A 72,089-nucleotide genomic window follows, 5' to 3' on the forward strand; every position below is an offset into this window, starting at 1 on the left:
ACGACTGCAAATAGCGAGTGGCTCTGAATGAGGGCCTTAGTACCTTAGAATAACCAATGTACTTGTACACATGCTGTATAAATATATTTTTATTATTTACTAGTTTATTTTACATCTCAGTTGTAATCATCAGAACAACTGAGACGTGATACACATGACACAGTGCTGGTTATACTATACACATGGCACAGGACTGGTTATACTATACACGGGGCACGGGACTGGTTATACTATACATGTGGCACAGGACTGGTTATACGATACAGGTGACACAGGACTGGTTATACGATACACGTGACACAGGACTGGTTATACGATACACACAGCACAGGACTGGTTATACAATACACGTGACACAGGACTGGTTATACTATACACACGGCACAGGACTGGTTATATTATACACATGGCATAGGACTGGTTATACTATATACACGGCACAGGACTGGTTATACGGTACATATGGCACATGACTGGTTATACGATACACGGCACAAGGCTGGTTATACGATACACATGGCACAGGGCTGGTTATACTATACACGTGACACAGGACTGGTTATACTATACACATGGCACAGGACTGGTTATACAATACACACGGCACAGGACTGGTTATACTATATACATGGCACAGGGCTGGTTATACTATACACGTGACACAGGACTGGTAATACGATACACACAGCACAGGACTGGTAATACGATACACAAGGCGCAGGACTGGCTATACGGTACCCACAGCGCAGGACTGGTTATACGATACACATAACAACACAGTGCTGGTTATACGATACACACGGCACAGGGCTTGTTATACGATGCACACAGCACAGGGCTGGTTATACAATACACATGGCACAGGGCTGGTTATACGATACACATGGCACAGGACTGGTTATACGATACACATGGCACAGGACTGGTAATACGATACACATGGCACAGGGCTGGTTATACTATGCACGTGGCACAGGACTGGTAATACGATACACATGGCACAGGACTGGTAATACAATACACACGGCGCAGGACTGGCTATACGGTACCCATGGCGCAGGACTGGTTATACAATACATGTGACACAGTACTGGTTATACGATACACGTGACACAGTACTGGTTATACGATACACACGGCACAGGGCCGGTTATACGATGCACACGGCACAGGGCTGGTTATATGATGCACACGGCACAGGGCTGGTTATATGATACACACGGCACAGGACTGGTTATACGATATACATGGCACAGGGCTGGTTATACGATACACATGGCACAGGGCTGGTTATATGATACACACGGCACAGGGCTGGTTATACGATACACATGTCCTGGGCCTTGTTTCTGACCCAGCTATCAATCTGGTCCATGCTTACTTTGGAGAAACATAGCAGACACTGCTGGTAACACTTTGCAGCTGATGACTCAGATCCCGCAGCGAGATTCGCACCCCTCCGCCACTCATCAGAAATTGCAAAGGGTACGTTGACATGTCACAAACAGAACAGTGAACTTAATTAATATTTACTAATTGACTCCTAGAGTGTGATGCACAGCTTGGTGCCTATCTCAGCCGCTTGTCATTCCGCAATGCAGGTAGCCTGTGCCTGGCGCTGGGGTCATTTCCATTCATTAACTAGTTATAATAATTGCCCATGAATAAAGATTTCTGCAACAGCGAAGAGTTGTGGAGATACATTCAAATACAACATAAATATACACTGTTGCGAAAACAAGTTCTAGGTTATTACCAATTCTATAAATAATTGAAAAACAAAAATAAACATGTATATTTAGTTAATTCTTAGTGATTTGCTAAAGGTGTTAGTTAATGATGCTTTTTTCTCTAATACCAGGTCGCGGCTGGTTGGTGATAAGTCACTGCGCAGCCTATGAGCATTCCCAATTTATCAAAATGTGCACTAATAACCTCATGGTTGTTCAGTTATTATATAGTATATTAGGATTACAGGATTTAATACATAACTGTTTGTTATTGTGTATAGTCTGTCTTTATTTTCTAATAGGTGCTATTGTATTCTTTTCCTGTATAACGTTCATTTTGCCAAAGCGGTCATGAACCTTTTTCTTACAGTTGACAAATTTGGGTTTGTGGACTTTGCGGGGAATTCAATTAAGGGCAAATCCGTCCACCAGGCTGAATCTATGCGACAGCCGCCATGCTTTAAGGCAGCGGGATCTCACACAAAAGTGTTCGCTACCCCATAGGGTAATGAGGACTTATGTGCGAATGGGGCACTCGGCTGGCCAGGCAACAGGGTGTGATACGGGCTGCCATTGCCAACCTTTAAACACCGTAGCAATGGCAATACGTTCCCTTCGTCACCAATTGAATTCCCCCCTTAATCACTAATATTATTATTTTATTTGTTAGCCACCACAAAGTACCAATACATTACACATAACTACAATGCACAACAGCAGACACTACAAAGCATAAATAGAATAATTGCTTTGCTTTCAGGATATCAGCGTCGGCATACCGAACGTCCGGACACCGGTGAGTACAGCACTTTGCCCGGGGATGGGGAGGGTTTGGTTTAGGCACCCCCGGGAAGGGTTAGGCTATGGCGAGGGGGGGTAGCATTTGGCACCCCCGGGGGAGTGGTTAGGTTTAGGCAACCCCCCTAGGAGGGTTAGGTTTAGGGTGCAGTAAGGGGGGTTAGGGTAAGACACCACTGGGGGAGGTTAGGGTTAGGCACTAGGGTGGGGAGGTTAGGGTTAGGCAAACCAAACAGGGAGGGTTAGGTGGGTGGGGGAGGAATACTGTACTTACCACCCCTGTTGGGATCTTCAGCTTTTGTGCTTCCAGTGTTGGGATTAGATTATATTCAGCCGCCAGTATATCATGCCCATTCCCAAATCATGCCCATTCCCGTATCATACCCATTCCCATATCATACCCATTCCCGCACACACACAAACACCCTACTGATGTCATATAGACATTGGACCTCATTCAGACCCGCTCTCAAGCGCTGAGCGCTTGCAAGCGTGTCGATGTTTAGGCCCTGCGCACACGCCGCAGCCACACTGCGCGTGCGCAAGCCCCGGAGTGAGAGAAAAATTCTCTCGCTCTGGAGCTCACTACAAAAGGGGCGGCTGTCGATTTTGATCGACAGCTCGTCCCGATTTGTAGGCGTGGTGGGGGGGTGGTTTCACAAACGGAGACCTTCCTTAAGGAACGCCTGCCATTTTGTGGGCGGCCGCACTGACATCAGCAATGATGTCAGTGGGGAGCTTCCTTCTCGATCAGAGCAGGAAGCTCCCTGGGGCTTGCGGTTGCCGAGACCCAACCTTAGGGTCTTGTCACAAGCCCCGATGGTCGCAATGGTCTTGACCATCGAGACCATCAACCTGGTCGGTCGCTAAAGCTGTGGGTGGTAACCCACAGCTTAGCTAGCGACCAGGAGGCCGCACTTCAAAACCCAAGCGGCCGCCCTCATTCAGAGCAAACGCTCGCATTTTGCGAGCGCCTCTGAATGAGGGCCATTTTCCCTACTAGCAACCAAGACGAACCCTAATACTAAATACTTCCATTGTTCTCGTTAATCTAATGGAAGGGCCCAACATGTACCTACGGAGTAATAGTAACCCAGGTTACCAACGTTAGGTCCACGTTGTCACGGATTGTTTTTTTGTTTAGGGTCTGGACGTGATGGAGACTCTGGGCCTGATTCAGAGCCAGACACTCTGACCAGAGCGCTCGCTCTGAATCAGGGCCCTCCTACCTGAAAATGGAACGGCCTCTTGGACGCTCGCATAGCTGTGGGTGACCACCCACAGCTATAGCGAGCGTCCATGATGATGCTCGCGATGGTCTTGACCATCGGGCTTGCGACGGAGACCCTGCGGTAGGGTCTCGCTGCCACAAGCCCTGGAGTGATTTTGGCTCTATCAGAGCCAAAATCACTCCCACTGACATCACTACTGATGTCAGTGGGGCCAGCATCAGACGGTAGGCGTTCCCATGGGAATGCCTCCATCTGGCAGCCACGCCCCTGGCACGCCCACCAAAGGGGGCGTGCTGTCAATCAACATCGACAGCACGCCCCCTTTGGTGCCAGACCCGGAGCGACGGCTACCCCGTCGCTAGCCGGGTCTCGCGCATGCGCACAACGGAGCTCCCTCCATCATGCGCATGCGCAGTAGGGCACCATCGACCCGCTTGCGAGCATCCTGCGCTCGTGAGCGGGTCTGAATCAGGCCCTCTGTGACAAAGATACAGTAGCTGGGTGGATGTAGCTCCTGCTCATGTGTGGGACGGGATACTGAATATTGGCAGAGATCCACACCAGAGGTGCGGAGTCTAACCCACCGGCAGTGTTCACCAGGGACCCCCGCATGGAGATATGGGCTTTGTCGCATCCAACGGGCAGGTCGCTGCCCCCTGGCTGGGTCACTCTGTACTAGCACTGTGACCTGGGATTAGGAGTATTACATATATATATATATATATATATATATATATATAATATAAAAGCTCTGTAATAAATATGTAGCAGTGCAAAGTTCTGCAGCTTCATTTAATTTCTGTTGTCATACAATCACTGCTATGATTAATTATGGGATAGTAAAATAGAAACTTACTGCTGAATTCACTGGTCTGGTTATTTTTTCCCATGTTCTCAATCACTTGACCTCATTTGCTAGTTGGTATAATCAGAAAAACCTACTGTACATCAATCACGTACAGGCTGCACCTGTACCCGGGTTAATGATGATGAGATGTAATACGCTAGATAAGAAGTCTGCACTTATTCCTTCATTATTCCTAATGACAGATTGCTATGCTGCTGCAAGGTCTGAAAGGTCTCTGAGCAGTGGAATCCTCTGGCTTGGGAAACGAGTCAGTCCTCCCGTATGTGGCCTGGTCTACACATCATATAAATGCATGTAGATATTTAATTACAATACAGTTGCAGGGAATGATGTAAATGGCCACGTTTCTCTGTAAAGTGCTGCTGAATTTGTGGGAGTAATCCGAAGGTGCACTGCTGATCGCAGATTTCCGATGGTCGGCAATCCGTGCATGCACCAAACCCGTACTGCATATGTACAGTATAGGTCTGCGATTTTGCACACAGTCCGGCAGCAAACTGTCAGTGATTAACAGTCTGCTGCCGTTTCAGGGCAAGGAGGGGACAGTGACGGCCCATGTTTCCCAAAATGGGCCCCTTTGTTGCATCTACGGCGGCCGGCTTGCATGAGCCATGGGTCACACAGCTAGCCAATAGGATCGCAGATGACCTGACGCTGCATCCAAAGACGCAGCTCGGATCAGTAATGCATGCAGGAGACATGACGCCTCCTGCGGCATAACTATATTAGTGCTATCGCAGCTGCAACCATGTAAGCAGATGCGTTAGCAGATCTGTTCTATGATGAATTAGGCCCTGTATGCGCTATATTAGAAGCTCCTAATAAATAAGTTTCTGAACACTTAATAAAGTCTGGACATACCCTTCGTACTTTTGAAAAAAGTAGGCAAGGGACATTCATTAATTAATACTGAACATAGACCCTACGTGTGTCCTGCTGTGCTAGAGGCAGAGCCAGATTAAGACCCCACGGGGTCCTAGGCAAGATATCGCTCTGGGGCCCCTTCCTCCATTAACCTTATGATGGCGGCCGGCAACATAAATCTTTGGGGCCTGGTACACCCTCCCCCAGATTCAGGCCGGTTGGCTTGAGACTTATCTTACTTATATGGTGGTTTCTCTGCAACAGGGAACCTCTGAAGAAATCAATCGTCCCTTGGCAGACACTACTTTCAGTTAGTATTCACTATGACATGTATATGACCACAAGGTCTGGAAGATGCCTGTTTGTGTGGGAATATAACGAATGTCATCATCATACAACAGAGATTAACTAGACTTGTACCCCATGTGTCACCTCCTGCCTTGTATATCTACTCCAGTCTTGCCTTCTATCTTTATAGCCTCCTTCCCCATCTTTCCAGCTTCCTGCGCCCTATGTCTCTCCAGCCTCCTGCCCCATCACTCCAGCCTCCTGTCTTGTCTTTTCAGGGAACTGTCCACTGTGTCTTCAACCTCCTTCCCCTTGTGTCTCCAGCTTCCTGTCCCTTTTGTCTCTCCAGCTGCCTGTCTTCCCAGCCACCTGTCCCCGTTGTCTCCAGCCTCTGGCCCTTGTGTCTCTCCAGCCTCCTGTTCACTCCAGTCTCTTTTCCCCTGTGTCTCTCAACCTCAACCCCTCTCCTGTTTATCTCAGCCTCCCCCTCTGTGTCGCTCAGCCTCACCCTGTCTCTCAGCCTCACCATCTGTGTCCCTTAGCCTCCCCCTCTGTGTTCTTCAGCCTCACCGTCATTCTGTGACTCACAGCCTCACCCTGTGTCCCTGAGCCTCACTGTGTCCCTCAGCCTCACCATCTCTCTGTATCTCTCAGTATCCCTCTCAGCCTTCATCCCTTTTGTGTCTCTCAGCCTCACTCTCACTCTGTTTCTCAGCCTCCCCCTCACTCTGTATCTCTCAGCCTCCCCCTCTGTGTCTCTCAGCCTCCATCACCTTCTGTGTCTATTAGCCTCCCCTTCTGTGTCTCTCAGCCTTCCTCTCTGTCTCTCAATCTCCCCTCCTGTATCTGACAGCCTCCTCTTGTGTATCAGCTGCCCCTCCAGTGTCTATCAGCCTCTCCATCTGCATCTCTCAGCCTCCCTCTCTGTGTCTCAGCCTCCTCTTCTGTGTTTCTCAGCCTCCCTCTCTGTGACTCTCAGCTTCCCCCTCTGTGTCTCTCAGCCTTCCTTCAGTGTCTCTCAGTCTCCCTCTTTGTGTCTCTCAGCATCCCCATCTGTGTCTCTCAGTATCATTGCCCCCCCCAGGTCTCTTAGACTGTCCCCATCATCCTCTGTCTTCCCAAGACTATGTCTTCATCCCCTCCACCCCAACCCATTTCTTCGCAGCACAAAATTACCTCCTGCTGCATAAAAAGGATGCTGCTTGCAGGTCGTCTTTGCCAGCAGCTTGGCTTCTCTTCAGTGTCTAGCAGCGTGATGTTATGACATCACACCACTGCGTCTAAACAAAGAAAACTTTATTGTGTCCTGATTCTGCCTCCTTTTTCTCTCTAGGCTTGTACCCTGCACTTTGACCCATTTTCATGTCAGACATGAAAACGGGTCAAACTGTGTCCTACTGGTGGTAATGTGGTAGGGAGTACAGCATACCAGCTACTAATTCTTATTGGTACACCGTACAGTCCTGTACCTCCATACTTGCACCACTGGTACAATGAATTGAGTGGCCAGGGCCCCTTAAAATTTTGGACCCCAGCAGTGGGACCCCCTTGGACTACCGGGCCCTAGGTGCCCACCTGTACCGCCTTCTTGGTAATTCACTACTGGCTGGAGAGGTGTGTCTAACTTCACATATCTAGTGTTGCTCAGAAGTGAGTCCAGCACAAAATGGTGGAACCTATAGTACTGTATGCAGCATACCACCAGAGGTTAGTATGGATGGTCTGCCACTAGAGGCTGTCACAGGGCTGAAGATCATATATTTTAATATGCATTCATTTTAATTTGACGGTGGCTTTAGGCAGTCCTTACACTGACGACAGGCAGCTGATTTAGCAATTAATAATCGTTATCTGTAATCTAATTCCATCTACTGTCATTTTTCATTTAATGAGATGATGACATTTCTGCAGATTCCAGAATGATGCTCTGCATTGGCCGTGTTACTGTGACGCTCCATCAGATCATCACATTGGGCTCTATTTATTAACATTATTTTTACTAAAATAAAGTGAAAAAGGGTGTTTTCACACTCTTTTCACATTATTTTAGTTTCACCTGTAGTTATTACAGGGCAATTGGAGTAGAATTAGTAAAATTCTACTCCAACCCCCAGTATCACTTATTTTTAGTAAAGCAGATCGCACTTCCCATAATTGTAATGGGAAATGTGATCCGACCACAGTTACTAAAAATAAATTGTAAAAAAATACCGGGGGAAGCCCTGTGATAATAACGCCACCTGGAGGTGGCGTTATCCAGGGTCTCCCCCGGTTACCGGGCTCCCACTCTGCTCTAACGGGGAGAGCAGAGGCGGGAGCCGGTACCAGTAATCAGCTATGTGGTCTAAATAGACCGCAAGCTGATTGCTGTAAAAAAAAGAAAAAAAATTAAACCTTTTTTTTTTACCTACCTGAATCCAGGGACCGGTGATCGGGCCTCCGGTGATGGCTCCTCTCCTGTCAGCTGGTCTCCCATAGTACACTGGGGCCCGGTCATCAGGTGATTGGGCCCCAGTGCAGTATGGGAGATCACCTGATCGGGAAGCCAGGAGAAGATCACCGGAGGCCAGGAGGATGCAGGTAAGTGTAATGAAGGGAGGGGGGTCGCGGGGGGCGGGGCTTAGCGCCGGGGGGCAGGGCTTAGCGTCGGTGGGGGGTAGTAGCGGTGGTCGGTCGGCGCATGCGCGGGCTTTTAGTCGCGGTATTTTTCCCGAAAATATCGCGACTAGAGTGCGGATGGGATCCGCAGGGACAGAGCTTTATCACAAGCTCTGTCCCTGCAAGGGATTTATAGTAAATCCCTGTGATATTGCCTGAATTCGCAATGCGAATTCACTCGGTAATATCACACTACAATCCGCATTCAATATGCGGATTGTAGTAAATAGAGCCCAGTGTGTCATTTCTATTGTGTTATTGGTCACAAGGCATATCTGGGTATTACAAGAGCATCCATACAAATTCAGGACCTTTTCCCAATTCCTACCCTTTTGGTGTGCAGGTGGTAGGGATGGCCATCGACCATCAATGGTTTGCCACTGATGGTCGATGGTTTTGCCATCGATGGTAGAGTTTGGATGGTTCTCCACCATTGATGTATTTTTCTCCCTGCTTGGGTCAAGGGGGGGTCTGAGTTTAGCTCTGCCTCCTTTCCAAACTGCCCACCAGGTCCTGCCTTCCAATAGGTGATAGCCGCTACCTACCCTGTATTGATTGCTTCCTGTTCCTCTGTCGTTGCCTGCACTCTGCATTGTTATTGGTTTATTAGCTATATCAGGAGTAAGCGACATGTGCACACCTAATCAGTAAGACTATGGTAGGGCATGCTGGGATATGTAGTTTCACAAGAGCTGGAGTGAAACACTTTGTTTATCCCTGATCCACATAATACACATGTAATGCATTTACTTTATATACTCCTGCAAATAATATCTGAGTAAACTATGAGTTTATTATTCTCTTGTACCATGAGATACTGTAATTATTACATAATCCCAGCAGCTGAATCCAATATTCCTCCCTGTGCTCAATAGTTTTATTTATCCTGTGCAGAGTTGTAGTCTCATTAGTCAACTATGTTTATTTAACTCCTTTCTATGTTGTTTACACATTGAGTTTATGGTAACGCTTTACGCAGTGTGTTAGCAGATCTGCGCTGACAGACCAGAGTCATATCGGTCACTGTAAACCAATATTACCATAAGCTAACAATAAACACAGTTACTAATGCAACACAACACTACACAAACTATTATAGGGCAATAAAACAACTGCCTCATATAATCCGGCCACACACGGCTATGTAATATAATGTATAATATGTGCATCTCAAATTCCCATGCAAATGGCCACAATGACGCAAGCACGTCCCGATTCTGAACTCCCCAAATGATGGGAGTTATGCCGGCCTCTCCAAGGGTACATCCAACATCCTGCCTGAAACTTGCTAGTGAGAAGGATTCAGCTATGTGCATTGTTTGTGGGATAATAGTGAGTAAAGTACACAGGTTGCAAAGCACAAAAATGAACATACAAATGTAAAATGAAGTTCTCATAATTTGACCTATAGAGGAAGTTACGGAACCTGATTGATTCTATGACCCATGGCGAGATTCAGAGATGGACGCTCTAAGCAGTGATACTAACATTTGCTAATGCCGAAGGAGGCGCCTGAGGAGGAGAGATGCCTCCTGACAGGCGCTGCGTCCTAAAATGCATCATGGGATCATCTGCGAGACCATCGGTCACCTGAAAAACCCAGAGGTTACTCAGATTGTCCCTCGCAGCTCCATAGCCGAGGCCAGGAAGCCAGTGTCAGAAGACTCAGACCCTGGCCTCGGTACCCCATTGACAGACACTAAGGGGTATATTTACTAAAGTGCAGGATTTTAGAAGTGGAGATGTTGCCCATAGCAAGCAATCAGATTATACCTAACATTTACCTAGCACCTTATAGAAGATAATAGCTCAAATCTAGTTGGTTGCTATGGGCAACATCTCCACTTCTAAAAATCCGCACTTCAGTGGTAATATCCCTGAAAGTGCAGATGGACTCAACCTTCCATTGATGGAGGACTCTTTCCGTGAAATGGTCATTTCTGGACTGCAACTGGGTGGTGACCATGAGACCTCACAGAAGTGGTCATGGAAGTGCCGTAGGTGAGTAGGCCGGCTTGCACGGGTCTTCACAGCATACGGATGGAGAATGGATGCCTGTTTCAGATGGGTCTCTTGCGCCCAGCATGGAGTGGGTGTAATTCTTGATAATAATGATGACGGAGGGGAACGGAAAACTGTGTGTGAAGCAGACCATAGATGGGCGGATGGAAAATCAGCATTGAGGAGCAGATACTCGTATGAGGTACTGTAGTAAGCAGGTGTGGTATGGAAAAGTGGCCGCAGATGGGTCCAAACCCGGAACTAGGATGTTTGCCAAGCCGGGAGTGAGGGAGGTCTACCAATAATTCAAGAGTCTCACAGACATTCCATCAGTGTAAGTAAGTATGACTGAAATTACCCAGAGTCACATGTTTCAAAAAATATCAGCCATATCGGGAGTAATTTGTATAGATATGCGTGGACCCCGGTGTTTTGGTTTTTCCAAAACCACCCTCAGAGGTATTGGTTTTGTTTTTGGATTTCTTTAAACAAAAATTTATATAAAAACAGCTAAAATCATATAACCGGGACCTGCTTTTGCTCCTGTAGTATTATTAACATCAATACCAGTTAATTTTGGTAACTAAAATCACAAGGGGAGGACCTACATGCAATCGAAAACAAATGGGATCCGTTTTTTAGAGCCGAGATCCGACTTGTGGAAAGACCTGGCCGAGACTCGGTTCTTCTTGGAACCCCAAAAGTAGTTTGAGTCGGGACTTAGTTTAGCTCAGAACCCAAAAGTTCAATGTATTCGGTTTTCAAAACCGGACAGCTCATCGCTAGTAATTTGTGCTACAACGGAGATATGTTTTACTTTCCTTTTATAAGTTTATATATATATATATATATAAATAACACTAAAGCAAAGGTAAGCGGTATGTAATACCACCGTTCGCATGGCCGTCAGTTCGAATCCCGGCAGCGTCAGGCCGACAGAGGAATAGATCCTGGCAGCGGGAGCCGGACAGCGCTGGAAATGCCGATCGTCCCCAGGTAAGTACTAACTAACATAACCTACCCCCCTAACCCTCCCTTAGGGGTGCCTAACCCTAACCTCCCCCCAAGTGCCTCACCCTAATCCCCCCTTGAAGTGCCTAAACCTAACCTTCCCTCCCCCTAGCCTAACCCTAAGTCCCCCCCGGGAGCCCTAAACCTAACCCTCCCCCCCGCGGCTGTCCGCTCGCGGCATCCGGCGTCAGTAAAATGAGCGGCGTCTACATCTAGATGCTGGGCATTTCACCCTCACCGGGATATGACAGTTGGGAAGCCGGCTGTCGGTATAATGTCAGCCGGCTTCCTGATTGCATCCCAAGCAAAGCTACAGGAGCAGGCTTCCTCCATAACTCTGTTACCTGCTGATAATTCAGACCACAGACCATTGCCCATATTACCGTCATCTTTAGCACCTTCCACTTTTTGAAGCTGGAGACCGCTACTGCGTACAGTACTGTATACTCCATATTGGTTATTCCAGGGAGACTTCAATCTCTTACCAAGATGGCTGCTGTCTGTAGTTCTGCGCATGCCAGCTTATCACTGTGCCACAGTGGGAGATAAACGATCCTGCGATTACTGCCTATCCATCCCTATTAAAGACACTGATACTGATTGCGTCCTGCACTGCAACCTACATACAGTCACTGGCTGGTGACCTGTATACATGCTCCATGCTCAGGGGCATCTTTAGAGAAGAGGGGGCCCATGTGCATTCCCCATCCGGAGCCCCCTCTTCTCTTCCTGGCAGCCGACTGGCACGGCTGGCCGGCCACCAGAGCATTAGTAGACTCTGTGCCCAGAGTATACTGTTAAGGAATTTATATTTGAACCTCTATATACCCCTGCCTGTACCTTCTAAAATCCTTCCTATAAACCTCTAAGGATGACGCTAATTTGCGTACGCAGTCATACAATAAATAGAGACTCCAGACTCAGAACATATGGTTCCGAAGCACAAAGTATTATTCAAGTAAAAGTACAGTCAGTTACACGCTATGATCTGTGTACAATTTAGCGCAAAGGAATTATACAGACCCAAGTACAGTTATACATACGCAGCGCCTCTGATCCAGATGTTAGGTATCAGCAAGAAACCCCTCGTCCCTCAGCGTTCAGCAAGAAGACTAAGACCCAGTGTTTGAGCACACATGTTTATACCCCCCCAGAATTGACAGGACAATAGAGAAGTTTGTTGCTGATATCATTGGTTCCCAGGGGACAAGCATCTGTTACAGTGCATTTAAACAGGCTGGTTCAAACAGACTCGCCCAGCCTCTAACAACTGGGGGTCTTTTCCCTCCCGCCCCCATGCTACATCCATGCAACAGTTGTTCATAAAATATACATTTTGTTGCTTGTAGTCTCTGCAGTCCATAAGTTGGGAATGCATGATGCGATCTCCACACTGATAGTACCAGAATTCTGTTGAAAGAGCACGCATCAGCTCGAAACCAAACACGGCTTTCTTAGCATGTATAAAACCTTAGTTATCAAATATCTTTATTTCACAGCATTTATACTAACTGAACCAACTTAAATCTTATACTTTAAAGCTTATTAAACCTTATGTGTGAATATGTAGTGTGTGGGTATGCTGGGTTTGATATAAAGACGTATTAATGTGTGTATGAGAAATGGTGCACCTAACACTTACTAAGTGAACATCTAGCAGTGTGACATGCTGAGCCTGATAGTTCCACATGCCCACTCTGTCAGCAGTCCCCCCCTTTCCCAAGCTAAAAAGAAAAACCCTTTATTCTCCCAGTCTCTTGTGTAAATGCAAATAGCCCAACTACATGACACAAACCTAAGATAACACTCTAGTCTTTGAAGTCATGTCATTGCAGGAAGCTTGCTAATGTAAGGTGTGTATTCGAGCCAGGCCACCTGTAGTGAGAGCAGACACTGTCCAGGAAGCTTATCTACACAAGCTAGTTGTCACGTAGCCATTTGCTCTATTCATCTATTGCAATCCAATTTTTGACATACTGTAAAGCCATTTCTGAAATATATCCTTTATAATACGTAAGGTCATGAAATAGGCTTTTGGTGAATCACCATAACCTATGGCGATGGTCACAGATGCATTCGCATGATGCTAATAGTATTATTGCCACATGTACTAAAGTGTGAGTTTATCTAAAATGGCGCTTAGGTGGCCATTTCGCAAAATGGCGTCTTGCGGCCAGTCGCAAGATGGTGTCGCTGCGATTCAATTTTAAACTGATCTTGTCTCAGCCAATAATCCAGTTTCGACAGTCCACCCTTTGATAGTGAACAACATGCTATCACAATCTGATCTTAAAATTTTATTTAGGCTTACATTTATATATTATTTAGTGTTATTTATGGGATGGCACAAGGTGGTTCTTAATCCATGAATAATGTGTCTGGTTGGGGACATAAAACTACTATCATACGCACACCGCGGATCTTGAAAGATCATGTGAAAGGTGTGGGGATGCACCAGTCTTATAAAAGCAGTCTTGAAGGGGAATTTAGACTTTACATTATCTGAGGTGTTTTAAAAATAACATTTCAATAATACATTCTGTGCATGTCTAAATATAATACATTAAATGATGGTATTTTCTAGCTCAGGGTTGTAATGCAGTTCTGTATATACCTCGGCATTCATACTGGCCACCATCATGATTTCATTTTTTCGTTTTACTCTATTTTTACATTTTCCACACTTCAACACAATAGAAACACACCGGATGCATATGCCAATTATTATGATGACAATCAGTATAAGGATCAAGAATTTGCCTATGCTGGCGATCACTTCCTGGACCCATTCCCCTAGACCTGAGAACCATTTCACTGGGTTCAGCCATGAAACCCATCCTTCTATCTTTTCCCCTACTTCAGCCACTGAAGCATTATGGTTCTTGTGAAATTCCCACTTTAGCTGCAGAATTTCATCCATCCTCCAGTCTATCACCTCCTTGGGGTCGCTGGTATCATTGGTGACATAGGTGCAACATTTTACTCCAAATTGGGTGGCCAAAGTTACGCAATACCCTCCAGTAACAGCAGTTAAATAATTTAACACTAGCCTGTGTTGCACCAGTTCTTTCTTGTATGCTTCCAATTCCCTCCCTGTATACCTGAATGTGTCATCGTACATCTCGGTGACATTATCTATTAATTTAACAAGATCCTGAATATATTTAAAATTTTGTGTTCCCCGAGCGATCCTGGTTGGATCCAGTGCTACTAAAACTTGAAAGCCAGTTGTCTCACTAATTAACTGAGAGGCTTTATGCACATCACCAGGTATCATATTTCTTTTGCCTCCGTGTTCATATTGCGTGTGAAGATATGGTGATGGTGTGTTTTTATGTATACTAAGCATTTCAACATGTGTGAGGGTCATAACTTCTGGAAGTATTCTTCCCAAATAACATAACAATTACAATACTAAAATTGGTCAGACACTCCCCTGATTGGCATTGCACTCCTCCTGACTCCACTCCATCAGCACTGCCATCAGCTCCCATTTCCTCAATCGGTCCTCCATCACAGATACTGAGTATCCCCAAACAGATCATCACGACAAAAACTCTGGAAAAAAATGAACTAGGATGACCACAGCAGACCACTCCATTGCTGGAAGCACTGATCTACACATTTCTTTAGCTCAGATATCTCACCGTCACCTTTTTAATCCTTCCGGCACAAGCTCGCAATCGACAGGTCCACGTTATCGGGCTTGTCTCCGCCTTGTATCTCCACCGGTTGGTTAACCTCCCTATAGTGAGTGGAATGGACCCACATATCTTCAGCGGCCACCCTTTGAGGATGTGGTATCGTCAGATACGGACCTTTCCACTGATCATTCAAACAACCTGAGCTATAAAAAATTTGGATCATAACAAATTCTTCCAGATTTGACATCATGACAGCTTGCATTAGACATGTTAGTTAATAATACTTAAAATTTTGGTTATTCTCATTAATCTTCGTGAGACCCTGCACAGTAACCTCATTATCATATTTTCACATGAGGCTGCTTGTTTGAACAGTATCTCAAAGGGGGGCAAATAAAGGAAAAGACAGTCTGGGATAATCTTAGTGTTGTTACCCATCACCTTACACATGTTCTTGGAAACGTCACCTGTAAAATAAGTCCCCCTATCATTTTTAATAATTCTAGGGATATAGTATCTGCATACAGGTTCCTGCAATTAAATCTTGTTATTAATAGCTACTGCTCTAAATAATGTCTGGGCCACTGGGTTGGATAATATTCCGAGTAGTCGACCTCAGCCTGGCATGGCTGCCGTTTATCCTTAGCAACCTTGTGTCCTATGAGTGGGAGATAAAGCACAACAGTTTAATATCATTTAAACATGACCTAAAATACAACAATAAATCATCCACATTTTACATTAGCACAGATACATTGGCAGGTTGAAAAGATTGTAAACAGTCATATAAGGCCGGAATTATACAGACCCAAGTACAGTGTACATAGGCAGCGCCTCTGGTCCAGATGTTAGGTATCAGCAAGAAACCCCTCGTCAGTCAGCGTTCAGCAAGAAGACTAAGACCCAGTGTTTGAGCACACATGTTTATACCCCCCCAGAATAGACAGGACAATAGAGAAGTTTGTTGCTGATATCATTGGTTCCCAGGGGAGAAGCATCTGTTACAGTACATTTAACAGGCTGGTTCAAATAGACTCGCCCCGCCCCTAACAACTGAGGGTCTTTTCCCTCCCGCCCCCATGCTACGTCCATGCAACAGTTGTTCATAAAATATACATTTTGTTGCTTGTAGTCTCTGCAGTCCATAAGTTGGGAATGCATGATGCGATCTCCACACCGATAGTACCGGAATTTTGTTGAAAGAGTATGCATCAGTTTGAAACCAAACACGGCTTTCTTAGCATGTATAAAACCTTAGTTATCAAATATCTTTATTTCACAGCATTTATACTATCTGAACCAAAGCTTATTAAACCTTCGCATGATGCTAATAGTATTATCGCCACATGTACTAGTACTAGTGTGAGTTTATCTAAAATGGCGTCTTGCGGCCAGTCGCAAGATGGTGTCGCTGCGATTCAATTTTAAACTGATCTTGTCCGAGCCAATAATCCAGTTTCGCATAACGCCGGAAAAATGGCCGCGGCGGACATTATTACGGCTTTTTGTACAGCGATTAATAACATTGGTGCAGGGTGTGCGTTGCAGGCCCCCCTGGACCCAGGGGCCTGTGTCCACCCATTATAGATACGCCCTTTGCGCATGTTGCTCAAGCTCCTCTCCATGCAACAAGCCTGTGTGTGCATAGCTGTACAGTCACATTCCTACTAAATAAACCACCCCACTGATTAAGTACTGGGCTGTTCGTTGTCTCAGGGCATCTGTTGGTGTGTATTGTACATATACTCTACTATACCACTGCTACCTGTACACACATAGGGCCTGATTCAGAGCCGCTCGTAAGCGGACGCTCGTTCGTTCTGAGCGATGTTTGCACAACTGCGCATGCGTATGGATCGTAATACGCATGCGCGAACCAGTCAGTGCGGCCGAAAATCGTTTGTTCGCTAAATAGCGAATGCCTGCTATTTTGAGTGACAGGAGGAGGCGTATGTGGGTGGTAACAGGGGAAGGTGCTTGAAAACGGGGAGTGGAGATCCGAACGCAGGCGTGCTTAAAGGTCAAAACGGGCATTTTATGGGTGTGCATAATTAATACAGCAGCATCATTGACCACTTTATAGCCTGAACTGTTCGCAAGATTGCGGTAGGAAAAACCAACCATAAGAATAGCGAGCAGTTCATACGCTGGTCGATGTACTCGATTAATCTAATAAATAGCGGACATGACGTAGGATGCAAGCGGCCAGGGGGCGTAGTTTCCCAAAAAACGACTGCATGTTTCGTTCACTCGTTCAGACCTAGAGGCGTGAACAGACCGCAAAGAGCGAACGGTTCATTTGAATAGCCACCCCTTTTTTCTGGACGAGCGAGCGCAAATAGCGTCCGGCTCTGAATGAGGTCCATATTCCATCACTACTCTGCAAAGCTAAATAAAGAAATAACAAATACATTATATTTATGACTCTCACCATCGTACACTTGGGGCCAAATGTAATAGGATGAGAGTTTAGAAAAGCTTTAATGGGTGGTTTTGCCAAAACCAAAGCACAGGGGCTGTGCACATACTGTATCTAACTTCTGTCAAGTTTTTGCATTCTGTTCCATTCTGTCTCCAGGCACATTGTACGGTTACCACAACAAACAGAACGGCCGTGTGTGTTTTCCTATGGTAAAAACGTAACGTCATATCTCTATTATCAGTAAATATTGTGCATTGCGGTGAAATGTCAGATCTTATTGGCTGGGTTAATATCTCTATCTTTCTCCTGATACACAGAAGTTATTACTGGAGATAAAGTCTTTTAGCGCACAGAGGTAATGAGAGAGCTGCAGGGGGGGAGAGGTCAGGGGGAGCTGCGCCAGCAAAATCATCATTTTAAAGATCACATGGAAATTTTTCTGGCCTTCATACATTATCTTCGTCTGAGTCAGTGATGCATTTATTTATTTTACACATCAAATATGACTGTATGGCTGTCAGTCAGCAGCAGAAATAAGAGAGAGATCTAAAGCAAGAGTGTGTGATAGGATTAGATGAAATATAGAGGATGGGTAATAAATGGACACACATAAAGGGGTCGTGTACCAGAAACCAGGCTCGGACTGGGCAGCCAGAGATTTGGGGGAATCCCGGTGGGTCCCGCTGCTTCATAGCCACGCTCTCTATAGCGAGAGGGCGTGCCTAGCGCAGGTCATCGGCGCCTTTTTATATCGCGTAACAGCATCTTGCCGAGCAATGACTAACCCGGCAGTAGGTGCGTACAGTGGGCAGTGGGCAGCAGTCCCCACCTGCACCACTGAACCACGGATCCTAACTACATGCCCACTGGCACACCCATTCCTGCCAATGTCACAGATGTATTGTTAAATATCGCCAGACATTGGAAAAAAGCCGGATGGTGAGACCGCAGGAGGAGACGAGCTGCCGAGATAGAGACAGACATACAGATGGGGAAGAAGGATGGTGGAAGGGACAGTATATCGGGGGGGGGGGCACAATAATAGACATAGAGATAACAGGGGAGCACAATACAGGACATACTGATGGGGAGGAAGGATGGTGGAAGGGACAGTATATCGGGGGGGCACAATAATAGACATAGAGATAACAGGGGAGCACAATACAGGACATACTGATGAGGGAGAAGGAGGGGGCATACTGGACAAGGCATATTAATGAGGGTGGCACATTATTGGACATACATACGAAGGAGGGCACAATAATGAACAAATAGATGACAGAGGGGGATGGAGTGCCGGAGATGTCTCTCACTAAGGGGTCTATTTACTAAGCAGTGTTAGGAGACTGAGTGAAAAGTGATAAGAAAGTGATAAGGTGCCAGCCAATCAGCTCCCAACTGTCATTTTCAAACACAGCCTGTGAGATGACAGTTAGGAGCTGATTGGCTGGCACCTTATCACTTATCACTCTGTCCCCTAACACTGCTTAGTAACTAGACCCCTAAAGGTGCTATAACGTCTAGTATTGTCCCTGCTAGCCAATTACGAGGAGCTGCAGACGGAAGAGCTGCTGCCCCACAGTATTAGTGGCAGCCTGACAGGGTGGTGGCACCGCAGGGTACAGTCACTAGGGGCGGGATGCACCAAAGCCAGAAATGCAGTGTTCAGGGGTTTGACCACATTGCTAATATTCTACAAGCTCCAGAATGTGATCCATTCCTGAGCTTGGACCCGGTAGGTAATGCTTTCATTAGATGGCATTACCCAATAGAAGCCTATAGGCTTCTATCCACAAAGTTCACTGAGTGGGATCCCTCGCAACACCCCCCGCGGCATGCACGTCCTTCTGCCAGAGGGGCTTCTGGGTCACAAACCCAGAAGCCCCTCTCTCACAAGGGGCAGCTCTTAACGGGAAAGTTGTCTTTTGTGTTTTTTTTTCATGCATACAGATATAATTAACTCCAGCATGCATGTGATGGGTGGCAGGATTGTGATGTGCCATGCATCCCACCCTGGGTGAGGGACATTAGGTCATTCAGTGTATCTGGCAGCCCCTAAACCCTGGAGCCCCAGGATGTCCTAGCGATAGTGCTGACCCTATGCATCCCTCCTATACAATGCCACACATCAGTACGCACGATGCCACACACCGGTACACACAATGCCACGCATTGGTAGACACAATGCCACACATGGGTAAAGACAATGCCACACATCGGTAGTCACAATGCCACACATCGGTAGACAGTGACACAATGCCACACATCGGTAGACACAATGCCACACATCGGTAGACAGTGACACAATGCCACACATCGGTAGACACAATGCCACACATGGGTAAACACAATGCCACACATCAGTAGACATAATGCCACACAGGGGTAGACACAATGCCACACATCGGTAGACAGTGACACAATGCCACACATCGGTAGTCACAATGCCACACATCGGTAGACAGTGACACAATGCCACACATCGTTAGACACAAGGCCACAAATCGGTAGACACAATGCCACACATCGGTAGACACAGTGACACAATGGCACACATCGGTAGACACAATGCCACACATGAGTAAACACAATGCCACACATTGGCAGACCCATCAGCAGACAGTGACACAATGCCACACATGGGTAAACACAATGGAATACACCGGTACACACAATGCCACACATTGGTAGACACAATGCCACACATGGGTAAAGACAATGCCACACATGGGTAGTCACAATGCCACACATTGGTAGACAGTGACACAATGCCACACATCGGTAGTCACAATGCCACACATCGGTAGACAGTGACACAATGCCACACATTGTTAGACACAATGCCACACATCGGTAGACACAATGCCACACATCGGTAGACAGTGACACAATGCCACACATCAGTAGACACAATGCCACACATCGGTAGATACAATGCCAAACATCGGTAGACACAATGCCACAAATCGGTAGATACAATGCCAAACATTGGTTGTCACAATGCCACATATCGGTAGATGACACAATGCCACACATCGGTAGACACAGTGACACAATGCCACACATCGGTAGACAATGACACAATGACACACATCGGTAGACACAGTGACACACATCGGTAGACACAATGCCACACATCGGTAGATACAATACCAAACATCGGTAGTCACAATGCCACACATCGGTAGATGACACAATGCCACACATCGGTAGACACAGTGACACACATCGGTAGACAATGACACAATTCCACACATCGGTAGACACAGTGACACAATGACACACATCGGTAGACACAATGCCACACATGGGTAAACACAATGCCACACATTGGTAGACACAATGCCACACATGGGTAAACACAATGGAATACACCGGTACACACAATGACACACATCGGTACACACAATGACACACATCGGTAGACAATGACACACATCGGTAGACACAATGCCACACATGGGTAAACACAATGCCACACATGGGTAAACACAATGCCACACATTGGTAGACACAATGCCACACATGGGTAAACACAATGGAATACACCGGTACACACAATGCCACACATCGGTAGACACAGTGACACAATGACACACATCGGTAGACACAGTGACACAATGACACACATCGGTAGACACAGTGACACACATCAGTAGACACAATGCCACACATCGGTAGATACAATGCCACACATCGGTAGACAATGACACAATGCCACACATCAGTAGACAATGACACAATGACACACATCGGTAGACACAGTGACACACATCGGTAGACACAGTGACACAATGACACACATCGGTAGACACAGTGACACACATCGGTAGACACAGTGACACAATGCCACACATCGGTAGACACAGTGACACAATGCCACACATCGGTAGACACAGTGACACAATGACACACATCGGTAGACACAGTGACACAATGACACACATCGGTAGACACAGTGACACAATGACACACATCGGTAGACACAGTGACACAATGACACACATCGGTAGACACAGTGACACAATGACACACATCGGTAGACACAGTGACATGACAGAACAAAGCCTTTCTGGCCCAATGTCCTATTGCGTTACCTTACATTGATGTTTCCATGTTTATGTTCACTACCTGCAGTTTTTGCACTTTGATTATTATTGTTGTGTTGGGGATGGGGGGGGGGGTGTTAGGTAATTACCCCTGATTTCCAAGCTGCCAGTTTGCCATTTCTGTTGATATAATCTAATATATAAAACACAATGTCAGACTGTACACGTGTAATGACTGTGCGCACTGTGAGGAGTACAGGTAATACCAGCAGGCGCCCCTCTGCATACAGATGTTAGCAGATTATAGCTTCTGTGTTGTTATAGTAACTGAGGAACGTGTCCCTGACCAGTCCCTGAACCATAGAATATACAGTATATACTGCTTTCCTCACACTTATATTTAAAAAGAAGACAAAAGCAGTTGTGGATTGTGATAAAACTGAGGCCGCCGCCATTAGTGTTCTGACTCTGGCCCCAAGTGTACTTTGGATGATACTGATGTAGAATCGGACCCCTGACAATGACCCCACATCGCAGCAGGAACATTGCACACGGAAAGTGGGGCTGTCTAAGGTCAGTTTAGTGTCTTACTTAGACGGTCGTTTATTGAAGGCTCTGCGTCCACCGCTGCTTACTTCTGCGCACTCACTCAAAGCCGTCGTAGCGAATCTCACTAGACTCCCAGACGAGTACAGCATTACCATATATTCACACAGCAGCTTCGTGCAGGATCGCAGCTGCGAAAGCTTTAGCGTCCACATGTGAATTAGGCCCTTAACTTGTATTAGCATACGAAAGTAAGTACAATGCCGCAGCCGCAGCCGGGTGTGACTTAGTATCAGGCCCTTAATCTCCATCACACAATCTATGACCATCCCTTCGTTCATTTCAGCCTGTCCTATTTATTCCTAAAGTTCTGCTCAGATCACCCTCATGTTATAGTTCAGGTATCCATGACAGGGTTCTAGGGTTTGCTTTTAGCACTTGTGAATTGTGCATCAGGTGAAATGAGCCTAGAAATGTGCTCTCCCATGTACTCTGCCATTGGGAGGTGCTGGAGTTGTCTCGTTGAAAGTATTGGCTGACGCCTAATTTCCACCTCTTCCAAGTACCCACAAATACCCCCTTACTGTAACTGTGTCATCTCCACCCTTCACTCTCACCTAAATATGCTCGCTCTGTGCAATGCACTCTCATTTTTGCACAGGGGTGCTTCACTAGGGGTACTGATGCATATAATCCCTACACAGTAAGAAGTAGCCTACCCAAAAAGTGCCTCCCCCCGGAAGAAGCATATGTTTACGCCACCGCAGAAGCAGCCATCTGATCCCACAAATCCATAAGTCTCCTTCTACATCCCTTTAAGAGTCACAAGGTGCCGCAGATGTACCCTGCGGGCTCTGAGCTTTGTACTTTTGCAAATGGCCCCCATATTATTTTGCCGATAAGAAGAGGACACAGCAGAGAATGGCGACTTCTTACAAGCAGTAAAACCATTATGGCTGCACTACACGTAATGTCAGCCGTGGGGTAATGGGCTGTGATGAAGGAGCCGCACTCTCTGTGGGCCCAGTGATACGTTTATTGTTCTGCAATAACTGGTCCGGCAGTAAAGGTCTAGCCCTGGCTTATCGTGGGAGGAGCTAATAATATAGCCACTAGCAATTCTCTTTGGGCCGTATTCAGAGATGTAACGCTAATGCCGCCGCCGCAGCTGCTGTGCGAAAAACCAAATATCTACGTACAAAGACGTGGTTGCGCAAAATGGCGGCGTGACCTGAGACACCGGAGCCAGGTTCACTGAGTACAGGGTCGCAGACGCAGGGTATGGCACCCTCAAAATGGTGGCAACACCCCTGCGTTTCTTGCCACCACTCCACGTTACCTCCCCCAAATGCTTCTTGACTGTCAATTACACTGCGGGTAATTAGTCGCTGCGAGCAACTGCGGTAACATAGCTTGGCACAAAGTCTGCAAAATTATAAACATACGCCATCTTGCCACACATTTGTCCATGATCAGAAGCTCCAGGCTTAAGCCATGCCCCCATTTAGGCTCTGCCCCTCCCGACCACCAGACTTAAGCCCCGAATCCTGGTGACATCAGCTGTCAATCACTGGGATGGCAGGGAGGAGAGGGCTGCATAAACTGCAGACTCTAATGGCCAGACAGGTAAGGTGCCACCACTGTCCATGATATTATTTATTTATTAACAGTTTCCTATATAGCGCAGCATATTCCGTTGCGCTTTACAATTGGAAACATTTATAGAACAAAACAGGGTAATAACAGACAGACATAGAGGTAAGAGGGCCCTGCTTACAATCTATAGGGAAATAGGCACTGATACACAAGGATAGGTGCTATATATGGTATGCAATCGGGAAGCCGACTGCCTAAATACCAGCAGTCGGCTTCCCGACTGTCATATCCCGGCAAGGGTGAAATGCCGGGCGTCTAGATGTAGATGCCCGCATTTCCCCGACGCCAGGAGACCGGCGCCCGGCATCCCGATCGCAGTGATGCCAGGTGCCGTGAGCGGACAGCCGCAGGGGAGGAGGGATAGGTTTAGGGCTCCCGGGGGGGACTTAGGGTTAGGCACACCCCAAGAGGGTTAGGCTAGGGGGAGGGAGGGTTAGGGTTAGGCACCCCCGGGGGGGACTTAGGGTTAGGCAGAGGTGAAGGGGGTGGTTAGGGTTAGGCACTTAGAGGGGGGATTAGGGTTAGGCACTTGGGGGGAAGTTAGGGTTAGACACCCCTAAGGAGGGTTAGGGTTAGGGAGGTTAGGTTAGGTTAGTAGATACTCACCTATCCACGATCAGGATTTCAAGCGCTGTCGGGCTTCCACTGCTCCAAACTCTGCTCATGTCGGGCTGCCGCTGATGGGAATCGAACCATGCGGCCGGCGGTATTTCATACCGATTCCCTATATATTACATTTTGGTCCAGCCAGAATGCAGAGTTTCTTGGTGGGCTGCATGATCCAGTCACACAGGAATGTCGGCCAAATGTCATGAGGATGTGAGAGAAAGACAATATGGACCTCATTCAGAGTCAGTCGTTGCGGCCGCACGGTCGTATGGAAAAAGGGGCCGGATATGCAAATGAAGTGCTCGCAAGTTGCGTCATTAAGATGGGATCATTAGCTGGACGACCGAGGGGAGGATGCGGCCGTAAGACTAAAAATATGCCCCCTTCTCGTTCCCATTACACGTCATCTCCGGGCATATAAGGATTAATCGAGACCATTCGGAACCATCGGAGCTGCTCGTAGACCTTAAGGTTGACCATTCCCTCTCTTAAGCACTACGATCAAGTAAGTGTAAAAAATTCCCATGTCACATGTGCCATGACACTGCTTTGTTAATTATGCACTCCCATAAAACGCCCTTTGCATAGTCAGGCACGCCTGCATTCAGATCTCCACTCCCCCGTTCACAAGCACCTTCCCCTGTTACCACCCACAAACGCCTCATCCTGTCAAACTAACGACCTGGCCAAGTTGAAGTTGAAGGAGAAAGCAATTTCTGATCATAATAGCCAGTTTGCGCACGTGCACTGCGAATTTTACGCATGCGCAGTTTAGCGAACATCAATGGCGTACGACCATGCGGTCACAACGACCGACTCTGAATGAGGTCCAATGTGAGGTTATGTGTGGACTGTGAGAGGGGATGTAATAAGACATGGAAGCTATGAAGGTTATGTGGTCAGTTCTGGAATCTGATAAGCTCGTCTGAAGAGGTGAGTTTTCAGGGAACGCTTGAAGGATTCGAGACTAGAGGTAAGTCTTATTGTGCGTGGTAAGGCATTCCATAAAGTGGGTGCAGCCCGAAGACCAAGCAGTAACTGTATTATGCAGCGTCTTCCGAATTTGTTGTGTTCATAACAGAGCGTTTATACATCCTTTATCTTTATACCATGCGATTTGTGCTGCACCTACTTTCCATATATCTCATCTACAGCTCAGTTCACATCTAATTCCAGAGGCGACAGCTGGTTTATCAGCCTGAGCCCTGTGTAAACCCATTACAATGGGAGATGTATGAAGGACGTGCCCAGATGCCTTAGTACCAGCTCACGTCAATCAGGCGCATCTCACTCTGACACCCACACGAAGACAACGGAAAGTCCGAAAGGATTTAAATCGAGAAATTTATTAAGCTCCTTTCCCCAGTGCAGACATGAAACGCTGCAATGTACAATGTGTCTGACAGATGAGAGCTCAGCACAATAAAGGATAAGAGAAATAGGATGATATCCCTCTTCCCTTGTATACTGTTGTGCTGTTAATAAATGTGGATTCTGCTTCATCAAAGGTTGCCATTAACAAGCAAGTAATGTAACTTAGGGGCCTATTCATCAAGGTGGCTCCCAATAACTAAGTATCCAACTCACGATAAGTTGCAGCATTGTATACGTAACTACCATTGACATTCAGTTTTGCTTATTTTGCTACACAAATAAAAGAAAATCATAAAACTAAATCCTAGTCTGCAGCTCTAACGATACAGGAGTCTTCCTCTTTAAGGGGTCTATTCATGAGGCAGAGAAGAGCCCTCTTTAGCTGAAATCGGGGTTCTTCTCTGCTTCATGCAATTCATGGAGCAAGTTTACCGTGGAGAAGTGTATTACTTATCCAGTGATACCCCTGCTCCATGCCTGTATCGCATCACCATACTTTTTTATGGTGAGCGCAATTCATAATGGAACAGAAAAGAACGGATAGCTCATCTTTCCGTTCCTCTCCTGCGGTACAGATTCGCCATCTAAGGATGGCGTTATCTGTACCACAAGCCGAACAGAGCAAGGAAGTAGCTTACTTCCCTGCTCTCTGTCCCTGCACCAGCACTGGCTCCACCTCCTTTTCCCGGCGTCCATTGCAGCAGGTGTGATGTGAGCTGCTGCTCTCGGACACCGGGGCATGCGAAGTGAGGAGCAGACATATCGGGCTCCAAATATGTCTGTCATGTCACTGCGTCCACGGATCAAGAAGGGGCCGAACAGCGCATGAAGACGGCGGAGAGGTAAGTAAAGATGAATGGCTACTAAACGTCACTGTATATTGCATCGATATGATGAGGTAAGTAGTGATATCTTTTAGTAGTCACTTCATGTTGTACATGAATAGACCCCTAAGGGTGGGAGGCAGGGGTTAAAGTGGGCCAGAATGGAGCGGACCTGCGTTCCGCCTCCTCTGACCCACCTTAGCCTGGCGCCACCAGTCTCCCTCCCCGCAGCGCCAGCTGTAGGCTGGAGCTCACACCTGAGCTTCAGTTTCCGGCTCCCACAGTGCACTATGGGAGAGATGTCATGATGTCTCTCCCATAGTTCCGAGGAGCGGCAAGCCAGACTGACACGAAAGCGGGGGCTTAAGGTAAGTATTGTTTGTTTGTTTGTTTTCTTGTGTACGTGGCTTCCATATTGGGGGCATTTAATCAGGGGCACTACTACTGGGGGCATTTACTTGGGGGCCACTACTACTGGGGGCTTTTACTCAGCAGCATTACTATTGGGGCCCTACTACTGGGGGCATTTACTCGGGTGCACTACTACTGGGAGCATTTACTCAGGGGCATTACTACAGGGGGTATTACTATTGGCACTACTACAGGGGGCACTACTACAGGCGTCATTACTTGTGCAGGGGGCATTACTACAGGGGGAACCACTCCTGGGGGCACTGCATAAGCGGCACTACTGTTGGCACTGAATAAGGGGTACCACTACTGGGGTTACTGAATAAGGGACACTAGCACTGTGGGCACTGAATAGGGGGCACTACCACTACTGGGGGCACTGCATAAGTGGCATTACCACTGTGGGCACTGCATAAGGGGCACTACCACTACTGGTGGAACTGCATAAGGGGCACCACTACGGGGGTCACAGCATAAGGGGCACTATCACTACTGTGGGCACTGCGTAAGGGACACAATAACTACTGAGGGCATTGCATAAGAGGCATTACCACTACTGGGGGCATTGCATAAGGGGCATTACCACTGTGGGCACTGCATAAGGGACACTACCACTACTGGGGTTACTGCATAAGGGGCACTACCACTACTGTGGGCACTGAATAAGGGGCACTACCACTACTGTGGGCACTGAATAAGGGGCACTACCACTACCGGGGGCACTGCATAAGGGGCATTACCACTGTGGCACTGCATAAGGGACACTACCACTACTGTGGGCACTGAATAAGGGGCACTACCACTACCAGGGGCACTGCATAAGGGGCATTACCACTGTGGCACTGCATAAGGGACACTACCACTACTGGAGGAACTGCATAAGGAGCACTACCACTACTGCGGGCACTGATAAAGGGGCCTACCACTACTGTGGGCACTGCGTAAGGGACACAATAACTACTGAGGGCATTGCATAAGAGGCATTACCACTACTGGGGGCATTGCATAAGGGGCATTACCACTGTGGGCACTGCATAAGGGGCACTACCACTACTGGGGTTACTGCATAAGGGGCACCACTACTGGGGTCACTGCATAAGGGTCACTACCACTACTGTGGGCACTGAATAAGGGGCACTACCACTACTGTGGGCACTGAATAAGGGGCACTACCACTACCAGGGGCACTGCATAAGGGGCATTACCACTGTGGCACTGCATAAGGGACACTACCACTACTGTGGGCACTGAATAAGGGGCACTACCACTACCAGGGGCACTGCATAAGGGGCATTACCACTGTGGCACTGCATAAGGGACACTACCACTACTGGAGGAACTGCATAAGGAGCACTACCACTACTGCGGGCACTGATAAAGGGGCCGACCACTACTGTGGGCACTGCATAAGGGACACAATAACTACTGAGGGCATTGCATAAGAGGCATTACCACTACTGGGGGCATTGCATAAGGGGCATTACAACTGTGGGCACTGCATAAGGGGCACTACCACTACTGGGGTTACTGCATAAGGGGCACCACTACTGGGGTCACTGCATAAGGGGCACTACCACTACTGTGGGCACTGAATAAGGGGCACTACCACTACTGTGGGCACTGAATAAGGGGCACTACCACTACCAGGGGCACTGCATAAGGGGCATTACCACTGTGGCACTGCATAAGGGACACTACCACTACTGTGGGCACTGAATAAGGGGCACTACCACTACCAGGGGCACTGCATAAGGGGCATTACCACTGTGGCACTGCATAAGGGACACTACCACTACTGGAGGAACTGCATAAGGAGCACTACCACTACTGCGGGCACTGATAAAGGGGCCGACCACTACTATGGGCACTGCGTAAGGGACACAATAACTACTGAGGGCATTGCATAAGAGGCATTACCACTACTGGGGGCACTGCATAAGGGGCATTACCACTGTGGGCACTGCATAAGGGGCACTACCACTACTGGGGTTACTGCATAAGGGGCACCACTACTGGGGTCACTGCATAAGGGGCACTACCACTACTGTGGGCACTGAATAAGGGGCACTACCACTACTGTGGGCACTGAATAAGGGGCACTACCACTACCAGGGGCACTGCATAAGGGGCATTACCACTGTGGCACTGCATAAGGGACACTACCACTACTGTGAGCACTGAATAAGGGGCACTACCACTACCAGGGGCACTGCATAAGGGGCATTACCACTGTGGCACTGCATAAGGGACACTACCACTACTGGAGGAACTGCATAATGAGCACTACCACTACTGCGGGCACTGATAAAGGGGCCGACCACTTCTGAGGGCATTGCATAAGAGGCATTACCACTACTGGGGGCATTGCATAAGGGGCATTACCACTGTGGGCACTGCATAAGGGGCACTACCACTACTGGGGGAACTGCATAGGGGGCACCACTACTGGGGTTACTGCATAAGGGGAACCACTACTGGGGTCACTGCATAAGGGGCACTACCACTACTGTGGGCACTGAATAAGGGGTACTACCACTACCATGGGCACTGCATAAGGGGCATTACCACTGTGGCACTGCATAAGGGGCACTACCACTACTGGAGGAACTGCATAAGGAGCACTACCACTACTGTGAGCACTGAATAAGGGGCACTACCACTACGGTGGGCATTGCATAAGGGGCATGACTGCTGTGGGCATTATGTGGTTGAGGCACTACTGCTGTGGGCATTGTATAAGGTACACTGCTACTGTGGGCATTATGTGTATTAGGGGCACTACTACTGTGGGCATTGTGTATTAGGGGCACAAATGTGGGTATTGTATAAAAGGGGCACTGCTGCATGCATACATGAATAAGGGACACTAATGTAACTGTAATGTGAACCAGGGGTGAATCAAGATTGTGCTACTGTGTGGCATAATTTGAATTGGGAATACTATTGAGTGACCAAGCCCCTTTTTAAAAGACCACGCACTTTTTTTGGCGCGCGCTGTCCGTTTTCTTAAAAATTGCCGAGGGGGGGGTGAGTTCCACCACTTCTCTACCTCTCTAGGACCACTTTAAGCACTGGTGGGAGGACATAATGACCAACTCACACAAAGCAGCATGTAAATATAGCACATACATAAAGCTACAGCAGTGTCTCTTAACATGTCTGTCAGCCTGATAGCCAGATAGTGAGAGACTGCTCAGAGAAACTGACACACCTTTCATCAGCCTGTCACAGGTGGTCTGGCAATCAAGGCTTCTCTTTACCTGGATGATTACCACACAGAAATTAAGAACCTGGGACATATATATATATATATATATATATATATATATATGTATTACAAATCCCAGTCGCACTCCATAATCATAGTCCAAAATTCAGAGTGCTTAACACATAGATATAATTTAGCAGAAAAATAGAAAAAAGAGCCAGCACATCCATTATAAATGCAAAAGTTATATTGATAGACCCAGCAGCACCAATGTACATGCTTATGTTCACCCCAAGACAAACAATGTTAATAACGGAAGGTACCAAACTAAAAATAGCCAGGGTGGTCAGATACAATTGCCAAAACTGTCATGATACGTGGGAACATCTGGTCAGTTGTCTGTCCGATAGTTGTTTTGGCACAGCACAAACGCCTTCATCAAGGACACTCTAACTGACATAATATGGCAACATATATTCCCAAACCTATAATAGGCAACCTCACTCACCTGTGTAGTGGCGCGCACCAACGGGCTTCTGCATGCAACCCGGAAGTGTAGCTCAATACACGCATAACACGTGTGGGTAGCAGCGTGTCAACAACCAGAACAACTGACGTCATAAGCGAAAGTGACATCGCAGGTCTCATAGCAACACAATCACTTCAACATAAACAACCAAAGTTGCCATGGGTGTGTTAACTGCCAATCTTTAATTCTGGGTAATCACTTTTTTGACCCCAAGATATGACTAATACATGAGTATATTGTCTATGTTTTTATTATGCTGGGACCCATACATTAATGTGATTATTATATTATATGTCTGAATAAATCATTTCATTTTATTTAATAATTGAGTATACTTGGTGATTGGTCTAACGCAGTTCCTTATTTATATGTTTCTAATCCTCAGTGCATCACTCACTGCCGCACCTGGCGTCTGACCACTCGAGAGGTCAGGGTAAGCCGGCGCAGAGGTGAGTAACAGCCAATCCTAGGCCGCAACCTGACACCCTTTGCACAATTCCAAGAAGATAGCTAGAGAGCTGGTGCATGTCCTTAGTAAGGGGGGAATACCTAAAGAAGTCCTGACTGACCAAGGTTTTATGTCAAGAATCATGAAGGAATTGTACAAGTTGTTTGTGTTCACTCACCTTATGACATCAGTTTATCATCCCCAGGCTGATGGGCTGGTAGAAAGGTTCAACAAAACTTTACAAAGGTTGTAAAAAAAAAAGATGGGAAAAACTGGAATATTTGCTGCTGGCAATTAGAGAAGTCCCCAGTCCTCTACAGGACTTTCTTTATTTGATTTGTTGTATGGGATACACCCCAGAGTATTGCTGGATATTGCAAAGGAGACATGGGAAGGGCAGCCCACCCCTTACAAAAGTGATATTGAGCATGTGTCTCAGATGCAGGACAGGATCATGACCATGGTTCCCATTGTCAAGGGGAACATGGAACAGGCCCAAAAAGCTTAACAGAGGGTGCATAATTGGAACGCCCGGGTACGTACATTTGCCCCTGGGTATAGAGTTCTCTTTTGGTATCCACAGTATAAAGCAAGTTTCTGGCTAAATGGCTGGGTCCATTTGAGATCAGGAAGTGAATGAGGTGAACTATAATGTGTACTAGCCAGGGAAAGGCAGCCCAAACAAATTTACCATGGTAACCTAATAAAACCTGGTAAGGATAGGTTAGCCATATCAGCTGAACCTTGCACAAGGCTAAATAATTCCTCATAGGGAATAGAGATATATTTTCAGTGCTACCAGGTTGAACGGCCATAATGAAGCATGGCATCACACAACCAGGGGTCAAGGTCAGCTTAAGGCCGTATAGAATACATGAAGCCCAGTGGAAGGCCGCCTACATGAAGATTATCCTCCTCAGATATCCTTGGAAAGTGGGGACCCCAAAAATAAAACAAGGATCTCCCCTCCCGAGGATCAACCAGCCATGGGCTGTTCCCTGCACCCCTAGTGGCAGTTGGTGCAGTCATAATGGATTAAAAAAATGTATTAAAAGAAACAGCACACACACCAAATGATTTACTCCTTTTTATTACACATTCACTCACCCACACTCACACTACATACTTACCCTCACTCCATGGTGCTGCTCGGTCCTCTTCTCCAGTAGGCATCCAGGGGCATGGCAAAACAAAAAAGCAAGTCCCGATCTCACGGACAGAGAAGCACTGTTTCCTGCAGCATAGCCATGATTGGCTAAGAGTCAGACCACTCTCAGCCAATCAGCAGCAGCTGTCATATTCGATGTCTGTGTACTGTGTTTTTTAGTTTCCTGTGGCCTGCTGGCACTTGTGGTTCTACAAGTGCCGCAGGGCAGTCTTGCTGGGATCTGTAGTTTCATTGTAAAGAACAATATTATTTCTAGTATTTCACAATACCCTTGTACCCACCGCCTCCAGGCGTGCAAGGTACCGTTTTTAATTGGAGGAATGATTTGTCTGGTTAATTCCGATAACATGCAAAAACTCTTGGATGCTTAGTAGCTACACAACCCCCGGCTATACTTTAAGTCTATTATATTAATACTGCAAACAAACAGGTTAATTTAATAATAATTTGTTTTCATTAATGTACAAATTTTTATCTTTTTGGCATATTAGTAGATAATATCTCCAACATTGCCATTATTTTTCCTGCATGTGTTCTTATTAACGATATGGATAGTATGTATAACCATGTTTTTATTGCGTCTAAGATTACATTTTTTTTAAGCAAGTTATTTCTCATTAGAGTTTGCCCCATTTTTTGTGTACGGTTCTCTTTCCCTGTTCTGCTCATTAATTACAATGTAAGAGTAAGATTGTATTTTCTTTGTTTAATCTTATTTCATAACCTTTTAAAAAAAAAAAAATTGTAATCATTAAAAACTGCTTAAAAATCATAATCAGAATAAGTAATTTTTCTGAGCCTTACTAAGTTGACTTTTGGGAATGATCTTTAGTCACCTATTTTTTTCTGGTCACTGTTGACATGTAAATAAGTGCTGTGATCTATGGTATATTGCTAAAATGTGTATATTACAATAATGTAATTTCATTAGTAATGTGATTTGGATCTGGATTCATCTTTGTGTTTTGGTTTTGGATCTGGGTTTTAAACATAATGATAAAAACAGCTAAAATCATTTAATTTTTGCAATTCAAAACCTGAAATTTGGATGTAAAATCCAAATTCTGAACAGTGGGATGATCAGAACCATCACTCAGATCTGTCCGGATTTCCTCAGGAGATCAGAACTGCGACTTGTTTCGGTTCAGATTCACATAACTTAGGTGGATTTGGTTTTATGGAGAACCTAACCGCACATCTCTAATTTTCATATTTAGGTTTTAAATTGGTATAATACTAGAATGACAGTACAGTATATGTAAATGTGAGGTTTAATGCTTTGGTATTTAAATAAATGACAAAATGCTCCTAAATAAAATAAATGTTGTTGATATATATTTTCCTAACTTATATCAATGACTGAAAATAATTATTCTTCCATATGTAAAAATATTTCCCAATACCAATAAACAAATTAAATAAAAATGCTGCTATCAGTGCAGTGGTGGCCAACCCGCGGCTCTCGAGGCTCTTCTGAGCTTCTAATGTGGCTCGCGACTCCGCAGACCCCCAATGTTACTGGGAACGCTGGTCTCTAAAGCCATCAGAGGCTAAAGAAGCCTCTGATCGCTTCAGAGGCCAGCGTTTCCAGTAATGCTGTGCTTGGGTGACGTCATGGGGTTCAGCGCACATCTCTTATATAAAGACTGCTAACAAATGTGTAGTAGAAAGTGGGGAGTTTTTATATGGGATTTCGCTAAGCCCCTGAGGTTACAGGAAGCCCGAACAAGGGTGGTAAGTATACTATCTTTACCCCTCTACCCCCCTAACCCTCCCTGTTTGGTGCCTAATCCTAACTTCCTCGCCTAGTGCCTAAACATAACCTCCCCCCGGTGTTGCCTAACCTTAACCCCGCTTACCGCACCCTAAACCTAACCCTCCCGGGGGGTGCCTAACCCTAACCTCCACCCGGGGGTGCCTAACACTAACTCCCCCCTCCCCATAGCCTAACCCTAACTCTCCCCGAGGGGTGCCTAAACCTAACCCCGGGGAAACTGCAATACTTACCGGGTCCAGACGTTCGGGATTCAAAATTTGACGGCATCCCGAATGCCGGTATCCTGATCTCCTTAAATAGCGCTATAAATTTTTTCCCCCATAATAAGCAGCTATTAAATATGAAAACCTACTTATCACCACGATTATTGACCTATAGTTATGTTTTGCCTTTTCGACTGAGCAACCTATTTTTACCTAAACTCTGTTTTGTCAAAAAATCAAACTAATGTGTAAATTGTATAATATTGTTAGTACAACCCTTTAATAATTTGATGGACAGAAAGTACAGTATGACATTTGACAGTAACTGCTGAATTATACTGATTGTACTATATATGCCATTGCAACGCTGAGGTCGGGGAACCCGAGAAATCCAACATGTTGAACAATCTCGATTTCCCAATTCTGACCAGAAAATGGTCCTATAGGGAGACTTCACTTCCTAACCAAGATGGCCACAGGACCTAGTACTATGCATGCGCAGGAGCCATGTTGAATTTCCCCGATTTCTGGACGGATCAGCAATCACTGATGTCCGCAGATTAACATTTATTATCGCCAGATCGTTGTCGGAGGAAATGCGATGTTTGGCCCGCATTTTACTTTTGTAAATAACTTATGTTATGGATAAAACAGATTATTTTGTTTTCCACATTTATGATTTCTATACAGTATTTACATTTCATTGATAAAACAGATTAAGTGGGAATAAAATATATTTAGTGTTACAAAACAAGTGTTTTTGTTATGACATCAGCTTGACACGATTCATTCTCTGCCTGAGTATTAATTTTGTGGTACAAAATTGAATCATGTGTACAAAAATGTTTACCTTTGTGTCACATTTGCCAAATAATATTTTTTTTTATGTAAAAAAAAAAAATGTTGCCATTTATTTAACAAAATGAGGCCCTGATTCAGAGTCGGACGCTCTGACAGAGCGCTCGCTCTGAATCAGGGCCGTCCTTCTTGTTTTTCAGAGTGGCCTCCTGGCCGCTCGCATAGCTGTGGCCAGGAAGATGGTCGCGAAGGTCTCGTAGGTCTCGTCGCAAAGGTCTCGTTGCCGCAAGCCCCAGAGTGCTTTCGGCTCTAACAGAGCCGAAACCACTCCCGCTGACATCACTTGTGATGTCAGTGGGGCCGGCCCCAGACGGTAGGCTTTCCCATGGGAACGCCTACATCTGGGCAGTCATGCCCCCGGCCCGCCCACCAAAGGGGGCGTGCTGTCACTCAACATAGACAGCACGCACCCTTTGGTACGAGACAGGGAGCGACGGATTGCCCGTCGCTATCCGGGTCTCGTGCATGCGCACGACGGAGCCGGCTCCGTTGTGCGCATGCGCACTGGGCCACCATCGACCTGCTTGCGAGCACGTAGCGCTCGCGAGTGGGTCTGAATCAGGCCCTGAGGGTGCACAGAGTGAATTGTGTCACCTGTCATATCAAATGCGGATGAAGGGGCATCTATCCATTGTCATGTAGGGGCTACATTCCGAGAGGGCGTGTCAATGGAATGGCAGGCTTTGCAGAATCGGGGGCCGTAACTATAATGGGTCCATGCCGGTGGCCCACACAGCACACCCTGCAGCCACTTAATATACTTATCGTACCACCAACGCTGCAGAAATCACTGGGAAAATGCTGCCAGCACCATTTTTCTGGAGATATATGCAATGCACTGTAGAGAAATCACTGGGAAAATGGTGGTGGGGAGGAGGGGATGAGAGGGGGGGCATATGGAGACTGCACACAGGCCCTCTACTCTCTTAAAAAAAGCCCCTGTTTGGGTGCATGTGTGGAAGGCTGTGCTGGGATCACAAGTTTGATCCCAGCATCAGCCGACGTGCAGGGGCAGGCTGAAGGGATGTGTCCTCTGCGGGACACATCCGTTGCCGGCGCTGGGACAGTAATGTCCCTAGCGTCGATGCAGATACCGCGGGCACCTGGTGAAGGGACCACCTGGTCCCTTTCACCAGTGCTGGCGGTACTGTGGCACCGGGAGAAGCTTGGCTCCGGGCGCAAGCTCAGTGGAGCTTGGCGCCCGGCAGCCAAGAAGCGGCGGGTAGCCGGCGCTGGGAGAGAGTACCTGCTCCCAGCGCCAGTCAGGCGTTGGGCACGGCGGGCGTTTGGCTCTGGCCGCGAGCCAAACCTGGCTCGCGGGCCAGCAGCCAATCAGAGGCGGACGCGACGAGCCAATCATGGCTCGCCGCGTCATAGCCCCGCCAACTCACGCCGTCTTGTATTAGATGTCGCAGAGCGGGAAAGAGCAGTTCAGCAGCGAAGAGGGAGGAGAGAAGACCTCCCGAAGAGTGGAAGTTCGGCGCGGCAACAGGGGCGGCGGCCGCGGAAGAGGCCAGAAGACGCCGCTGTCAAGAGAGAAGACAGGTGGCGCCATCTGGAGGAAGAGACGAAGAGGCGGTGCCGCTGGCCAGGACGGGCCAGCGGCAGAAGAATGCGGCTGAGGACCGGAGAGGACTGCGGGGGAGGGAAGTAAAAGAGCGTCACGAAGCTCCCCCCCGCAGCCTCTTCCAACGTAGCAGGTAGGCCCTCCGTGAGGCCCACCATATACCCCCCTCCCTAGACCGCCAGGGTTGTCGGGCGCTAGGCCCGTGTAGCATTGTCGGGCACTAGGCCCATGGGTAATTAGGCGGGCACAAGGCCCGGGGCACTATAGCGGGCATTAGGCCCCATGAAAGGATTGCCCCATTAGTAGGTGTAAGTGGCCTGGGTACTAGGCCCAGGTCACTATATAATAAAGTAGGCGGGCAACTGCCCGAGCCACCCACCATATAAGGTGGTCTGGGCATTAGGCCCAGACCGCTAGGCGAGCCCCACAGATAGGCAGGCAAATAGGCCTGAGCACCATAATAAGTGATCTGGCCATTAGGCCTAGACCACTACCTACCACCGTTTGGCAGGCACCTAGACCTGAGCCGCATGTAAGACCCTGGGCGTTAGGTCCAGGGCCCTGAGCCCATTAGGTGTGCCCCTCATATTGAAAGGTAGCCCCTGCATAGATGATTAGAGGTGTGAGCAGTGGTGGAGAGCTGTACGGCTTCCACCCATGAGGTAGTGGTTTCCCCAGTCACAGAGAAGAGGAGCTGGCCAGCTCTGGATAGGTAGCAGACATTTAAAGGGACAGCACTGTGTTTTGCTCTTGTGTATTTAGTCTGTGTTTGGTGTTCCGTGCAGGGCAAATGTTTAGTTTTTGTTATATCTGTCGCACTACACACACTGTAGGTTGAGGGTGATGCCGTTTTAGTATGTGTAGTTGCTTGACATAGGTTTAGGCCCTGCACGGCTGTGTTGTGTATCTCCTTACAGGGACCTGTAGGCGAGTGAGCGGACGAAGAGCAAGAGTGGACACGGTGAGGAATATCTGTGTGTACTGTCTCTCCCTGTTTGTCACTATCTATCTCCTTCCTTCTGGGCGGACGGTGAACCTTGCAACCCGGTGCATGGACGGATCTTCACCTGGTGCGTGAGTACCGATAGGTGAAAATTCGGGATCTGAGGCCAAAAGTGCCAATGATGATCTTCACTTAAAACCTGAATTTATTCCCCGGTTCGGTAGGGCGCGTCGGTCGACGCGAGGAAGGACGGTACTCACCTCGTCTCCTTCCCCCTAGGTCATCGTGTCCGTGTTCTATTCGGAGGTTCCAGGACCGTCTGCTCAACACACGGCCTGAAGGTGAGAGGGTGCGACGCAAGGTAAGTAACAGACGTACACCTGCACGGCAGCAGGCATTGCTCCGCACCCGCCCCTCACATTTGGCGTAGTTGGCAGGATCACGGACACAATGTGGACCACCGGCAAGAGGACCCCCCTACGGACAGCTCCGGAGTGGAACCATCCCCGGGCGTATGAGGACAAGAGAGACTGGATTACGGTGTCGGGAGAAGACATCATGAAGATGGTGCAGTGGTCGGTACAGCGCGGCAAGGAAGAGCGCCGGGAGAAGGGGCGCAAGAAATCCGCTGTGATCCCCTGCAAGACGTGTCAGCGGCTGGGACATGATGCCAGCAAATGTCCCTGGAGAGAGTTTAGGGCGACAGAAGAGGAAGAAATGTCCCCATTGGAGATCACACAGATGGCCCAGCAAGCGGTCCAGAGATGTGGTCAGAAGAACTCTGTGAAGAAGAGACTCTGGTGTATGCTTTGCGGAACCTATGGGCATGAGCATAATAGCTGTCCACGTGATGAAGAGTGGCACCAGGAGGATGAAGAATTCCGGTGTGAAGGATGTGGAGATCCAGAGCATGAGCTTCGAGATTGTCCGTGGGACGAAAACCGGATGATCTTGGATGGCCGAGCCCAGAAGTGGATAGAAGAAGCCAGGGACGTGGAGCAGAAGAGCCTGCTGGAAGTACGTTTGCAGGTGCCCATTGTTCCTGAGCAGGAGCCGAAGGGTAGAGACCCCTTTGTGATGAAGATGGCAACAGCACCCCCGTGCTGGAAGTGTCGGCGGCAGGGACACTTGGCCCATGAGTGTCCCTGGGAAGATGCAGTGGCACTGTTATGCCCCGAAGAGGTCCCAGTGAAGAAGGATCCTTGCCCGCAGAGGACGGATGTGGATGACTGGGAGGTGAAGATGCCACGCTATAAGGAAGAGCGTGAAGACCCAGTGGCAAAGAAGTCTAGGATCTCCCCATGCTGGAAGAGTCCGAGACCTGGATACCCGGAGATGTCAGCGGAAGAGATGGAGTACGCTGAAGAAGGAAAGTGTCGCTTGCTGCAGGAGTCTGTGGAGAAGAGTCCAGACTCATGGAAAATGTCGGCGGAGACCCGGGAGGAAGAGGATGCCCCGGAGGAATCGACTATTGGGTGGTGGTTAGTGCCACACCCTGAATTCAGTGAAGATGCCCCAGACAAATTGGAAGAAGAGTGGGTGGCTGCGGCACCCTTAGAAGAAAATTCCCCATGGTGGCCCATCGTGAGTGGCACTTCCGAGGTGCCACTCCCACAGAGGATCCGCAGAGTGAAGTCAGGAGGTACGAAGATGGAGAGCCCGGAGCCAGTGGAGAAGGAATGTGGGGTCATAGTCGGTCCCGGCTGGGCCCTTGAACAGATCCTCGCTGGAGGGACCATAGAATACCCTGACCCGTGGACGTTGGAGATGGAGGAAGACTTTGTAGGGACTACAAAGGAAAAAGGGGGGGGAAATGTGGAAGGCTGTGCTGGGATCACGAGTTTGATCCCAGCATCAGCCGACGTGCAGGGGCAGGCAGAAGGGATGTGTCCTCTGCGGGACACATCCGTTGCCGGCGCTGGGACAGTAATGTCTCTAGCGTCGGTGCAGATACCGCAGGCACCTGGTGAAGGGACTGCCTGGTCCCTTTCACCAGTGCCGGCGGTACTGTGGTGCCGGGAGAAGCTTGGCTCCGGGCGCAAGCTCAGCGGAGCTTGGCGCCCGGCAGCCATGAAGCGGCAGGTAGCCGGCGCTGGGAGAGAGTACCTGCTCCCAGCGCCGGTGAGGCGTTGGGCGCGGCGGGCGTTTGGCTCTGGTCGCGAGCCAAACCTGGCTCGCGGGCCAGCTGCCAATCAGAGGCGGACGCGATGAGCCAATCACGGCTCGCCGCGTCATAGCCCCGCCCACTCACGCCGTCTTGTATTAGATGGCGCCGAGTGGGAAAGAGCAGTTCGGCGGCGGAGAGGGAGGAGAGAAGACCTCCCGAAGAGCGGAAGATCAGCGCGGCAACAAGGGCGGCGGCCGCGGAAGAGGCCAGAAGACGCCGCTGTCAATAGAGAAGACAGGCGGCGCCGTCTGGAGGAAGAGAAGAAGATGCGGCGCCGCTGGCCAGGACGGGCCAGCGGCAGAAGAATGCGGCTGAGGACCGGAGAGGACTGCGGGGGAGGGAAGTAAAAGAGCGTCACGAAGCTCCCCCCCGCAGCCTCTTCCAACGTAGCAGGTAGGCCCTCCGTGAGGCCCACCATATACCCCCCTCCCTAGACCGCCAGGGTTGTCGGGCGCTAGGCCCGTCTAGCATTTTCGGGCACTAGGCCCGTGGGTAATTAGGCGGGCACAAGGCCCGGGGCACTATAGCGGGCATTAGGCCCCATGAAAGGATTGCCCCATTAGTAGGTGTAAGTGGCCTGGGTACTAGGCCCAGGTCACTATATAATAAAGTAGGCGGGCAACTGCCCGAGCCACCCACCATATAAGGTGGTCTGGGCATTAGGCCCAGACCGCTAGGCGAGCCCCACAGATAGGCAGGCAAATAGGCCTGAGCCCCATAATAAGTGATCTGGCCATTAGGCCTAGACCACTACCTACCACCGTTTGGCAGGCACCCTAGGCCTGAGCCGCATGTAAGACCCTGGGCGTTAGGTCCAGGGCCCTGAGCCCATTAGGTGTGCCCCTCATATAGAAAGGTAGCCCCCGCATAGATGATTAGAGGTGTGAGCAGTGGTGGAGAGCTGTACGGCTTCCACCCATGAGGTAGTGGTTTCCCCAGTCACAGAGAAGAGGAGCTGGCCAGCTCTGGATAGGTAGCAGACATTTAAAGGGACAGCACTGTGTTTTGCTCTTGTGTATTTAGTCTGTGTTTGGTGTTCCGTGCAGGGCAAATGTTTAGTTTTTGTTATATCTGTCGCACTACACACACTGTAGGTTGAGGGTGATGCCGTTTTAGTATGTGTAGTTGCTTGACATAGGTTTAGGCCCTGTACGGCTGTGTTGTGTATCTCCTTACAGGGACCTGTAGGCGAGTGAGCGGACGAAGAGCAAGAGTGGACACGGTGAGGAATATCTGTGTGTACTGTCTCTCCCTGTTTGTCACTATCTATCTCCTTCCTTCTGGGCGGACGGTGAACCTTGCAACCCGGTGCAAGGACGGATCTTCACCTGGTGCGTGAGTACCGATAGGTGAAAATTCGGGATCTGAGGCCAAAAGTGCCAATGATGATCTTCACTTAAAACCTGAATTTATTCCCCGGTTCGGTAGGGCGCGTCGGTCGACGTGAGGAAGGACGGTACTCACCTCGTCTCCTTCCCCCTAGGTCATCGTGTCCGTGTTCTATTCGGAGGTTCCAGGACCGTCTGCTCAACACACGGCCTGAAGGTGAGAGGGTGCGACGCAAGGTAAGTAACAGACGTACATCTGAACGGCAGCAGGCATTGCACCGCACCCGCCCCTCACACATGCATAAGTAAGCCTGTTTTCTGATGAGTCCTTTGCACTAGGTATACGGCTGGTGCAAGTTTGCACAGATGGTAGCAACAGCTACAGTACGCATGCAGATAAGGGCGGTATAGCCAGAGCGTTGTGTAAAACTATACACACTTGTGAATATATATTATAAATGTAGTTAATTGCACGGGAGCAATCACAGCTGACTTCCATTGAACTCTACGTAAGAGCAATGTGTCAGTAGACAATTTCAGCTAAATGGCTATTAATTACTAAGGGGTCTATGTATTAAGCAGTGATAAGAGACAGAGTGAAAAGTGATAAGTCTGTGATAAGGTACCAGCCAATCAGCTTCCAACTGTCATCTCACAGGCTGTGTTTGAAAAATGACAGTTGGGAGCTGATTGGCTGGCACTTATCACAGACTTATCACTTTTCGCTCCTGCCTTTTCCTGCCTGGCAAGGGGGCTACCCATGATACAGAAGCTCGGTCAGTGGCCCGGTCAGCAGCACTGCAGGCTCCTGTTATCTTCGGCTCCTGCCAGGTGCATTGTGCACGTGCACATCGGCTGCAGCCCCTAGAAGCCAGATAGGGCTCACGGCGAGGCAGGAAGGTGACCTCCTATGGGAAGTGTTCTCTCTGCCAATTGTGGCCCGAACTGGCTGTCACAGGGAGAGTAAGCACCTCCCCTGGGTCTACCTGTCTGACTGTGATTAGCAGATTACGCTTCTAATAGGAAGCTACTGCCATTGTTAGTGAACACTCATTGGGGGGTGGTGGATTTTACTGGAGGCCCCTGGGGAAAATCCGCCATGATTACTAATAATATTAATTAGCAATGAAAGTGACACAGGATTTTGTCATTGTATAAATGAATGTTTTATTATTTTATCCGTTTTTAAATCGCTGCGCTCACTCACATGTAATCCCAAAGCTGGCTGATCTAACACAGCACGGCATTGGAATTATGCATATACAGTATAGTCAGTACTCCCAGGTCATTAACAATGCCAGATCAATATAACAGCGTGCATGGCTTTTTCCCACATTGATTAGTCATTGACTTAAAAGATATGTATACTGACTAGTGTTTCTGCGTAGGAATCAATGTATGGGGACTAAGAAAACACAGAGACTACCATCCCGGTACAGAAAAGCGAATGGGCTCGTTCGAGCACCCTGGGGCGGATTGCTGTGGGGTAATGAAAGCCACTGGTACCTTACTTTCTGTAAGCGTCACCTTCCAATTCATACCCAGGGATACTTCTTGCTGCTATAATTACCCTCAGGGTCCTGACTCCCAATTACTGTACTTAAGAACTTAGCTGGATGACATTTTTCAATGTTGTGTTACATGTTCACATTCTCTGAAAGCCAACGTTTAGAGTTAGGCGCCACCGTAAAATTTTTATATATATATATATATATATATATATATTTGTTTGAAATGACATAAATCCTGCTTGCTGAGGATTAGACAAATCACATCCGTATTATAGTTCAGCACATCCAATTTTTTTGTGTTTTACTTTCATCTGTGCCAGTCTAGTCCTGTACTAGCCCCTCTCCTAGGCTCCTTATTAATCTGAGACTGAAAAAAGAACTGCGGTAATTGCAATACAAGAATTTGCACACGCGAAAACGCCTCCTAACAGAATAGCCCCAAAACCATTTTTGAGGAAAACTGGTTATCACAGTGACTAGGATATCCCTGATTGATTTAACAGCTGTGTATACTGGGTACTGTTTCCGCATAAGAATCAATGATCCCTATGAGAGACTTCCAGCTACAGCACCACTAGTGGACACCCTCGTTAACAGATTCCATAACTAGACTTTTTGGTGCCCTGTGCCAGAGAGAGCATTGGCGTCCCCCCCCTCCCCATTATTTAAATAAGGACATAAGATAGTGCACCTGAAAAAGAGCCATGGCCTCATGGGGAAGGACCAGTAAATAGATAGAGGAGGCCAGGATATGCTGGGGATAACTAGGGACATAATATAGTGCACCTGAGAAAGGGCCATGGCCTCATGGGGAAGGGTCAGGGAAGAGATAGGGGAGGCCAGGAGGTGCTGGGGATAAATAGGGACATAATATAGTGCACCTGAGAGAGGGCCATGGCCTCATGGGGAAGGGCCAGGGAAGAGATAGGGGAGGCCAGGAGATGCTGGGGATAAATAGAGACATAATATAATGCACCTGAGAGAGGGCCATGGCCTTATGGGGAAGGGCCAGGGAAGAGATAGGAGAGGCCAGGAGATGCTGGGGATAAATAGGGACATAATATAGTGCACCTGAGAGAGGGCCATGGCCTCATGGGGAAGGACCAGTAAATAGATAGAGGAGGCCAGGATATGCTGGGGATAACTAGGGACATAATATAGTGCACCTGAGAAAGGGCCATGGCCTCATGGGGAAGGGCCAGGGAAGAGATAGGGGAGGCCAGGAGATGCTGGGGATAAATAGGGACATAAAATAGTGCACCTGAGAGAGGGCCATGGCCTCATGGGGAAGGGCCAGGGAAGAGATAGGAGAGGCCAGGAAATGCTGCGGATAAATAGGGACATAATATAGTGCACCTGAGAGAGAGCCATGGCCTCATGGGGAAGGGCCAGGGAAGATATAGGGGAGGCCAGGAGATGCTGGGGATAAATAGCGACATAATATAGTGCACCTGAGAGAGGGCCATGGCCTCATGGGGAAGGGCCAGTGAAGAGATAGGAGAGGCCAGGAGATGCTGGGGATAAAGAGGGACATAATATAGAGCACCTGAGAGAGGGCCATGGCCTCATGGGGAAGGACCAGTGAAGAGATAGAGGAGGCCAGGAGATGCTGGGGATAACTAGGGACATAATATAGTGCACCTGAGAGAGGGCCATGGCCTCATGGGGAAGGGCCAGGGAAGAGATAGGGGAGGCCAGGAGATGCTGGGGATAAATAGAGACATAATAGAATGCACCTGAGAGAGGGCCATGGCCTCATGGGGAAGGGCCAGGGAAGAGATAGGAGAGGCCAGGAGATGCTGGGGATAAATAGGGACATAATATAGTGCACCTGAGAGAGGGCCATGGCCTCATGGGGAAGGGCCAGGGAAGAGATAGGAGAGGCCAGGAGATGCTGGGGATAAATAGGGACATAATATAGTGCATCTGAGAGAGGGCCATGGCTTCATGGGGAAGGGCCAGGGAAGAGATAGGGGAGGCCAGGAGATGCTGGGGATAAATAGGGAAATAATATAGTGCACCTGAGAGAGGGCCATGGCCTCATGGGGAAGGGCCAGGGAAGAGATAGGGGAGGCCAGGAGATGCTGGGGATAAATAGGGACATAATATAGTGCACCAGAGAGAGGGCCATGGCCTCATGGGGAAGGGCCAGGGAAGAGATAGGGGAGGCCAGGAGATGCTGGCGATAAATAGGGACATAATATAGTGCACCTAAGATAGGGCCATGGCCTCATGGCGAAGGGCCAGGGAAGAGATAGGGGAGGCCAAGAGATGCTGGGGATAAATAGGGACATAATACAGTGTACCTGAGATAGGGCCATGGCCTCATGGGGAAGGGCCAGGGAAGAGATAGGGGAGGCCAGTAGATGCTGGGGATAAATAGGGACATAATATAGTGCACCTGAGAAAGGGCCAGGGCCTCATGGGGAAGGGCCAGGGAAAAGATAGGAGAGGCCAGGAGATGCTGGTGATAAATAGGGACATAATATAGTGCACCTGAGAGAGGGCCATGGCCTCATGGGAAGGGCAAGGGAAGATATAGGGGAGGCCAGGAGATGCCGGGGATAAATAGGGACATAATATAGTGCACCTGAGAAAGGGCCAGGGCCTCATGGGGAAGGGCCAGGGAAGAGATAGGAGAGGCCAGGAGATGCTGGTGATAAATAGGGACATAATATAGTGTACATGAGAGAGAGCCATGGCCTCATGGGAAGGGCCAGGGAAGAGATACGAGAGGCCAGGAGATGCTGGTGATAAATAGGGACATAATATAGTGTACATGAGAGAGGGCCATGGCCTCATGGGGAAGGGCCAGGTAAGAGATAGGAGAAGCCAGGAGATGTTGGTGCGAAATAGGGACATAATATAGTGCACCTGAGAGAGGGCCATGGCCTCATGGGGAAGGGCCAGGGAAGAGATAGGAGAGGCCAGGAGATGCTGGGGATGACATAAGAGGAAGCTAGAAGTGAGATTGATAATAAGCAGGAAAATTGTGCCCGGGGACGGGGCAAAGTCGCGGGAGCTGTGATTGGGTCGCTGCGGCAATCTCCTGCTTGCTGCAGGTCTGCAAGCCCTGATTGGCTCACAGTCAGCGCCAAATTCGAATGGGTGCGTGCTGATTGGCGGGGTTTGAATCCTTGTTGATTAAGACCTGCCACCAGCACGCATGTGGAGCAGCAGTGGTAGTCCACTGCTACTTTCACGTCCTCTGCGGCGGGTGGGGGGCAGGATCACGACCGATCCCGGCCCGCCGCCCTGCCCGCTGCTCCAAATGGACCCTGCCATATCTTCAGACGGGGCTCGGATCCCTCCAGATCCCATCTCACCCCCTCTGACCCAAGGCACCCCCCTCCAGGCGTAGAAGGTGAGGATGCCTAGTAGCAGGTCCAGTGACCGTACTAGTACACTCGCCCTTGCTATACTAGATCTCAGGCTGCACACTAGAGTTCGCTCCAAAACTAAATATGGGCACAACCGTGTTAGATTCAGTCAGCTGACTCACCTCCACCATGAGGGCCTCATTCAGAGGCGGTCGGAGGATGCAAGCGGTCGCTCAGAAACTGGGCGGCCACTTGCATCCTGACCGCCCGCCTCTGTTTCGGTCGTTAGGCTGTGGGTTAACAACCACAGCTCTAATGACCACTAGGGTGATGGTCGCGATGGTCGGGGCTTATGACGAGACCCTAGGGTAGGGTCTCACTTGTCATAAGCCCCGGAGAGCTTCTGGCTCTGTCAGAGCCGGAAGCTCTCCACTGACATCACTAGTGATGTCAGTGGGGCCTCCCCCAAACGGCAGGCGTTCCCATCTGAACGCCTCCGTTTGGGCTGCCACCCCCCCGGCCCGCCTTCCAAACGGGGCGAGCATCGACAGCGAACATCGACAGCTCGCCCCCTTTGGATCGAGACCCGCTACGACCGGCGCTGTCGGTCGTAGCGGGTCTCACGCATGCATATGAAGGAGCCGGCTCCCTCGTGCGCATGCGCAGTAGACAAACATCGAGGCGGTCGTGCGGTCGTAGACCGTACGGCTGCCTCTGAATAAAGCCCTGAGTGCTGCTCCCAAACCAGCTGATCGCAGCATCCAATCCCTGGGGATCCACCCCTATTAATTCCATTTCCTGACTGACACACATTGCTAGTACAATGTCGCCTCTGCTGAAGTTACATCTCCAAGGTACTCTCTATCTGCATGGTTCCAGTCCATGTGATTCTAGGTCCAAGTCTGGTTGCAAGTCTTCAGTCCATCTAGTACTCCAGTCTGGTGTTACCACAGAGATTAGTTCATAACTACCTCCATCTATATCTCTAATCATTGGTCCCATCCTATATCTCTAATCATCGGTCCCAGCTGATATCTCCAATCATCGGTCTTAGCTGATATCTCCAATCATCGGTTCCAGACGATATCTCCATCATCAGTCTCAAAATGATCCAGTACTTCATCATCATTGGTCTCAAACAGATCCAGTTCTTCAATTCACTAACATCAGTTCCAACCTGTCTCCAAACATCGATTCCAATCCGACTGTCTCCAAACATCGGTTCCAATCCTGCTTCATCAATTCCATTTCATCGATTCTATTTAATAGATTCTACAACATCAGTTCCAATCCGATCCTGCTTCATCAATTCCATGCCATCGATTCTAGTACATTGGTTCCTATCCGATTCTTCCACTACAATTTCCTGTCTAATAAAGTTGTTCCCTACTGTTGTCGCCTTCGGGCTCATCACCTCCAGCAGTTCCACTGCCTCTTATCTTCCCTCATTGCGTGAGGACGTTCTGGGGCAAACCACTCAGATTCAACAATGCCTTCCTTGGCTCCACTTCAGCCTCCCACAACTGCTCCGACCAACTCCAACCTTCAGGCATTTTGCCAGTTGTGCAATAGGATAGCCGGATAAACGGGAGCGCGCATAGTTGTGATAAGTGACATACTCGGACGATAGGTGCGAAAAGTTTTTACATCTAAATGGATATCCTCCAATGTATGGGGACAAAAAACCTCCCTCCCCATGTAGTGATCTACATGTTTGATCACAGTTTTAAAGCCAAATACAGAATATAACCTTCCCCCAGAAAGTGAGAATGTACATATGTTCTATATAACCATCATTATACTGTATATTGTATTAAAAAAAAATGTAAAAAGAGCATATGAAAATATTGAGTAAACATTTTAAAGCTGCATCATGCTTGCCGACATACTGGCAGCCTCCTCTGGGAGGGAGTAGCCAGGTCGGCATAGCAGAGGGCGTGGCCAGCACAGGGGCTGCACAGCCAGACATATTACCCAACATTTGTGTGCGGAGCTTGGGGCGTGGTCACACGGGCGCATCATTTTGGCCCACCCCGATACACAATGCTGAGATTACCAGCATTGTGAATCAGGGGGTCCAGAGGGGTCGGTGGCCGCCGGGAGGCTCCCGGCCAAATTGGGAGGGTAGCCAAGTATGAGCTGCATCATTCGGATTGTTTCTATATGCTTTTATAAGTCAAGGACGTATTATATTTTCATTGCAAATAACATGGCAAGTGCACAGATATGTGAGGCGCGTGATGACACAGCAGCGTGTTTTGCTCCATTAGGTCTTTGCCTGAACATGAAAAATAAGAAGCGGGTTGTGGTTTAGCTGTTACATGGGGAATAATGGGAGTAACGTCTCTCAAGTGTCTGGTCATTACAGAATAACCAAGTCCTGTGCGGACTGATTGCTTTTTTTCCTCATTTCCTGAGACCCATTTACCAGAAATTTGACGAATACTACCCTCCGACCTCTTAACCCTTTCCTGCCATTCCATTAATCTACAGAGCCGTGCGATGCTAACATGTGAGCTCCCTGTATTAGTTCATAAACACAGAGGATTGCAATCAGAGGCCCTCATTCAGAGCCGTTCGCTATTTGCGTTAGTTCGTTCAAAAACAAGCGGTGGCTATGCAAATGATCCGTTCGCACATTGCGGTCTGTTCACACCTCTAAGTCTGAACGAGCGAGCAAAACATACGCTCTTTTATTTCTTAAAAACACCCCCTGGCCGCTCGCACCATACGTCATATCCGCTATTTATTAGATTAATCGAGTACATCGTACAGCGTATGAACTGCTCGCTATTCTTGTGGTTGGTTTTTTCAACCGCTATTTTGCGAGCAGTTCTGAGTTAAAAAAAAACCAAGTGACGTGGTCATTGACGCTGCTATATTAATTATGCACACCCATAAAACGCCCGTTTTGACCTTTAAGCACGCCTGCGAACGGTTCTCCACTCCCCGTTTTCAAGCACCTTCCCCTGTTACCACCCACATACGCCTCATTCTGTCACTCAAAATAGCAGGCACTCGCTATATTGCGTACAAATGTTTTTCGGCCGCACTGACTGGTTCACGCATGCGTACTAAAAACCGTATGCATGCGCAGATGTGCGAACATCGCTCGGAACGAGCGTACTGCCGCTAGCGAGTGGCTCTGAATGAGGGCCAGAATACGGCTGAGTTGTGCCTAATCAATAACAAGCAGCTAATAGGATCAACGTCTGTATGCAGAGATTAGATTGTGGAAAGTCCGGGGATCCAGGAATTTGTGATGGGGACTGAACCTGCTGCTGCTGCTGGTCCAAACAACGTGCTCAGTTTCTAAAGCGGGCGCAACAATGCGTCACGCAGTCCTAGGAGCTCGATGGAATTGGCCCCATTCTTTTTAAAACAATATACGTATTTAAAATGACATAAATCTGCTCGCTGAGGATTATATGACAAACACATCTGTATTATATTTCAGCACATGCATTGTTTATGTTTTACGTTCTTCTGTGTAACTATAGTCCTATAATGGGCAACTCTCCTAGGTTGCTAAATAATCTGAGACCATACTGACCGACTTTCGGATCTGGGAGCTCAGGGGCAGTGGCCAGTGCAGGAGATTTGGCTTCTCTTGCGGGGGCCAGGAGCCATGTCTGAGACTGAGTTTATACAAGGTGATTGCAGCTCCAGCTATAAGCCTATCATAGGGATTAGAGATGTGCCGTTCACTTTTCTAGAAATCCGAATCCAGACGAATTTCGTGAATCCGGACAGATCCCAGTCACTGTTCTGACCTTCCCGCGGTTTGGAATTCGAGTTTTAAATACGAATTTTAGATTGTAAGAATTGATTTTAGATGATTTTAGCTGTTTTTGAAAACTTTTTTTATTTAAAAGAAAAAAAACCCAGATCCAAAACCAAAACCTAAACTAAAACATTAAGATGAATTTATACCCGAAACCAAAACACAGGGGTCAGCTTATATCTCTAAAAGGGATAATTTATTCTTGCAAACAGTGAGTCAACGTATGGAGACAGATAAAACACAGAGACTGCCATCCCTGTACTGAGGGCTCGTTCCATCACCCTGATCGCTTTTCATTGCAGGGATCGTAGTCTCTGTGTTTTCTCTGTCCCCTTTTTTGCATAGCGAGAGTTGTTCTGTGCTGACAGGCCCTACCTAGGCTCCACTGTGACAGCGTGACCCCCATGCTGGTGATCCCCCTGTTACAGAGAAATCCAGCAAATCTTAGCATTGTTTCAGGAGGAGCAGCGTTATTTATATATATTTTTTTACATTTTGGCTTACAATGAGATTAACACAGATTTGCGCTTGAATACTCTACTACTGCAGTCATGCTAACCACTGAGGGCAGCAATGAAGCAGAGTGGTCAGCATTGCCCATTCCCCCTCCCCAATGTTTAGATGATGAGTTTGAGCCTTAGCACGGGTTTTCTCTTCTCCTATATGTCCGTAGGATATTTGGTACCTCAGCTATACTTTATGTATGGGAGAAATATGTGAAAGCCATTACAGTTAAATAACTGAATGGAAAAAGCTATGTATCCCACGGGTGATGATGCTTCTGCTGATAGAACACGACGCTTTGCTCAGGAGCTATCACATACCTCCCTCACAATTAGCATTGTTACCTGCCTGTGTGATGCCCGACAGCAATGGTAAAACTGAGATGTTATATTGTCTATTCTTACCAGGCTTGAACAGGTTCCTTGTTTCTTCTTAGTTGATCAGAGAGGTAAGGAGGTTGGAGCAGACTTAGGAAGCTACAACTTTAAGTTACAGTTACTCTTTATTACGGACTAATGCAGATCGACAACGTCATAACAATCTGTAATGTTACCAGTTTTCATAAGATATACATTGGTTTATTGCTTCAATCCTTTAACAACCTTGTATAGCTTACTTAATTAAACTGATAAATAACGACACAGACTACAAGAGTTTGGCTAAAAGGTCACAGCTTTTATTTATAATTAATTCACCCAACCAGGGTGGCAAAGAGACGCTGCAGACTCAGTTCCAGCTTTCACCTCACTCAAATACTCGGGGAATGACTGACACGTCCCCCCTCAAGACTCACTAACAATGCAAGGGTCTCACTTCCACTCTGGGCAAATCCGATTCGCTTACACACTGAAAAGTGCCCGGGTCCCCCCCACACAGAGAAGGACAAATTCGTCCGGTTCAGTTGAGGGCAAGTGCCCCCACAAAGTTATGTTACACCACATAAAGCCACTAAGCTGCAGCGTAGTCCCGCCATGCTGCGCCTCCCCTATTTGGGAAAAGAAAGGTTAGTGTGACATAACAAAATTCATTAACGGGTGGGATGGTGGGTTTCAAAGATCCATCACCAAAGAAGCTGTCATCATGCAAACGAGCCAATATATACTGATCATCTGACCACTCCCACAAGCAATGTCATTGGCTCTACCAAACATCTGACCAGTCAGCACTATAAACTGCCCAACAACAAGGCTGTCCTAAACAGCCATACAGCAAAACACCAGTAATCTTACATATTCTGACGCTTATTCAGCCTTCGCATACTATTACCAAGTGATCACATATCCAATAAAATGTATATTTTACTACATTGGATCACTGAATGTTCCTTGCATCTAGACAAACAGCAAACTTGGGGATTCTATAGATATTGATTGGTTATTTCAATAAACATGCATATTTATGAGGAACCATGCCAAACTGTTAACATTAAATATAGTTTTACACATCAAATTATCAAAAACAAGAATAAAGCACCGATACATCAGAGAACCACAGTATAAAGTACACTCTAAATATATTTCTAACTCAATTTCCCTTTTACCTAAATATATACTGCATGCTAGTCAGTAATAAGGTCCAGCGCTTACTGTAGAGGTGGTGCACTCAGGAACTTGTCTTTCTAGTTTTCCAGGTTACAGTCGTATTCAATTTGAGTGGACCCGCGATACTGTTCCGCCTCCCAGACTTTTCGCCTACTTCGTCTGCTTTGCAGGCGGAAAAGTATCGTGCACGCGTATCTCCGTATTCAATTTGAAAGTAGGCAAAAACGGGACCCGGCAAAACTTAAACACGCGGAAAGTCCTGTCAGATTTGGGGAAATCAGCCTGACACCCCCCAAAAGATGCTCTGACATGGGGGTTCTCTATGGTACCTCCCGATTTGGCTTGCTGAAGGTATTTGGTGTTTGTAAACGGGCTCAAGAGCTGCTAAATAGCGTTTTTGTATACGTGGTGCAGAATAGTATTCAGGAGTTGTATTTGCAGAAAATAACTTATCCCAGCAAATTTGGGGTACTTGAAAATGGGGGTCAGCATATTTTAAAGTTGCTAAAGTTAATTTGAAAAAAACCATGAAAAATCCACCTGCCGCAAGCCCCTGCAATGAAAAAAACACCTGGAGCATACTTGGGGACCCCCCAGAGGCAAGTTAGCTAGTTTTTATCTTTGTCCCCAACATTTTTTTTTTTTTATTCAAAGTGATTTTTTGGGGTGTCCTTAAGTGTTTATAAAAACATTTTTGATGCAGTTCACCTTTGGGGGACTGGCTGAAGGCTACACGGGGCTTCCCACAACGTTGCACCCCAAAACCCCAATTCTGCACTTTTTTCCGCCTGCTATTCATAGGCGAAACTTTTCCACCTATTACATTGCATTGACTTTCCGCCTAGACGAAAAGTCTTCCAAATTGAATATGGAGGAATGTCAAAACAGGTGAAAATGACGTCATCGGCGAAAAGTTTACTCCAAAAACACGCGAAAACGGCTTTTCGCCTCAAATTGAATACGGGCCTAAATGTTGTACAAATGCTGATGTATACTATGCTATAGGCCTGGGGTCTTCAACCTCACTCTGCTGCATGATCTGGGTGTCCTCAAGCAGGTGCCTGTCCCCAAAGTAACCACAGTGCTCTCTCCTTTCCTCAGAGAGCCGGGTCTCAGCCTACAGATCTGCTCGGATCCACCTCCAGCTGCTGTCAATCATATGGCTTCCCTTACACAGCCGCTGCCGGCCCGGTGTCACCGCGCTACTGTCTCCCTCACTGACAGTCGGGGGGAACACACCCAGCTAACCTGTGCAGCGCAGGACCGCTCACCTCACCTGACCCCTCCAACTGTCAGTGCCCGCTCCCTATAACACTTCTGCCAGGGTACTGGAAGACAGTTTACTGGTCACTTAAGGGCATGCAGGGCTCCCCTCTAAATTCCAGTGGGAGAGTCCTTGCCCTGTGCCTCAGGAGTCTTAATCAGTCTGGTCTAGCAGGGTGAAACCATCATCCTCTTTAAGAGGGAGGTGCAGTCCATGGCATTAAATATGAATTACAACCATAACAGTAGCTGAACCAAATTAAATACAGATAAATATTCAATTTGCTACATATGTAGTCACACATAAACATTTGAAATATACACAGTCATTTTAGCATAAGTGGTACTCCCAGGGTATGGGGTACCACACCTGTGACCCATGACCTTGCCTTGTCTCTCCATTCTGCTACCTGCCTGTGACCCTTGACACACCCCAAACAAATCTAAATCTCTGTGCACATGTTACATTTGCCCACCTGCAGTGCAGCATGGTATTACCAAGATGCGCAGTTACTGGCTCTTTCTTATGGCTCATACACACCAGACAATACGCTCCATGAGCGATATCGTCAGTGTTTGCCCTTGAACTGCCGGCCAAACGACATAAGCGCATACACACTTAACGATATCATTCAGCGACGTCATCCTGCCACATCACCAAACAGGCAGTTCCTGACGATACCGTCAAATTGACCTACATGTTCGGACGACAGAAGACATCGTTATTGGCCCGCAGAAGCGCGCATCGTTGGTCGTTCGGATCATACAGACTAGACGATATGAGCGATATACTGTATATCGTTGAGCGATATGGTTATCGTTCATATCGTTCACTTTTATCGTCTAGTGTGTACGTGGCATTACTCTATTTCCAAATCTTTATCAGACCCATGGCGTCAGATTGAAGTCGCAGCGTACCATGGTGTGGGGATGGGGTGACAAGCCCAATCCCACCCATTGGGTGCTCCTTTGTGGAGAACAGATCTCATCAGGAGCCCCCCATGGTATAGAGAGCTTGGTTTCCACGTGACAACCCCTGATACTCTATATATGGGATTTGAAGAAATATATTTCCTGTATAAAACTGTGAAACAAAACACAGAAATACAGCATTTCCTATTACTTTTAATGATATACTTTTGCAGGGCACCTATATACATTGTATTATGGACATCACATAACTGCATCATTTCATATCGCGCAGTTATTTGCACTTTATCAGCATAATAAATATGTGATTAATGAGTGGTGTCCATTTTGCACCATTATTATCAGCTTTTTAATATTGAATTAAACCAAAACAATGTATTGTGTGAAAAGCTGATGTTTGTTCCGTATCACAGAAAACCACTTTGTGTCATTATATCCTCATTTATTGCATTTTAAATATATACTTTTATCTTAGCACTGATGCGACATAGAAAGTTCTATTTAGCAAATACAATGTTTATCGTAGTTATTTATACAAGAAGCAATCAGCTGTAACTACGCAATTTTAAAATAATATTTTGTAATTTCGACATTTGATTACCGCTGTTATTTCACTGTTATTTCCACGTCTCTGTCTTTGTACGGCTGTCACTAGGCAACAGAGACAATATTAAATATTATTAAATGTAAGTCAGACAGGTTCCATGCTTTCCCCTCAAACATTGTATATCTTGTACACATGTATAAAAGAACACGGGGAGATTTTTGACACAGAGAAGAGGAAAGCTCGCAGCCATAAGTTAACACTGCACAAATATGTAACCAATGAAGTGCTCAATTTATTGCTAGAATGTAAACCTATGACAAAATGTTAATATAATCTCATTTATAGTCACAGGTTGCAAGATACTCTAACACATAATGAACTCCATGCTGATTTAAATAGGAACTACTTAGATACATTGTATCATTTATTTTTTTTATATATTTTGTCAAATTCATTTAACCAGGGGAGGTTTGTCCATGATCCTGTGGGGGGACTAATCCTGGCCGTTCATGGTGCCATTTGCGACGCGACGGGGGATCCAACATATCGTGCAATCCCCACACATGATGCGATTGGGTGGCCGACCGCCTGATATGCTGGCTCCCCCCTCCCCCACCGCATGAGATCGCTCATCGCATCCCCTAATCAACTGAACCAGCAGTAAGATCTGGGGGTGCGATGAACAACCCCACAGGTGCGCGCAATATCTGATATCATGCTCATACACGGTACGATAGAGCAGCCAAATCGCACCAATCCGTCGGATCGGCTGATTTATCGCACTGTGTATGGGCACCTTAAAGTTTTCCAAGTGTGCTGGGAATTGTAGTTTAATAACTGTCTAGAACAACAGTTGACCAAGTGGCCATTGTTTTTGCAGATCAGGTTGTCCCTATATTTTTTTGTAGGGGCAACCTGAGATGAGTCAGCAAGCCCCATAGGTTTTTATGGGGCATCGATGTGGCCACATGCATCAAGCTCCAGTAAGTTACTGTAGGCTTTCCCGGAGCTTGGTGCTCGTGGCCACAATAGATGGAGGTGGCTATTGAAGAAGAAGGACATCTTTTCATTGGAGAGGGATGATCTGAAATGCTGATAAATCTGAAAACGGGGGGAGATGATCACAAGTAAATTGCGAGAAATGATGTCTCTCCCTCTTTGTGAGAACCCCATATGTTATCTCTTTGTTGCAAATAATTTAGCCTGTTGGCTGGTTGGCACAGTGGTAGTATTGTTGCCTCTTTGCTGTTTTATGTGCAGTTTGTTATAGGTGGCTATACCATCCCGCCACCACCTCTTCTGTTTCAATTGTAAGACTAACACATTATATTCACTCACATTATCTATACTGCGGCTTCAATCAGCGCCAATACACCATCTCATATCATTATAGTAAGAGATGTGCGGGTTCAGTTTTACTCGGTTCTGCCACATTAGCACAAGTTCGGAATAGTTTGCACTTATCTTATTGGCTATCCAAAACATGTGAGAGCCGGATAGTCAATAAGATAAATCCAAACTAATCCGAACCGGCGAAAACAGCTGCGTAAAACTGAACCCGCACATCTCTAATTATAATAAAGTTCCACTCATTTTGAAAATGTGGACTGATGCTGTGCAATGAGTGGTTCAAGAGAGGAGGGGGCCCAAGTTCAGTCCCTGTGTGTGCCCCGCGCTACCTCTCACCAGCACAAGCGCCGAGCAGACGTTGCCAATGTGCCAGAGTCTACTGCGCATGAGCCAATCTCCAGGAAAATGGTTCCAGGGCCATTTTACCATTTTAATGTATTATCCCCAGTACTAGCAAAACTGGCGTGATTCTGGCGTTCTTCTGGCGATGGTGGGACGAGCCATGCTGTGGTTAATCAGAGCACCCCCTATTATTCCTGTGGCAGTGCCCACGAGTGGTCTGCCATCACAATTGGACCTGCTGAGAGGGTAGTTCAGCATCATCTCATATGTTTCATGGAATACTTCCTTGGAACATTGGAACAAAGAGCCTTCCCTATGGATAAAAGTGAGTAATGAGAATGAGGGGTGTGCCAGTAAAAAACAAATATTTATTTTTAAAAAATTAAAAATCTATCAGCCCCACACCCACATAGTGGTGTGAGAAATAGCCCTATGCTATCACAGGACAGGGCTGTTTGTTCCTGAGATGGGCGCAGTATTACCGACTGGTGACGCCAAGTGCTGGTTATGGGAAAGGACCTCATCGTCTTTGTCCTGCCTATAGTTTCAATATCAGCCTCAGCTAAAGTGCAAGTTCTGATTCTACTTTTGGGGTGGGTGAGATTTTCAATTTTTTACTTTTATTTATGTACATATGGAATGGTGGCAGTGTGAGGGCTCATAACCCACTGCCCATGGCTTGCAGCTTGGTGACGGGCAAATCACCGGCTATAGGAGAACATTGCAGAAAAATTGCTGCTGGGATTTTTACATTTTGGTCTAATGCTGGGTGCACACTGGCCAATATATTGTACTTACCGCCGACGAACGATATATCGTCCCAGCCATGGACCAGTGTGTACACCTGATATATCTGTGTGTCAGCTGTGCATAGCTTTCAGATATACTGGGCACATATGCCTGTGTGCACGGACAACCAAACGACCCGTCCATATACCGGCAGCAGGATCTGACAATGATGGCACTACTGGTTCCTGTGGCCAGACATATCGGTCAGTAAGTGTGCATTCATACCTACATACACACCAAATCAGTCTGTCGGTCGGCAGGTTGGCCGGACGGTCGATCCGTTCGGCCAATTGTGTACCGCCGGCATAAGTGTAGAATATCTGAGTAATTGGGGGATGAATTGCAATAACTTAGTTAAGATGGAATGTTTGCAAAGTGAAGTGCATGTTACTTTAGTAAGTTGGAGAATTACAACAAGTTACTTTAGTTGGGGTCTTGACCGCTAATAAAAAAGAGGATTTGTTCAAGCTCGGTATTTCCAAGAAAAGGGGCCGTATAATGAGCTATACAATGTACATTTGGCTCCATGTGAGCTTTTAGATGGTTATTGGAGCAGCTGTCATGCAATAAACCATTTTATTTATGTTAAGAAAGGATTACACTGGGTTATTATCATGTCATCACCGCGGCATTTCCGAAGATATTGCGTCTTTAATGATCTCTATGACCCTAATGTTTTTTTGGGGGTTTTTTTTTCAAATATATTTGTGGGCTAAAGAAATATTCACCAGGTCAGAAATATAACTAGAAACAGGTGCGTTACTACTAATATACCAGAAGTGACAATCAGTTTAGCGTACAAAATGGCCGCCAGCATTGTGAGTGGGTCACGTGGTGCACTGCAGTGAGTGTTTGCAATGACATAATTGCACATTGTTTTCTTTGCACTCATTGCTCTCTGACTCTCAAACATGCTATTGAAATTGAGCGAATCAATTATGCATGGGCCAAATGTCACCGGTGCGGAAATCAAAACTCCTATGAAAGTATTAGTGCGCGTAAAATCGCGGGCAGAGGATGGAGCTGGAAGCGTGTCCTGTTTATTGGCATCAGCCTGATCGTCTATCACGGATCTGATGACAGGAAGCAGCTTCAGGGAGAGACTCACGGTGGGAAACACCTGTTCAGGCAAATCGTGAGAAACTAACACTGCAAAGCTTTCATATTCCCTTACTCGCCCACAAATAAAGCAGTCAGCTGGCAGAGTGCAGTGTAAGTTGTAGTGCAATAATGGGGCTCATTCTGAGTCAAATGCAATGACGTCGTTCTGGAGTGTAGCGATTTTTTGCTGCTGCGCGTGTGCAATGTTGAATATGTGTGTACTATTACCATACTTGCTTACTTTTGAAAAAGCATTCCAGGGAGATTGTGACAGCAGCACCTATGAGCGCGGCGGTAAAGTGGGCGTGTACTGCTATGTCTGAGGGGCGTGTCATACATGTGATAGGCGTGTACTGCTACATCTGAGAGGCGTGTCATAAACCTGACTTACATCCACATGTATATGAGCCCCAAAGCTGTTAGTAAGATCTACTTTATGATAAAAACATACTGATACTTTTCAAAAAATACATGTAGCCATAGGGATCATTGTGCCTTATAACCAATGCAGGGAAATAATACTAATGATTCCACTTGAAAGTATATATCACTGTATATATATATATATATATATATGTATATATATACACTGACTAAGAACGGATGGCACTCGTATGGTTGCCATGGTGATGGAATTCACGGTTCACCACTCCCCCAGGGCCGTCGATGCGTCGCGTCTGTGACGTCACCGGGTCTCAGCTGGGAGTTGGAGTGCGCTGCACGAGACACATTGGTGATTAGATAAGGTATTTATGTTATTCTTGTTTTGTCATATTGTTTTCAGTCTTGATAAAGAAGGTTATCCCTTCGAAACGTTGACTACATGACTGTAGTTGTGTGATTATTTTCCCAGTCTCTACGAGTGCCATCCGTTCTTTGTCAGTATTAATTCTATATGTGGAAGTGCACCAGAGCATATCACTATACCAGAGGATTGAGTGCCGGACTATTAACCATTTTCTATTTCACAGTGCAGTTTCACTGTACTATTTTGTCAAGGCACCGACCGTTTTAGGTTATTTACCTACATCGTTGATCCGACTGACCAGTGTGCAGGATTTATACTGCATTTTGTTGATGATGTCCAGAGAGGAAGAAGTGACTGGATTCAGCCATACACATTTACCTATGGGTGAACAGTTGAGTGTAACAGACACTGAGGTGGAAAGCATCTTACAGTATATGACATTCAACTTACAGATACCACCGGAGAGGATTCTATTGAAAAATTGTTTTCGCAAACTATTAAAAAAATGAGAAGTGGACTTTCTATTGCACAGGGTCTCATTATCAGATTATTACAAGGAGAAACAAAATCCCGAGGGGATTCCGTATCAAAAACATACTGACTATTGGACGCTATCATTCCGAATTCTGCAGGAGGTGGGCAGCCGTGCTACATAAGTGTTCTTTTGACCTTATTCTACTGGTCATTGAGGAATCCAGAAGGGAATTAGCTTTAGTGAAAGAAAAAATTACAGCATTTGAAACTTCACATTTACAAAAAATGAAGGACGATTCTACACAAGATTGGCTTAAAAACCTGTCCACACAAATTGAAAAATATTGAAGTGATCTAGTGGAATTCAAAAAAGCTAATTCAGCACCGTGACCAGAGACTAGGCAGAATTCAGGTGTATAGCTGGGCATATAACAGAGGAGATAATAGAGACAACAGACCCAGATTTCGCCGTGCTAGGAAATACCTTCGGGATACTGACAACTCCAGTGCTGGTGCCTCATCCAGTGAAGTCGAAGGCACCAGTAGGAATACCACCACCTCCTCAGCTAAACCCCCTTTAGGGGTAGCTATTCGCGACACTCTGGACTTGGCCAGTGGGTGCAACAGGCCAAAAAAAGTATACAACAGGAGGAAATAGTTTATAATTTGTCATCCCGGACACTCAGTAAAGAAGAACTTAAGGTTCTGAATAAAGGACTGTCATTTGTTCCAACCCAAAAACCGGATATATTTCAAAATAAAGTTGACTTGTTCAAATTTGAAAGGAGGATCAAATTGCAAGAACACTTTGGAAACTCGAACTTGGACTCCACTGCAGTACCCATCTATAAAAAATCCACCTTTACTCCTGTATCTAATAACATCCACATCAAATGTTTTAGTCAATATTTGGACACTATCATTGAGAAGGATCATAGTAACACTGTGCTGCAGATTAGCAATATGTCAGCATCTGATCATCAAGCATTAAAATAACTGGGTAGTTACACTGACATCATTATCCGCACAGCAGACAAATGCGATGGTATAGTGTTGCAAGATCTATCCACCTACAAAACAGAGTTGTATGATCAACTATCTAATGGGGAAATCTACTTGAAACTGGATTCTGATCCCACACAGAAATACCAAATTGAACTACAACAAGTTCTTAAACAAGCAATAAATGACCATATCATTTCAACTCAGATTGGAGAAGCATTGATGGAGCATCACCCCAAAGTTCCCCTCATCTATACTATCCCAAAATTACACAAAAATGCGGAGAAACCGCCAGGGCGACCCATTATTCCTGCACAGATTTCATTATACTATAGGATTTCTCAATATCTGGATTTCTTTCTACAGCCTCTCATCTGCAAACAGAGGGCCTGATTCAGACCCGGTCGCAAGCGCTGAGCCCTCGCAACCGGGTCGATGGTGGCCCACAGCGCATGCTCACGACGGAGCCGGCTCCGTCGTGCACATGCGCGAGACCCGGATAGCGACGGGCAATCCGTCTCTCCACGTCTCGCACTAAAGGGGGCGTGCTGTCGATGTTGAGTGACAGCACGCCCCCTTTGGTGGGCGGGCCGGGAGGTGGCTGCCCAGACGGAGGCGTTCCCATGAGAACGCCTACCGTCTGGAGGCGGCCCCACTGACATCACAAGTGATGTCAATGGGATAGCTTTTGGCTCTGTTTGTACCACAAGGATCTCATCGCAAGCCCAATGGTCGCGATGGTCTTGACCATCGCGACCATCATCATGGCCGCTCGCTATAGCCGCTCGCTATAGCTGAGTGATCCAGAGGACACAGTTAAACAAATTGATCGGATGATGACTAAAGTTTGCACAACGTGGATATAATCACAAAGTTCTCAACAAAGCAAAGATAAGAGCATTGTCCACACAGAGGATCATTGCTTTACAAAGTAAGCAGAAAGAACAACAAGACAAAGGCAGTGTCGGACTGGGGCATTAGGGGCCCACCCGGGGTATGCAGTGGTAGGGGCCCATGCTTAAGGGGTGTGGTCAGCCACCAGAGGGGGTGTGACCAGCCACTACAGCCGCTTGGCTAACCATTTGGCAAAGTTTGGTGTAGTTTCTATAGAAGTGCTCCAAGCATCCATGTTTATCTGTGGTCCTGCTCCACCAGGTGCCAGGTAATTGACCCACTAGTAGAGTAACAATGTATAATTTCAGTGCACAGTCTGGAACCTGACACCTGGAGGAAGGAGTGGGGCCCCCAGACAGTGGGGCCCACCGGGGAATTCCCCTGTATCCCTATGGGCCAGTCCAACCCTGGACAAAGGCATCATTTGGACCAGGAACTATTCGACAGTGAGTACCAACTTGGTTAAGAAAGCTGTTATCATTCCTGATAATACTAAAACTCATGCCTTAAACAAAAAGTCCATCCATTCTTCTTTCATATTGCAGAGGCAGAAACATCAAGGATATGATTGTTAAAAATGATATCAGCTCGTTAGGCCAAATCAAGCCTGCACACTTTCTTACTCGCAATCCAGGGAATTACAAATGTACTGGCTGTACCACATGTAGTTTTTTAGAAACTGGTGATACATTTACACATCCGAGGTCTGGCAAGTTATACCACATTAAATAAGCCCTTACTTGCTCCAGACGATTTATTGTGTATTACATAAGGTGTCCATGTGGCTTGCTCTTATATTGGCAAGACTACACGCCAAATGAAAGAGAGGTTGGCACTACACAGATCCAGCATCAGAGCGGCATTAGAAGGTAAAAATTCGGACTTACTAGTACCCAGACATTTCAAAGAACACCATCATAACTTATCCACGATACACTACAAAATGATAGACTGGGTACCTCCAGACCTGAGAGGAGGTAACAGAGATCAAGTCTTACTTCAAAAAGAATCTAAGTGGATTCAAAAGCTGCAAACAATACAACCCAGGGGTCTCAATGAGACATTATCCCTCACATGTTTTCTTTAACTTGCCTGCCAGTACTTGCCTTCCTTTACAGGATTGTGGTCTATACTATACTTGACTATTATGTCTCATATGTAACATTAATGTTTTTCTCATATTTTCTGCATTTATATGTTTTTCCTCAATCTGTTTTAGATCTGCATATGCTGTTTCTCTTGCTTCCCAGTTCTGTATGATATAATTTTTATTAATTTCATGTATTTGTACAGGTGAGCACGAGTGTATACGTGCCCATTGCTTATGCATGGTTAAAATGGTTATGGGATTCACGGTTCACCACTCCCCCCTAGGGAGTCCCGGCCATCGATGCGTTGCGTCTGTGACGTCACCGTGTCTAAGCTGGGAGTTGGAGTGCGCTGCACGAGACACGTTGGTGATTAGATAAGGTATTTATGTTATGCTTGTTTTGTCATATTGTTTTCAGTCTTGATAAAGAAGGTTATCCCTTCGAAATGTTGACTACATGACTGTAGTTGTGTGATTATTTTCACAGTCTCTACGAGTGCCATCCGGTCTTTGGGCCTGATTCAGACCTGCTCGCGAGCACACAGCACTCGCAAGCGAGTCGATGGTCCCCCACTGCGCATGCGCACGCCGGAGTCGGCTCCGGCATGTGCATGCATGAGCCCCAGCGAGCGACGGCAGCTCCATCACTCCTGGGCTCACTACAAGACGGGGCGGCTGTCGATATTGATTGACAGCTCACAAGGAATGCCTGCCATTTGGGGACGCCCCACTGACATCACGAGTGATGTCAGTGGTGAGCTTCCTGCTCTATTAGAGCCAGAAGCTCACTGGGGCTTGCAGCAGACGAAACCCTACCACAAGGGTCTCGTCGCAAGCCCGATGGTCACGATGGCCGTCTTGGAAAAGTACTGATGCTTCCCTAAAGGAACATCATGGAGACTGCACAGCAGCGCACTCAGGGCCTGATTCAGTAAGGATCCCAACTGCAACACCACTTGCAGTTGGCCGATTATTGCGTACTGCGCATGTGTATACATTCCAGTGCGTATGTGCGAAGGCGCCACTGCGATCTCACTGAGATCATGGAAACCACACAGAGCCATTGCAGAGTGATTGACAGACAGTGAGCGCTTGGTGGTGGTGGTCAGAGAAACGCAGGCGTTCCTGAACGCCATATCATGGGCGTGCATATTTAGCCATTGCGATTGCCTGTGCAGCTTGTGCAACGAAGTTAGATATTTCTAAGCAAGGTCAGGGCTGCTGTAATTCTGCGTGATGGACCGATGGTACTCCATGTTACCGATGTTTGTGAAGGTTTGCAAAGTGTTACGGATGTGAGATAGCGGCAGTGGGCGTCTCTATGCTGGCAGTGCGACGGCATTACGATTGCAATCATTAACATATTTTCACAGCAGACCTGCGTGCGATTACAGAGCTGTGATAGCAATAGTAATCATAGTAATCCATCATGAATCAGGACCTCAGTGATGTCACTGGTACCTAGTAACTGTATTTGCCCATTCTCAGTGATGTCACTGGTATCTATTGAATGGATATGCTGTATTATCAGTGATGTCAATGGCTCATAGTGAATGGATAGACTGCATTCTCAGTGATGTCACTGGTTACTAGTGACTGGTTAGGCTGCATTCTCAGTGATGTCACTGGTTCCTAGTGAATGGATAGGCTGTATTATCAGTGATGTCAATGGTTCCTAGTGACTGTATTTCCAGCATTCTCAGTGATGTCACTGGTTACTAGTGACTGGTTAGGCTGCAATCTCAGTGATGTCACTGGTGCCCAGTGAATGGATAAGCTGCATCTCATTGATGTCACTGGTTCCTAGTGATTGTATTTCCAGCATTCCCAGTGATGGCACTGGCCCCTAGTGACAGGTTAGACTGTAATGTCACTGGTACCTAGTGAATGGATAGACTACACTTTCAGTGATGTCACTGGTACCTAGTGACTGTATTTTCAGCATTCCCAGTGATGTCACTGGCTCCTATTCAATTAATAGACTGCACTGTCAGTAATGTCACTGGTTCCTAGTGACTGGATAAGCTGTATTCTCAGTGATGTCACTGGCTCCTAGTGACTGGATAGGCTGTATTCTCAGTGATGTCACTGGCTCCTAGTGACTGGATAGGCTGCATTCTCAGTGATGTCACTGGCTCCTAGTGACTGGATAGGCTGCATTCTCCTGAATATTAATTCAGTCTATAAACTACCCTCATTGTTTAAGCAACAGGTACACTTTAAAAATCATTCAACTAAAAATAGCAATATTTTCAATAACCTTTCTACAAAGAGGCAAAGTTAATGTCACGAGAATAAATTCCACACAAATTACATATGGCACTTTGTGACATCAGTTGGCCTTGGTCTATAAATGTCAGTGTCTTTCACCTCAAATAATGAATTTGGTAACTGTTGGGACTATACGCGTTGATAAATTTGGCAAAGCAAAATGTACTTGTGTTTTATGCAGAAATGTTAATTGGTGACACGTCTGCCAAATTGCTCAAAGCACATTTCATTTGACTTCCAAATAAGTTCCGACAGAATAAATCTTTCTTGTCAGTCATCTTTAAGCTTATATTTATTTTTTCTTCATGAGTTTAATGTTTTTGTCACCACTGCAGCACAAAAGGGAAACTCCTCAAATGTAAATATAAATTTGTGAGATTTATAATGGACCAATCAAGGCTACAATGTGCAGTTCATATATGACCACCAATACACACTGCTGCGTTCACGCGTGACTCAGAAACAGCCCCATTCACATATGTAGCAGTGCTCCTCTTAGTATATGTAATAGGAAGAGTGCAGTAATCATGTACAGTATGTGACATTCTATTCCGTATTACCTTATGTAGCAGTACTCCTCTTAGTATATGTAATAGGAAGGGTGCAGTGATTATGTACAGTATGTGACATTGTATTCCGTATTACCTTATGTAGCAGTGCTGCTCTTAGTATATGTAATAGGAAGAGCACAGTGATTATGTACAGTATGTGACATACTATTCCGTATTACCTTATGTAGCAGTGCTGCTCTTAGTGCATGTAATAGGAAGAGCACAGTGATCATGTACAGAATGTGACATTCTATTCTGTATTATCTTATGTAGCAGTACTCCTCTTAGTGCATGTAATAGGAAGAGTGCAGTGATCATGTACAGTATGTGACTTTCTATTCCGTATTACCTTATGTAGCAGTGCTCCTCTTAGTGCATGTAATAGGAAGAGCACAGTGATCATGTACAGAATGTGACATTCTATTCCGTATTATCTTATGTAGCAGTACTCCTCTTAGTGCATGTAATAGGAAGAGTGCAGTGATCATGTACAGTATGTGACTTTCTATTCCGTATTACCTTATGTAGCAGTGCTCCTCTTAGTGCATGGAATAGGAAGAGTGCAGTGATCATGTACAGTATGTGACATTCTATTCCGTATTATCTTAAGTAGCAGTGCTCCTCTTAGTACATGTAATAGGAAGAGCGCAGTGATCATGTACAGTATGTGACATACTATTCCGTATTACCTTATGTAGCAGTGCTCCTCTTAGTGCATGTAATAGGAAGAGTGCAGTGATCATGTACAGTATGTGACTTTCTATTCCGTATTACCTTATGTAGCAGTGCTCCTCTTAGAGTATGTAATAGGAAGAGTGCAGTGATTATGTACAGTATGTGACATTCTATTCCGTATTACCTTATGTAGCAGTGCTCCTCTTAGTACATGTAATAGGAAGAGCACAGTGATCATGTACAGTATGTGACATACTATTCTGTATTACCTTATGTAGCAGTGTTCCTCTTAGAGCATGTAATAGGAAGAGCGCAGTGATCATGTACAGTATGTGACATTCTATTCTGTATTACCTTATGTAGCAGTGCTCCTCTTAGTACATGTAATAGGAAGAGCGCAGTGATCATGTACAGTATGTGACATACTATTCCGTATTACCCTATGCAGCAGTGCTCCTCTTAGTACATGTAATAGGAAGAGCACAGTGATCATGTACAGAATGTGACATTCTATTCCGTATTACCTTATGTAGCAGTGCTCCTCTTAGTGCATGTAATAGGAAGAGCGCAGTGATCATGTACAGTATGTGACTTTCTATTCCGTATTACCTTATGTAGCAGTGCTCCTCTTAGAGCATGTAATAGGAAGAGCGCAGTGATCATGTACAGTATGTGACATTCTATTCTGTATTACCTTATGTAGCAGTGCTCCTCTTAGTACATGTAATAGGAAGAGCGCAGTGATCATGTACAGTATGTGACATATTATTCCGTATTACCTTATGTAGCAGTGCTCCTCTTAGTACATGTAATAGGAAGAGTGCAGTGATTATGTACAGTATGTGACATTGTATTCCGTATTACCTTATGTAGCAGTGCTCCTCTTAGTACATGTAATAGGAAGAGTGCAGTGATTATGTACAGTATGTGACATTGTATTCCATATTACCTTATGTAGCAGTGCTCCTCTTAGTACATGTAAAAGGAAGAGCACAGTGATCATGTACAGTATGTGACATTCTATTCCGTATTATCTTATGTAGCAGTGCTCCTCTTAGTACTTGTAATAGGAAGAGCGCAGTGATTATGTACAGTATGTGACATTCTATTCCGTATTACCTTATGTAGCAGTGCTCCTCTTAGTCCATGTAATAGGAAGAGCACAGTGATCATGTACAGTATGTGACATACTATTCCGTATTACCTTATGTAGCAGTGCTCCTCTTAGTACATGTAATAGGAAGAACGCAGTGATTATGTACAGTATGTGACATTCTATTCTGACGGTATGTGACATTATAGTTACCCGACCACTTTTGGGGTTCCCAGCATCGGGATGCGGCTGTCGGCATTTTGACAGCAGGCACCCCGACTGCCGGGATCTCATACCCAACACATTTGATTTGTCTGATTAATTGCATACATTTATTATCATGTTCTATAGCCATGTACCTGTACATGTGATTGTGTTTAGCGGTTTCATGTAAGTCATATCTTGTTGGCTATGTCAGGCACTGTGTTTGAAAAATGACAGTTAGGAGCTGATTGGTTGGTACTTTATCTCTGTTCACTTTATCTCCATCCAAGGCTTAGTAAATACACACAAAAAATTATAAGTAAAAAAAGAGAAACTTGTGGATTCCGGTCTGGAGGAAAGTTATTACATGGGGCAGCTGTGGCTGCGTAAGGTCAGACTCTGACTGATCTGCTAGTACTATATGATTTATGTTTTATTATTTCTACTCTGAAGTATGTGGAGTTGGTAATGTAGTTTATCTGGCTTTTAGCAGGACTATTTATTGCCTCTGGCTGCATTCCTATGGTCCATCATTTCCTCCTTCCAATTCCCAAACCATTAAATTGAGGACCTTCCTAATCCTAGTACTTGAAGGTCTGAGAATTAGCAGAAGGAGCCAGGGAGGCTACATATCCAATGACCGGAGGAAATTATAGTCTGCAAGACCAAAAGGGTAAAAACTTGTCCTTCAACCACCATGAGCTGGATCTTGTGTTATAACTTCGTTACCAATGGCAGGTTGGGGGCAGATAGACCAAGGCAATATGCCATAGGGGTAACTTTCGCCTCGGCCTCCTGGCACCAAGGACAAGAAAATAATTGTGGTAATTTGTGATTGCCTTTGGTGGTCTGTACTTAGTATTTTACTGACAGGCTGAAGCGATGTCGATTGTATCATGGCACAGTGGTCAGCATTGCTGGGGTCATGAGTTTCATTCTAACCAGCTTCCTGCCTGTGTGAAATTTGTATGTTCTCCTTGTGATTTCCTGGGTTTGCTTTGGGTGACTCTGGTTTCCCCTCACAGTCCAAAAACGTTATTTGGCTGCTGACTAATATAGACACTAGTATGGGTGTGTGTTGGGCAATTTAGACTGTAAGCTCCCATGACTGGTGATATTCTCTGTGTCCAGTGCTGTGTAATTTTGTGGTGCAGTTTCTCCTCATACCCACAACAATCTTTGATGCTCTTGTGTTGCACATCAATCCCCTACTTGACCTCAAAATTTAAAGAGGCACCAATATTCAATGCTAAACCAGACACGTTTTGTATTTAATTTTAGTGCAAGAGTGTTGACAGTGTTGATTATTTTAATGTATACCTAATAAAAAGATAACAGAGGTTTAACTAGAACCGAGGGCACATAAACTTCTAGTCAGGGATAGAGGGGCTAATAAAGTTAGGGGCATGTTTTAGTTGTGTTTGACAGTGGGTTGGTAACAATGAGGACTTTTAGGGCTGTGTTATGTGAGAGGGTGTGGTGATAGGATGAGAGGTTAGGGGGCATGTTATTTGAGAGGGTGTGGTGATAGGATGAGAGGTTAGGGGGCGTGTTATGTGAGAGGGTGTGGTAATAGGATGAGAGGTTAGGGGGTGTGTTATGTGAGGGTGTGGTGATAGGATGAGAGGTTAGGAGGCGTGTTATATGAGAGGGTGTGGTGATAGGATGAGAGGTTAGGGGGCGTGTTATGTCAGAGGGCGTGGTGATAGGATGAGAGGTTAGGGGGTGTGTTATGTGAGGGTGTGGTGATATGATGATAGGTTAGGGGGCATGTTATGTGAGGATGTGGTGATAGGATGAGAGGTTAAGGGGCGTGTTATGTGAGAGGGTGTGGTGATAGGATGAGAGGTTAGGGGGCGTGTTATGTGTGAGGGTGTGGTGATAGGATGAGAGGTTAGGGGGCGTGTTATGTGAGAGGGTGTAGCGATAGGATGAGAGGTTACGGGGCGTGTTATATGAGAGGGTGTGGTGATAGGATGAGAGGTTAGGGGGCGTGTTATGTGAGAGGGAGTGGTGATAGGATGAGAGGTTAGGGGGCGTATTATGTGAGAGGGAGTGGTGATAGGATGAGAGGTTAGGGGGCATGTTATGTGAGAGGGTGTGGTGATAGGATGAGAGGTTAGGAGGTGTGTTATGTGAGAGGGTGTGGTGATAGGATGAGAGGTTAGGGGGCGTGTTATGTGAGAGGATGTGGGGATAGGATGAGAGGTTAGGGGGCGTGTTATGTGAGAGGATGTGGGGATAGGATGAGAGGTTAGGGGGCGTGTTATATGAGAGGGTGTGGTGATAGGATGAGAGGTTAGGGGGCGTGTTATGTGAGAGGGTGTGGTGATAGGATGAGAGGTTAGGAGGCGTGTTATATGAGAGGGTGTGGTGATAGGATGAGAGGTTAGGGAGCATGTTATATGAGAGGGTGTGGTGATAGGATGAGAGGTTAGGGAGCGTGTTATGTGAGAGGGTGTGGTGATTGGATGAGAGGTTAGGGGGCGTGTTATGTGAGAGGGTGTGGTGATAGGATGAGAGGTTAGGGGGCATGTTATGTGAGAGGGTGTGGTGATAGGATGAGAGGTTAGGGGTGTGTTATGTGAGAGGGAGTGGTGATAGGATGAGAGGTTAGGGGGCGTGTTATGTGAGAGGGTATAGTGATAGGATGAGAGGTTAGGGGGCGTGTTATGTGAGAGGGTGTGGTGATAGGATGAGAGGTTAGGGGACGTGTTATGTGAGAGGGTGTGGTGATAGGATGAGAGGTTAGGAGGCGTGTTATATGAGAGGGTGTGGTGATAGGATGAGAGGTTAGGGGGCGTGTTATGTGAGAGGGTGTGGTGATAGGATGAGAGGTTAGGGGGCGTGTTATGTGAGAGGGTATAGTGATAGGATGAGAGGTTAGGGGGGGGTGTTATGTGAGAGTGAGGTGATAGGATGAGAGCATAGGGGGCGTGTTATGTGAGAGGGTGTGGAGATAGGATGAGAGGTTAGGGGGCATGTAATATGAGAGGATGTGGTGATAGGATGAGAGGTTAGGAGGCGTGTTATATGAGAGGGTGTGGTGATAGGATGAGAGGTTAGGTGGCGTGTTATGTGAGAGGGTGTGGTGATAGGATGAGTGGTTAGGGGGCGTGTTATGTGAGACGGTGTGGTGTTAGGATGAGAGGTTAGGGGGTGTGTTATGTGAGAGGGTGTGGTGATAGGATGAGAGGTTAGGCGGCGTGTTATGTGAGAGGGTGTGGTGATAGGATGAGAGGTTAGGGAGCGTGTTATGTGAGAGGGTGTGGTGATAGGATGAGAGGTTAGGGGGCGTGTTATGTGAGAGGGTGTGGTGATAGGATGAGAGGTTAGGGGGTGTGTTATGTGAGAGGGTGTGGTGATAGGATGAGAGGTTAGGGGTTGTGTTATGTGAGAGGGTGTGGGGAATCTATGTATGTAATCTTTCCTTGTTGAATTTGATCTCCCACCCTCCCTCCCCTTTTGTGTCTTGTGTCGGTTTTATTTCATAGCGGGGAAAGACCGACAATATTGAAGCGTCCGTCTTGCGGCAGTATGAGCAGTGCACACCCCTTCAATGCACTGATTGGGCTGATTTCACCCTACTAGGGTCAGCCTCACCTCTCGACCGAGCAGGATGAATAGTGCATTGGCATGGGTATTGGATACCGCATCACTTGCTTATAAAGGGATAGGTGGCTCTTGCAAGTTTTAAGATCACACTTGCCCTTGATTTTGGGATAGTTGGCCCTCGTGAGTTGTGATATCTTTTTGCCTAAGACAAGTGGACGCTGTTCTTTTGCCACCATACTTATCATTGTAACAAAGTTGATCATTTATTTTGAATGGTGGTTATTTTAGTTAAGTATAGGTTAAGTTTATGGGTCACATCTATCATCTGACAATAAGAAGTTTATATGTGACCTTAATATGCCTCATTATACTCACGCCAAACCTGAGTGCCCTGAGCGTGGAATACTTTTTTCCCCTTTTTATTGTATAATTCCATATTCCATGGTGCATCTCCTGGATCTGCAGGTTATAATAGCCAAGAGAGATTACTACTCTAGTACTGTACTTGAGAACTTAATTGGCTCTAAGACTACTTAAAAGAATTTCTCTCGGACCAGCCGTTCAATCCTCTACTGATAGACCAAGGGATCCTGTACAGTGTTTATCAAAATTTCTATATCCTCCACTGTTGGTGTATATATGTTACTTACTGACTTTAGAATTCTCCTCTACAGGGACAAGAGTGGAGATTCCGCGGACAGGTTCGGGGGGGCGGGGTCGGAATGTAAACATCATTAAGACAAAAAATAAATGTATTGGAACACTCACGGCGCAGATGTCAAAAAGGTGGCAGCTCCAAAACTCTATCACGTCTTTCCCAAATACAAGAAAATCAATACAATAGAACAAATTATACAGTAGATAGTGTCTCAGGAGCGCTTCCTATTTTTTATATACTTATTTCAATAGTCCTTATGTAGCTTGTCACTTTCTTCACAAAAATCCTCTTCAAATACTCGGTATATAAAACGAAAAGAAAACAAAAAAAACACATATGTGTAGAATCGTTAACTGCTTGTAAAGGTGTAGTTCTTTATAGAAGCGGTTCTACGAGGAATCGATCTTTTCTTCTCAATTAGAAGGTATAATTACGTACCATACTCACTTAAATTATGTATGGTATAAGACATATAATGGTTTCTTTATAAACAAATTTCTACCGATAATCCATATGGCACAACATACAGCAAATAAAATTTGCACGTACCCTACTCACATAAAATATAGTGGGGTCAATCATAAAAAGGTTTCTTTCTCAAAGTAATCACGTACCACAACTCACTTCAAACAGATGCGGCACCAACATATCAAGGTTTCTTTTTGTCCAGTTCTCCAAAAAACTCCCAAAAATTACTTGCTTGATAATTGT

Source organism: Taudactylus pleione, unplaced genomic scaffold (genome assembly GCF_031769625.1).
Source record: "Taudactylus pleione unplaced genomic scaffold, aTauple2 ptg000300l, whole genome shotgun sequence".
Lineage (NCBI taxonomy): Eukaryota > Metazoa > Chordata > Amphibia > Anura > Myobatrachidae > Taudactylus > Taudactylus pleione.